Source organism: Oncorhynchus masou, chromosome 28 (assembly GCF_036934945.1).
Source record: "Oncorhynchus masou masou isolate Uvic2021 chromosome 28, UVic_Omas_1.1, whole genome shotgun sequence".
Lineage (NCBI taxonomy): Eukaryota > Metazoa > Chordata > Actinopteri > Salmoniformes > Salmonidae > Oncorhynchus > Oncorhynchus masou.
Genome location: NC_088239.1, coordinates 59,573,152 through 59,645,240, shown reverse-complemented (window position 1 = coordinate 59,645,240; position 72,089 = coordinate 59,573,152). Strand labels below are relative to the sequence as shown.

At 43.7% G+C, this 72,089-nt stretch overlaps 1 protein-coding gene and 1 long non-coding RNA gene across 7 annotated transcripts in view; both read left to right on the top strand.

The window, feature by feature from the left end:
• LOC135517985 (mediator of RNA polymerase II transcription subunit 13-like) overlaps positions 1 to 10,398 on the top strand; it is a 121,877-nt gene extending 111,479 nt beyond the window's left edge. For all 6 annotated transcript variants that reach the window (XM_064942780.1, XM_064942783.1, XM_064942782.1 and 3 more), the window contains exons 18-31: positions 1,083 to 1,262; positions 1,546 to 1,781; positions 1,964 to 2,186; positions 3,712 to 4,030; positions 4,134 to 4,383; positions 4,650 to 4,838; positions 5,047 to 5,270; positions 5,559 to 5,701; positions 5,888 to 6,046; positions 6,620 to 6,784; positions 7,098 to 7,249; positions 7,341 to 7,505; positions 7,672 to 7,799; positions 8,147 to 10,398. In XM_064942780.1, coding sequence (XP_064798852.1) covers positions 1,083 to 1,262; positions 1,546 to 1,781; positions 1,964 to 2,186; positions 3,712 to 4,030; positions 4,134 to 4,383; positions 4,650 to 4,838; positions 5,047 to 5,270; positions 5,559 to 5,701; positions 5,888 to 6,046; positions 6,620 to 6,784; positions 7,098 to 7,249; positions 7,341 to 7,505; positions 7,672 to 7,799; positions 8,147 to 8,279 — 2,666 coding nt within the window. In that variant the 3' untranslated portion in view covers positions 8,280 to 10,398. The remainder of the gene's footprint in view (positions 1 to 1,082; positions 1,263 to 1,545; positions 1,782 to 1,963; positions 2,187 to 3,711; positions 4,031 to 4,133; positions 4,384 to 4,649; positions 4,839 to 5,046; positions 5,271 to 5,558; positions 5,702 to 5,887; positions 6,047 to 6,619; positions 6,785 to 7,097; positions 7,250 to 7,340; positions 7,506 to 7,671; positions 7,800 to 8,146) is intronic.
• A 33,266-nt stretch (positions 10,399 to 43,664) lies between these two features.
• Positions 43,665 to 49,683, top strand: LOC135518648 (uncharacterized). The gene is made up of 3 exons (XR_010452198.1): positions 43,665 to 43,981; positions 48,906 to 49,036; positions 49,254 to 49,683. It is a non-coding gene; the product is annotated as an uncharacterized LOC135518648 (long non-coding RNA).
• The last annotated feature ends 22,406 nt before the right edge of the window (positions 49,684 to 72,089 follow it).

Here is a 72,089-nt window from a genome sequence, read left to right as displayed (position 1 = left end):
ATGTGGCCACGTCATAGGATGCCACCTTTCCAACAATTCAGTTTGTATAATTTCTGACCAGTAGAGCTGCCCCGGTCAACTGTAAGTGCTGTTATTGTTAAGTGGAAACGTCTAGGAGCAACAACGGCTCAGCCGTGAAGTGGTAGGCCACACAAGCTCACAGAACGGGCATATTACGTAAAAATGGTCTGTCCTCAGTTGCAACACTCATTACCGAGTTCCAAACTGCCTCTGGAAGCAACGTCAGCAGAACTGAACTTTGGGTTTCCATGGCCGAGCAGCTGCACACAAGCCTAAGATTACAATGTGCAATGCCAAGCATCGGCTGGAGTGGTGTAAAGCTTGCCGCCATTGGACTCAGGAGCAGTGGAAACGCGTTCTCCAGACTGATGAATCATGCTTTACTATCTGTCGGTCTGAAGGACGAATCTGGGTTTGGCAGATGCCAGGAGAATGCTACTTGCCCGAATGCATAGTGCCAACTGTAAAGTTTGGTGGATGAGGAATAATGTTTTTCTTGGTTCCGGCTAGGCCCCTTAGTTCCAGTGAAGGGAAATCTTAATGCTACAGCATACAATGACATTCTAGACGATTATGTGCTTCTAACTTTGTGGCAACAGTTTGGGGAAGACCTTTTCCTGTTTCAGCATGACAATGACCCTGTGCGCAAAGTGATATCCATACAGAACTGTTTTGTCAATATCGGTCGGGAAGAATTTGACTGGTCTGCACAGAGCCCTGACCTCAAGCCCCGCCTTCCCAGAAAAGTGGAGGCTGTTAAGGCAGCAAAGGGCATAGCAAATCCATATTAATGGCCAGGATTTTTGAATGAGATGTTAGATGAGCAAGAGTCCACATACCTTTGGTCATGTAGTGTAGCATATTGTTTCTTAGAATGGAAAATTAAACAAGATCAATCCATTCACTCAAAGTTGAAATCCATGTTTCTCTATGTTAGATACGGACTGTTGTGTAATGTGACGTTCAATGTGTATGATGTCTAATGTTTATTTATGTAATGTATGTATTTCTGTGTGTGTGTGTGTGTTCTCCTGTGTGTGTGTGTCCTTGTCTCTCCCTAGTGTTGGACATCAGTATTCTGTCATCCCAGGACGTGGTGCGTATGCTGCTGTCCCTGCAGCCCTTCCTCCAGGACGCAATCCAGAAGAAACGTACGGGCCGGACCTGGGAGAACATCCAGCATGTCCAGGGTCCACTCACATGGCAACAGTTCCACAAGATGGCCGGCCGGGGATCCTACGGTAAGCCACCGGGAACACTCTTATTGACGTATCTACAGTAGATATTTGAAATGTACTGTATTTTAGATAGATTTCCCATTAACTGTTTGTGAATTCACTTTTGTGTAAATTATATTTGATGTCAACATTTCAGGTTCTTACACTGATCTCAATTTAGGAGTAGGCCGCCTAAATATTGCTGTACAAAGGGTAACTGGAGAAATGTAATCGAACATGACAATCACCTGACGTCTTTCAGTCCAGTCCAGCCTTCCATAAATCTTCTCATCTTTCTTCTCACCAGGGTCAGAGGAGTCGCCCGAACCCCTTCCCATCCCTACCCTGTTGCTGGGCTACTACGATAACTATGACCGTAACTTCCTGGCGCTGTCGCCCCTGGCGCTGCCCTTCTGGGAGAAGCTGCTGTTGGAACCATATGGGGGACAGAGGGACGTGGCCTTCCTTGTGCTCTGCCCCAACTCTGAAACCCTGCTGGCCGGGGCACAGGCCTTCTTCCAGGAGCTCAGCGCTGTCTACGAGGTAATTCCTATTATACTACTATATCCCAAACCTCTCCTCTAGCAATTCCTTAGTTGTTGTTTCCTTCAGAATATACAATTACCAATTATATGTCTCCACCTCCTGTGAATGTTTGAAGACACTGGGTGGGATACTGTGTATGTGCTCTATAGCCCTTGACCCTTACTTTTTGTCATTTTCAGACGTGTCGGTTGGGGAAACACAGACCCCTGGCAAAGGTCTCCAGAGATGGGCTGGTGCGTGTGGGGGCAGAGACAGAAACTGAGACCGATAAGGAGAAAGAGAAGGAGAGGCATGAGGAGGAGCAGATAGACCAGTGGTTCACAGGGCCCTGGGCTGGACAGCAACACAGCGACAACCTCAGAAAACTCAAACTCTATGCGCGCACCTGCAGGAAGCAGCTAGGTGAAACTGAACTTTATGATTGAAATTGTCTGAAGTGATGAAGGGACATTGTACCAGTTGGGACATATGAGTGCTCTTGGCATTCTCTCAACCAGCTTCACCTGGAATGCTTTTCCAACAGTTCCCACATATGCTGATCAGTTGTTGGCTGCTTTTCCTTCACTCTGCGGTCCAACTCATCCCAAACCATCTCAATTGGGGTGAGGTCGGGTGATTGTGGAGGCCAGGTCATCTGATGCAGCACTCCATCTCTCTCCTTCTTGGTCAAATAGCCCTTACACAGCCTGGAGGTGTGTTGGGTCATTGTCCTGTTGGGAAAAAAATCAAATTAAATTTTATTTGTCACATACACAAAATGATAGTCCCAGTAAGCACAAACCAGATGGGATAGCTTATCGCTGCAGAATGCTGTGGTAGCCATGCTGTTTAAGTGTGCCTTGAATTCTAAATAAATCACTGACAATGTCACCAGCAAAGCACCCCAACACCATCACACCTCCTCCTCCATGCTTCACAGTGGGAACCACACATGCAGAGATCATCCGTTCACCTACTCTGCTTCTCACAAAGGCACGGCGGTTACAAACAAAAATCTCACATTTGGACTCATCAGACCAAAGGACAGATTTCAACCGGTCTAATGTCCATTGCTTGTGTTTCTTGGCCTAAGCAAGTCTCTTCTTCTTATTGGTGTCCTTTAGTAGTGGTTTCTTTGCAGCAATTCGACCATGAAGGCCTGATTCTTGCAGTCTCCTCTGAACAGTTGATGTTGAGATGTGTCTGTTACTTGAACTCTGTGAAGCATTTATTTGGGCTGCAATTTCTGAGGCTGGTAACTCTAATGAACTCATCCTCTGCAGCAGAGGTAACTCTGTGTCTTCCTTTCCTGTGGCGGTCCTCATGAGAGCCATTTCATTATAGCGCTTGATGGTTTTTGCGACTGCACTTTAAGAGACTAGAAGTTCTAGAAATGTTCTGGTATTGACTGACCTTCATGTCTTATTAATGATGGACTATCGTTTCTCTTTGTTTATTTGAGCTGTTCTTGCCATGATATGGACTTGGTCTTCTGTGTTTATGGCTATCTTCTGTATACCACCCCTACTATGTCACAACACAACTGATTGGCTCAAACGCAAAGAAATTCCACAATTAACTTTTAACAAGGCACACCTGTCCGGGCGACTACCTCATGAAGCTGGTTGAGAGAATGCCAAGTTGTCATCAAGGCAAAGGGTGGCTACTTTGAAGAACCTTTGTTTAACACTTTTTTGGTTACTACATGATTCCATGTGTTATTTCATAGTCTTCACTATTATTCTACAATGTATAAAATAGTTAAAATAAAGAAAAACCCTGGAATGAGTAGGTGTGTCCAAACTTTTGACTGGTACTGTATGTATATACACTAACAATTGCCGCAGGAAGTAGGGGTGCTGAGAGTGCTGCAACACCCCCACCCCTAAACACTAACTACTCCATGCATTTCAACTCTAAATCCTCCTCTATGTTTTCCTTCATCCAGGTCCACAGTTGTCTGCCCTGTCTTTGGACAGCAGTCTGTTGTTACCCCCCAAGCCTCAGCCTCCTCCAGCCCCTACGCCCTCCTCAGCCCAGCCTGCCCCCTCCTCCAGCCAGCCCCCCTATGGTCCTGGGGCCCCTGCTGAGGGAGAGGCAACAGCCCCCCCAGTGGCCCTCAGCTCAGGAAGCACCCCAACCCCCACAGCAGCAGCAGCCTTGGGCCAGCCAGGTCCAGCAGAGGGCACCCAAGGAGGGTCCACTGAGGTCAAGAATACCCCCAATGCTACACCACCACCACCTAGCCAGCCAGAGACCCCTGAGAGGTGAGAACCCAGGGCATCTATGCTGCTACATTACTATTGTATTACTATATTATTATTCAGTTTTCTATGTTATCATGATATATGTCTCCGCCCCCTGTCCCAGTGTGGCGGAGCGGGAGCGAATCGGCATCCCCACGCTGGCGGACTCGGCCGATAGCCACGCCCACCCCCCTGCCATCGTGATCTACGTGGTGGACCCCTTCCTGTGCTCGGGCCGAGCGAGGGATGGAGGAGAGGAGGAGGAGGGTGAGGAGGTGGAGGCAGGCAGTGTGTGGTTACTAGGGCTGCTGCGTTGCTACACAGAGATGCTACAGACATTGCCGGAGAGCATGAGACCAGCACTGGTGTTACAGGTAGGATCATATACTGTACTGTACTCCCTCCTACACCACCTAAAGCTTTGCTTCTGTATGGTTCAATGTTAATGGCTGTATGGATGAGTGACTGAGACTGTGGGGGAACACCCTAATCCCTACATTGTGCACTAGTTTTGAAAAGAGCCCTCTAGTCAAAAGGAGTGCACTATATATGGAATAGAGTACCAGAAGACACTGTATGGGTGTCCTACCACGGATCTGCTCATACAAGAGTGCTCATTCATTCTGTATGGGTTGTCCAGGTGGTGCCATGTCAGTACCTGCTCCAGCCAGCCAGTGGTGAGAGCCCTCTGTACCTGCAGCACCTGCGCTCCCTGGCCTTCTCAGCCTACTCCCAGTGCAGACGCCTCCTACCCACACAGACACACATCAAGTCTCTGACCGGCTTTGGCCCCGCCTCCACCCTAGAATCTGTGCTCAAGAGCCCAGAGGTAAGGCTTGGACAAACACACACTTAAAGACATGTACACCCATTCAAAGTCACACACAGGCTTCAAACACAATCACTCAGACACATAGGGGCCTACCCTACCTACACATCTCATCTGATTAGTAAATGCTCCAAATGTCTGACAATCCCACTCTCTCCCCCTCCCTCCTCACTCTCCGTCCCGCTCTCTCCCCCTGTCCCCTCCCCAGCACCCCAGCCCTCTACAGGGCTACTCTCCCCCGTACATTCTGGGTCCTACCCGTGCCAAGCAACCGGAGCCAGGGGAGGTGTGGGCAGAGATCCCTCCCAGGTACAATGTGCTGTTTGTGGGCTACTGCCTGTCCCACGACCAGCGCTGGATCCTGGTCTCCTGCACCGACCAACATGGAGAGCTACTGGAGACCTGCATCATCAACATCGATGTGCCCAACAGGTCAGTTACTCAATCAGTTACTCAATCACTCAGGGTCTGGGAGAGTGTGGGATATCTATGAGGTGTTGATGATACTGTGCTAATGTTAGATAATGACAAATCCTTTCATCCTGTCGTTCATTAAATTATATCATATAATATCTATTATGCATAGTAGGCTAGGCTATATTATATTGAGTAAAGTAATACACTTTAATGTAGCATTTCAGAACCTTTATATTTATACAGTTCATGATGCTATATAGACATTACCAAACGTTCTTCTTGTCACTCCCTGCTCCTCCTCAGAGCGCGGTGGCCCAAGGTCTCAGCCAGGAAGATGGGACTGCAAAAGTTATGGGACTGGTGTGTCGGCATCATCCAGATGACCTCACTGCCATGGAGGATCGTGATTGGTCGGCTGGGCAGACTAGGACATGGTGAACTGAAAGGTGAGTTCAGCGTAGTGCAGCTAACTCTGTTTCAATATCCCTGGTGTTTGGTGGAAGGTGAGATCTGCTGGAACTATTGTTTCGATATTTTCGGCCTCAGTATTTCAGTTGATCCAGAGGAGATGACAGTAGACTGTAGAACAATTCACTGTATTGACCTGAGTCTCCCTCCCTCCCTCCCTCCAGACTGGAGCGTTCTCCTGGGGGAGCACTCTCTCCACTCCATCAGTCGCCAGCTGAAGGAGGCATGTTGTATGTGTGGCATCTCCTCCGCCGACTCCCCCTCAATCCTCAGTGCCTGCCTGGTTGCCATGGAGCCCCAGGGCTCCATCGTGGTGATGCCAGGTTAGCAGCAGCACTGCTGGGCCCATGGATGATGTGTTTAGTGAACCTTCCAGATATAATAGACATATTTAATAGATGTTATAGGAGCTCACTCTGTAAGCCCTGGAGTTGCAGATACAACATGATGTTATGAGCTAAGGGTGAACAGTGTAATAGTGGGTTTCACCCCAATACTGCCACACACTCAGGGAGCACTGCGAGCTGCCACACTCACTTCACAGCTCACAGTAATGCAGACATAATGGCGATTGCAGCATTTTGAGGTAAGGTTAGGCCAAGTGGATTTTACAGTATAGACTGCACTGTAGCACATTGTGCACAGCAATTCAAACTAACAAACTCAAAGGATTTCATTACCAAGCACACACTAAGCTCTATTGAGGTAAATCTTACATGACATACTATTTATAATAAGTTGGTCTGAAGCGGGCAGTTGGAAATGTGCAGTGTTCAGTCCCCATCAGCTTCCCTGGCAACGGAGCGCCGGAGCATTTCCATCGTCATGGAGGCCAAGTTCATGGGATTTGTTGCATGACAGGGTGTGTGTGTGTGTGTGTGTGTGTGTGTGTGCAGACGCAGTGACGATGGGCTCGGTGTTTGGTCGCAGCACAGCCCTCAACCTGCAGACGTCCCAGCTGAACACCCCTCAAGACGCTTCCTGTACCCACATCCTGGTATTCCCCACCTCCGCCACCACACAGCTGGCTGCCAGCTCCTACCCCACAGAGGATAACGCCGGTAAGGGGTCCACATTCCACATTAGACCTCCATGTTGAATGCAGTGTACAAGTTTATTCAGTACAACCAATATGTTAGCGGCAATAACATTATATCTAAAAATCTATACTTGAGCTGGAAGGCTTAATATGGGCAATAAGGTATTTTATACTCAGCATCTTACAGTAACTGTTGCTGGATTTAAGTTGTGTGAAGTTCACAAATATCCCCACCAGAGGGTGCAATTCTCTCAGGATTGTTTGGAATAGGATCAGAGGAATATGTATATGTAACTTACTAGATAGATAACTCTCTGCTGTGTTTCTGTCTCCAGACGACATGTTCGACCTGCCTTTCCCTGACGAGCTGGAGAATGACATAGGACATGACATTCTCAACCTGCACCCCTCCCCCAACACCTCCCCCGTACCCTCCCCTGGCTCCCCCTCTGGCATGGGGGGAAGCTCACACTTCCAGCATAACAGGGTGAGTTCAGGAACCAGGCTAAGTGACTCAATTCATCTGAACTATCCACTGTTGGTGGCCATATATCCTTAATATTCCCTCTGTCCTCCAGAGTCAGGGAGAGAGGTTTCTGTCTAGGGAGAACCCTCCGGAGGAGCTGAAGCAGCAACCTCTAGCCCTGGGATACTATGTCTCCACTGCCCAGGCCGACAGCCTGCCTCACTGGTTCTGGGCCTCCTGCCCTCAGGCTCAGAACCAGTGTCCACTCTTTCTCAAGGTAAGGGATCCACGTACTTGTTGATTTTGTGTGTGAGGGTGGGGATGCGTGCGTATGTGTGTGTGTGGGGTGGGGGGTAGGATGGGTGTGCGTGTGGGTGAATACTTTTGTGTATGTGTGTGTGTAAGTGTGTGTTCAGACACTTACCTCTGTTTCTCCTCTTCAGGCATCTTTACACCACCACATCGCCATTGCCACAGCCCAATCAGATGAACCCAATCAGACAAGCTCAGACAAGACGACCAAGAGGATACCTCACCCTCTGGACTCCAAGACCACCTCTGACGTGCTCAGGTTAGTAGGTTATGTTATATGCCCAGTACCTATGGTTACAAAACTCCATTAACTTTCTCAAAATTAAAACAGGATTTCTGGAAAACCAGAGAATTCTGAAACCCTCCCAGTATCCACTACCCATCCCATCCTACCTTCTACTGTATAACAACCTATTGTCTCCTCTTCTTACTCTGTCATATTGGTTGTTATTGTCACTAACTTGCCCTCTGTGATGAAGTAGTAGAGTATGTGCAGGGATCATTTGAAGGCTATAAAGGTCAACACTTCATTTAGTATGATGTATGTTCATGTTATGTGCTCTCTAACCCCAAACCCCGGTGCTCATGTCTTGCGTCCTGCTGTAGGTTTGTGTTGGAGCAGTACAACGCCCTCTCGTGGCTGACGTGTAACCCTGCCACCCAGGACCGCCGCTCCTGCCTGCCCGTTCACCTGGCTGTGCTCACACAGATGTACAATGCCGTCCTCAACATGCTCTAGCAATGGGACTTACTAATGGACAGCTGAGGAAACTGAGTACTGTACAATCCATGGCCTCTGAGGTCATGTGTGCCTGCCTGCCTGCCTGCAATGTCTCTGCCGGGACACCAGAGAGAGCCAGAGGTCTGTTAAACAAATTCAGGACGGACAGATAGGGTGAGACTTATGGACCCCTTTTACACCTAGTATTACCATGTGATCTGTGATCAAATCATGGCTTTAATTCAGTGGATTGATGGTCAAAATGGTGGCAGTAGGACAACAGATTGTGCTGGTCCTTGGTTGGGAAAACAAACGCCTATGTACAGTACAGAGAGACCTTTGAACATGAACAGTATGGTCAGCCATGAGACCAGTCCAGTGCAATTCTTACCTTTAAAAATGGTTATTGTAAGATGCGGTGATGTGCCAACAACCATCTGAAAAGGCACGTACCGTCTGAGAGAGAAGATGGAGATATCCAGCTATGCCCTTTTTATTGTCATAATAGGACATTTCAGTGTTACACTTGTCATTATCAGATCAGCATTGACTTTTCACCCTGTTCCTGTGAGACTGAAGATGTTTTGAAGTCATGGAGGAAACATGTTAAAGGGTGCACTATGTGACCTATAGTGTGGTCCTGCATGAAGACTTGCACCGTCCCCCTTACCAGCCATAACAGTGATACCCTGGGAGATACAGACATCCTCATGTAGGATGGTTGCCTGGGAGTCACCTGCATTAGGTGTCCTGTGTCTGCCCCACACTGCAACAACCAGGGAACCAACTGACCATAGCAACACAGCAGCTTCCTACCTTCAATAACACTTTTACACATTTGTAAGGAACTGTGGTTGTGAGTTCATTGGCTCGCGGTTTAGTAATGAAATTCATACCAACAATCATCAAAGGGCGTAGAACACAACAATTTCCTGTGAGGTCAAAGCATTTGATAATGGCACTTTTTCCTTACTTTTGAAAGTTACAATTTTATTGCTGTACATATGGACACACTGAATACTATTTGACAAATAATGAACAGAGGTTCTTGTTTATAGAGTTAAACTGACATTTGTGAAGAATTTAGAATTATTTTTAATATTTAAAATTACATTTTGAAGAAAAAAATGTATCAAGGTCTTTTCCAAATTTAATATCAATCACCTTGGGGTCGGAAATGGAAATTGACGTTTTGAAGCAAATTGTAAAAAAAATATATATAACATTTCATATTTATATATAGTATATTATGCATATAAACTCATATATATATATAAATATATATATATGTATGTGTGTGTGTATATATATATGTGTATATATGTATATGTGTGTGTGTGTATATACATATATTACTTCTCTAAAACAGCCACATGATGGTGATAGTGGTTTATACATAACTTTCTCTTTGAAGAGGCAAATACAGTATAAATCTTTTATCAAAGAAAATGTATTTTAGTTCTATACTTTTATATTTTTTTCAATGATTGAAATGTCAACTTTTTGCCGTTTTATTTAATGAGTTTAAGTTAAGGAGCTTAATACTGTAGGAAAGATATATTTATGAAGTGTCTCTCTTCTCCTGCTAAATAAACTTGAAATAGGCAATAGATTTCAATGGTATGTATTTGAGCATTACATGAGTGTTGTATATTTAACTAATATGCTTTATATCAGTGGTGGTCCTAAATGATGTCAAGCAAACCATCAGAAAAGCCTATTTCATGAGCTCCACTCAAACAGCCCTGCTATTTGTACAATTCCTAGCATGTTTGTATATACACTTTTCACCTGGGTTTTTTTCTCGAATTTCTCAAAGCTGTACATTTCATGCTGGTTTAATTGACTTTATTTTAAGTGATTCCTATAAAGTATTTTTTGCTGTGGGCTTTTTTAAATATAAATATATACATATGAAGTCTCATTCAAAATACAGCCACGGGTGTATTGCCAAGAAATGTACATTCAAGTACAAAAGAGGGCAAGTTTGCAAATTTGTGACATCTGCCATCATTTTGAATATGAGACAGATCTATCTTGGGGAAGAGATCTGTGACTTTTACACTCTTTTTTTTAGTAAATTATTAAAACTCTTGAAAAAAAACTCCCTTTGAGTGTGTGTGTTCTCTATGCTGTCTTATTTGACACTGGAGTCTTTAAAATCTTTAATCTTTTGATATCTTTATATGATTATGGACAGTGCCATTCAGATCACTCATTGAATTTGAGACAAGCTGCATGATTAGTCCCAGACATTGATTCCATTGCCATGTTGTGAAAGGGACTACATGTGATGTGGTTGGAATGGTCTGGCGCGCCAATGCCCTGCTATCTGCATTTGTGTAGAGGAGAGGGGAGGAGAGGGCCTGTTAGCATGTTTCAATGCTTTCCCCTTGTCCTGTCAACAGAGAGACCTGTGAATTGGATCAACACCTCGGACCCCCGATCACATCTGCCCTCCTTATTGGAGACAATGTGGGAGACATGCTGAGAGCCTGCTCTGTCATGGTACTGTAGAAGTCCAGACATGACTTGTTCGCTCACTAACACTGTCACAATCTTGACAACGTTGTTGTAGCATATGTCAGCTTCTAACTTATTGAAACAAAACAGAAACATGAATGATAGTGTTTCCTTGCACCATGCTGGTTTCATTCATATATCTGTATTGTAGTGGGGTAATATTTGATTCATAAGTATATTATATACAGTACCAGTCAAAAGTTTGTACACACCTACTCATTCCAGGGTTTTTCTTTATGTTTACTATGTTATACATTGTAGAATAAGTGTTAAACAAATAAAAAATATTTATATTTGAGATTCTTAAAAGTAATCCACCCTTTGGCTTAATGACAGCTTTGCACACTCTTGGCATTCTCTCAACCAGCTTCACGAGGAATGCTTTTCCAACAGCCTTCAAGGAGTTCCCACATATGCTGAGCACTTGTTGGCTGCTTTTCTTTCACACTGCAGTCCAACTCATCCCAAGCCATCTCAATTGGGTTGAGTTTGGGTGATTGTTCAATAACCCGTACACAGCCTGGAGGTGTGTTAGGTAATTGTCCTGTTGAAAAACAAATGATAGTCCCAGTAAGCACAAACCAGATGGGATAGCGAATCTCTGAATAATGTTGTGGTAGCCATGCTGTTTAAGTGTGCCTTGAATTCTAAATAAATCACTGACAATGTCACCAGCCAAGCACCCCCACACCATCTCACCTCCTCCTCCATGCTTCACAGTGGGATCCACACATGCAGAGATCATCCGTTCACCTACTCTGCTTCTCACAAAGACACGGTGGTTACAAACAAAAATCTCACATTTGGACTCATCAGACCAAAGGACAGATTTTCACTGGTCTAATGTCCATTGCTTGTGTTTCTTGGCCTAAGCAACTCTTCTTATTATTGGTGTCCTTTAGTAGTGGCTTCTTTGCAACAATTCGACTATGAAGGCCTGATTCTTGCAGTCTCCTCTGAACAGTTGATGTTGAGATGTGTCTGTTACTTGAACTCTGTGAAGCATTTATTTGGGCTGCAATTTCTGAGGCTGGTAACTCTAATGTTCTTATCCTCTGCAGCAGAGGTAACTCTGGGACTTCCTTTCCTCTGGCGGTCCTCATGAGAGACAGTTTCATCATAGCGCTTGATAGTTTTTGCGACTGCACTTGAAGAAACTTTGAAAATTCTTGACATTTTCCGGTATTGACTGACCTTCGTGTCTTAAAGTAATGATGGACTGTCTTTTCTCTCTGCTTATTTGAGCTGTTCTTGCCATAATATAGACTTGGTCTTTTACCAAATAGGGCTATCTTCTGTACCTTGTTACAACATAAATGATTGGCTCAAACGCATTAAGAAGGAAAGAAATTCCACAAATTAACTTTTAACAAGGCACACATGTTAATTGAAATTCAATCCACGTGACTACCTCATGAAGCTGGTTGAGAGAATGCCAAGATTGTGCAAAGCTGTCATCAAAGCAAAGGGTGGCTACTTTGAAGAAAACTTTTGATTGGTGCTGTATATATATACAGTGGTCTCCAAAATTACTGGCACCCATGACTGGCAATGCACAAACAATACTTTTTTTTAAACACTATAACTATAGAGAAAAACTCAAAATACCAACATGTGAAAAATACTGTACTTTATGAATGTTTCAATGGAACCCAACAAAATGATTTATTGATTTAATTAAAAAGCAATGTCTTCCAAATCAAGGTTTCGCAATTAATGGCACCCTTAAAGATTATTGTAAATAACATCTGCCAAAATTAAACCAGGAATTAAATTCCACTTATTTAAGTTTCTCAGTGTTAAGGAACTATATCGAGCCATTACATCACTTCCTTTTTCACTTGGGTCTAAAAATGAGGTAACAAGCATGCAATATCCCTTTGTCATCCGACACCACGAAAAAAAGAAAACAACTGATAAAAAATCTGATAATGGCTACAAGAAGATCCACAAAAGATTGAAGCACTGTCAGAGCAATTATTTAAAAATTCTAAAGATATGGAACAGTTGAAAACCTCACGGGTAGAGGACGCAAACGCATTTTGCCCCCCACGATAGGGAGGAGGATGGTGAGAGAAGCAACAAAATCCCCAAGAACCACTGTGAAAGAATTGCAGGCCTTGGTGGCGTCTTGGGTTCACCAGGTTTCAAAAAGCACCATCAGACACCACCTTCACAACCACAGGCTCTTTGGCAGGGTTGCCAGAAGAAAACCCTTTCTGACCCCAAGACATAGACGCAAGCACTTGGAGTTTGCCAAACGTCATTTCAATTATGACTGGAAGAAGGTGCTCTGGTCAGATGAGACCAAAATTGAACGTTTTGGTCAGATACATTATCGGAATGTTTGGCATCGAAACAGAGATGCTTACAAGGAGAGGCACCTCATACCCACAGTGAAATATGGTTGTGGGTCAGTGATGTTTTGGGGCTGTTTTAACTCCAGAGGTCCAGGGGCAGTGGTTAAGACTGATGGCATAATGAATTCCACCAAGTACCAGGCAATTTTGGCTGACAATCTGGTTGCCTCTGCCAGAAGGCTGGAACTTGGCTATATGTGGACTTTCCAACAAGACAATGACACAAAACATACCTCAAGATCCACACAGAAATGGTTCTGTGACAACAAAATCAATGTTCTGCCATGGCCATCTCAGTTGCCAGACCTCAATCCAATTGAAAACCTGTGGGCTGAGTGGAAGAGGGCAGTTGATAAGTGCAAACCCAAGAATGTGAAGGATCTTGAAAGGATCTGCATAGAGGAATGGTCCAAAATCCCTTCAAATGTGTTCCTTAACTTTGTTAAACATTACAGGAAAAGACCATGCTGTTACCCTTGCCAGAGGTGGTGGCACTAAGTACTAAATGAGGAGTGCCAATAATTATGAAATCTTGATTTTGGTGAAATGTATTTTGTATTAAATAATTGTATGATTTTGGTTGGTTCCATTGAAACATTAAAAAAGTACAGTATCTATAGAGTGTATATATATGAGCTGAAATACAATATTGCACAAAAAGTTTATTTCTTTCAAATTGTGTGCACAAATTTGTTTACATCCATGTTAGTGAGAATTCTTCCGTTGTCAAGGTAATCCATCCACCTGACAGGTGTGGCATATCAAGAAACTGATTAAACAGCATGATCATCGCACAAGTGCACCTTGTGCTGGGGTCAATGAAAGGCCACTATAAACTGTGCAGTTTTGCCACACAACACAATGCCACAGATGTATCAAGTTTTGAGTCAGCGTGCAATTGGCATGCTGACTGCAGGAATTTCCACCAGAAGGGTCATTTTTCTACCACAAGCCACCTCCAACGTCATTTTAGAGAATTTGGCAGTACGTCCAAACGGCGTCACAACTGCATACCAAGTGTAACCACGCCAGCCCAAGACCTCCACATCTAGCTTCTTCACCTGCGGGATTGTGTGAGACCAGCCACCCAGATAGCTGATTAAACTGGGGGTTTGCGCAACGGAAGAATTTCTGCGCAAACTCAGAAAACATCTCAGGGAAGCTCATCTGCGTGCTTGTCATCCTCACCAGGGTCTTGACCTGACCGCAGTTCGCCATTGTAACTGATTTCATTGGGAAAATGCTCACCTTCAATGGCCACTGGCACACACTGCTTCACAGAACTGTGACAGAATGGGTTTGAAGAGATGAACACAGAGAAGGCTGAATTCCTAAGAAGAAAATAAAACCTTATTGCGTAGAGTGTTGATAAGAGTCACTTTGGGGGCTGGGCCTATACATACAGATCAGTATTTCTGTTCCATAGATCAGGACTAAGGTTATATACTATAGCTCCTTTCCTTTTTTGTGGTAAGTATTTCATGTTTTTGGAGGATAATTTTGTGGTTACACTGACCTTCGCTTTAGCAGTGACACTCAGAGACAGTTGTCTATGTCCGTGACAGACAGAGTGCCGGGGCCTGGTCAGTGCCACACACGCTCTATTCAAAGCAAGGTTTGCCCACATCAATGCCACGTCCAAATGCCAGCTAGTCACAACTTACCTCATAGGCCATCCATCAACCCAGCTGAAGGCATCTGAAAGCTCCAGGCACAGCGGCACTGCTGAAATTTGATTAAGTCAACACTTTTTTTATTTTTTTATTTAACTAGGCAAGTCAGTTAAGAACAAATTCTTATTTTCAATGATGGCCTAGGAACAGTGGGTTAACTGCCTGTTCAGGGGCAGAACGACAGATTTGTACCTTGTCAGCTCGGGGATTCGAACTTGCAACCTTCCGGTTACTAGTCCAACGCTCTAACCACTAGGCTACCCTGCCGCCCCAACTTGCTGATTGAGATGCTGTCCTGCCTTTGAATGTCTTCAACTCATCACACAAAAGAGGGTTGGTCGGTAACAACGCTGTGTGGTGCTGCCGAGCTGGTGACACGCTGTGTTGAATCACACAAGCCCAGTAAGATCATGTCCATCAAATATATTAGAATCAATCAATCAATCAGATAAAGGAAAAATACAAACTGGTTCAGTAGTACCAGCTGTGTTCAAGGTGCACGCTGTGTCAGTGTATCTAATTATTTTAAAGCACCGCATCCTCTGGCTTTAGAGAGCAGGTTAGAGGGGAGGAGTGCAGTAGTGTTTCGTGGAGGTCAGAGACTCAGTCCATTTGAGCATCAGGGTCAAATGAAAGCGCCCACTCGACAAGAGGGCCTGCGTTTCAATGAAGCCATCACATGAAAATGGTGAGCAAACAAATCAAACAAAAAGTCAAGCTGTATGGCAGCAGTGGAGGATGAGGAGGTCTAGTGAAAAGGCACTGGTCACTGAATAGCCCAGCGCTGAAGAGTCACTAGCAAGGCTGTCTAATGGCCACTGTGCAGCCGCAGCCCAAGAGGAAGATGACTAATTGAGTTGTTGCGTTATCCACAGATGGCCTATGAGACCATGTCCATTCACCTGCTATCTGCCTCACCACCACTCGGCTGCAGCCAAATGGCCTCCAGACTGGACAATGGAGCCAAGCAGCGTCCCTGAAAATGTGGCTATTAGCGCAAATACAATTAGCACTCAATTACATTTTATCCCATTCTGCAAATGTGGGCCTTAACAAAGGGACAAGGTTCTCTAATGGTACCTTATGAGGTCACTATAGAGGTTCAATCATTTTAACCCCTTTTATCCCCTCCCCCAACAAAAGAGGAATTAATTGTGGATAGATCATGTGTATTTAGGTTATAAATGTATTTAAAAGTGCAGGAACAAATCAAATCAAATCAAATGTATTTATATAGCCCTTCGTACATCAGCTGATATCTCAAAGTGCTGTACAGAAACCCAGACTAAAACCCCAAACAGCAAGCAATGCAGGTGTAGAAGCACGGTGGCTAGGAAAAACTCCCTAGAAAGGCCAAAACCTAGGAAGAAACCGAGAGAGGAACCAGGCTATGTGGGGTGGCCAGTCCTCTTCTGGCTGTGCCGGGTGGAGATTATAACAGAACATGGCCAAGGTGTTCAAATGTTCATAAATGACCAGCATGGTCGAATAATAATAAGGCAGAACAGTTGAAACTGGAGCAGCAGCACGGCCAGGTGGACTGGGGACAGCAAGGAGTCATCATGTCAGGTAGTCCTGGGGCATGGTCCTAGGGCTCAGGTCCTCCGAGAGAGAGAAAGAAAGAGAATTAGAGAGAGCATATGTGGGGTGGCCAGTCCTCTTCTGGCTGTGCCGGGTGGAGATTATAACAGAACATGGCCAAGATGTTCAAATGTTCATAAATGACCAGCATGGTCGAATAATAATAAGGCAGAACAGTTGAAACTGAAGGTGGGACTGGGGACAGCAAGGAGTCATCATGTCAGATGGTCCTAGGGCTCAGGTCCTCCAAGAGAGAGAAGGAGAGAATTAGAGAAAGCACACTTAGATTCACACAGGACACCGAATTGGACAGGAGAAGTACTCCAGATATAACAAACTGACCCTAGCCCCCTGACACATAAACTACTACTGCAGCAATAAGGAAGTCCCCTAAAGATAGTTTGTAGGTGTTCAACTAAACTTCCACTAATTGTCCACTACCCCCAACCCTACCCTTAGATTGGTAATACATTGTACTTACAGCAGTAATGCATACCTTAACCCTAACCCTTACCCTAAAGCTGTTGTATGTTAACAGATTTGCAGAAGGTAGTTTCTTGATATGTATCATCTATAGACCATCCATAGGGGAATATTTGATTGAAGTCTGACCTTTGTTTATACATGTTACCTACAATAGTGTTGGTGTCAAAAGCTAGGTGAAGATAAGACAGATCAGCAGCAACTCTGTCCCATCTGGGTCCAATCTCTTTGTGATAAACTAACTGCCCTGACAGTCACATTTCAACACGTTTTCTCCAAAACAACGTTGTTTCCCTCTAGACACATTTCTCTCTGCTAGTGGAGTACACTGCATTGTACTCCATCCAGCCTGCTACATTGTTCCCAGACCGAGCCTGAAGTGAACAGAGATGCTGTCCTCTCCTCAGCCAGGCAGGCTGTCGCTCCAGATGGTCTGTGAGACTGTTTCACTTCCAGGCGTGACTTTAGTGAGAGAGCCGTGTGCTGTTTTGACATCTCCTCTTCCTCAGATGTGGAGGCAGCTGGGGGCTGTAGCTTCACTCTTTTGGTGTGGAGATGGACACGAGGGTGTGTGTGTGTCTGTGTGCGTATCTGTGCCCGTGTGTGTGCATCTGTGTGTGTGTTTGGCTTACAGCAGTCATGCAGTGAACCTGGGATGAACTGGGCTTGCCCCCCCCCCCCCCCACAAACATACACACTTTAGAGCTGGTGGTCTGTCTGTCTAGTCAAGAGCCAGGGATCTCCCCCACTACCGGATATCTGTGTGGCGTCCGTCATGGCAACCCTCCACTCGTCACTGGGGACAACGTGGTGGGTCTGATTTGGGGGTCACCAAGAGGTCAGGGGAGGGACTGGAGCCATGTGGCAGGTCATGCTCGCTGTTCATAGCAGGAGGGGGGGGGGGGTGACAGGTGCAGACTCTGATTCATCATCAGCCCAACACTAAAGGGCCGCCCATGCAGACAAATAGACAGACACACATAGACAGAGACACGGTGTCAGGGTAGTCATGGCTAGAAGGGTGCTCTGGTCTCTGTGAGTCACACCCCATCCCGCCCAATCCCACCACATACCCTGGACTTGACTGCTACAGGACATCTGGAGTTAAGATCTGGAGGGACCGCTGCTTAGAATCATTGCAGGTTTTTCCTCCATGCTTCACATTGTAATCATATATATTGCACAGACACGTTTTAGATGTTGCTGTTCAAAGGCAACGCTATGGGAAGGTAGATCCAGAATGTCATCTTTGAAGGGTCTGATAAGAAGACTGATGACTACTGTCATCAATCTTTCTGGGACCGTCCATTCTCCCTGACCCAATGTCTACTATGTAACTGATATGTCCAGGTAGAATCGCCACTGTTGTAAGATGGTCAGCCATCAACTTGTAAAGCATAACCTAGAGGATCAGACCTCTGCACCTTCTATAGGCTATGATATAAGATTATGAACATCGATGCGTTGTTATTCAAAAGTGTCATGACAGTTCCTTTTTGTAAATTGATTATTCTCTCTCTCTCTCTCTCTCTCTATCATTTCAGTAAGGAGCAGAGCTTGTCTCCCTGTGTGTGGCTTGCCAGCCAGGCAGACTAGAGCCTGTTATCTTCCAGATGGCTACAAGGAGGTCTAGCTCCTGGCAGTGCTTCCACTTAAAGCGGAGAGCCATCGACAGCTTTTGTTTACAGGGTCCCTGTTGAAGCGACAGAACATCTGCCAACTCAGCAGCCTGTTGGAAAACATCTGATTTTGTCTGAGAGTGTTTTTGGGCTTTGCTACACATTTGCATAAATAGTTTTTGTTTCGGGGCCTAAAAGGAGTACGCAGCGGAAGAGTCGCAGTTTCCCTTCCTGTAAATCTCTCATTCGCAGTGCATTACATCCTTCAGGCCAAACGAAAACTCCACTTAACACTTCAGCCAAAGTAAATAGAGGGAGATAACAGCGCTGGGGACTTCAAAGCCCAGAGTATTAGCTTCTCCTGCGCCAACATCAAATAGGTCCCACGCAAAAACAATCTGTCATTTCCTCTGGAAATAAAATATTGAAGTGAATGAATCCTTTCTATGAGTGTGAAAATGTACATGAGAGGTACAGCTGAGACAGCTGTGATGATGATATTCTTGATGAAGGATGGCATTTGACACAAATCTGAGGTGAATCAGGGGCTCAGGTTGCACATTTGGCAAAGGAGCTGGTTCCTCTTTTCCTAGTGTTATTGAAAGGCAGGGGCGCAGGGAAAGGCAGGGGCGCAACTTTCACTGGGGACGGGGGGGACATGACCCTCCAACATTCTTAAATTGCATTTTTGTCCCCAGACCCAACTTTTATAATTGCACTTTGATATGAATAAAATAAAATACAATTTTATTAGTCACATTTACAGAATACAATAGGTGCAGACCTTACAGTGAAATGCTTACTTACAAGCCCCTAACCAACAATGCAGTTTTAAAAAATACGGATAAGAATAATAAATAAAAGTAACAAGTAATTAAAGAGCAGCAGTAAAATAACAATAGTAAGACTATATACAGCGGGGTACCGATACAGAGTCAATGTGCAGGGACACCGGTTAGTTGAGGTAATATGTACATGTAGGTAGAGTTATTAAAGTGACTATGCATAGATGATAAAAACAGAGAGTAGCAATGGTGTAAAGGGGGAGGCAATGCAAATAGTCTGGGTAGCCATTTGATTAGGAGTTCAGGAGTCTTATGGCTTGTGGGTAGAAGCTGTTTAGAAGCCTCTTGGACCTAGACTTGGCGCTATGGTACCGCTAGCCGTGTGGTAGAGAGAGAAGAACAGTCTATGACTAGGGTGGCTGGAATCTTTGACAATTTTTAGGGCCTTCCTCTGACACCGCCTGGTATAGAGGTCCTGGATGGTAGGAAGATTGGCCCAGTGATGTACTGGGCCGTTTACACTACCCTCTGTAGTGCCTTGCGGTCGGAGGCCAAGCAGTTTCCATACCAGGCAGTGATTCAACCAGTCAGGATACTCTTGAAGGTGCAGCTGTTGAACCTTTTGAGGATTTGAGGACCCAATCCAAATCTTTTCAGTCTCCTGAGGGGAAATAGGTTTTGTCGTGCCCTCTTCATGACTGTCTTGGTGTGCTTGGACCATGTTAGTTTGTTGTTGATGTGGACACCAAGGAACTTGAAGCTCTCAACCTGCTCCACTGCAGCCCCGTCAATGAGAATGGGGGCGTGCTCGGTCCTCTTTTTCCTGTAGTCCACAATCCTCTCCTTTGTCTTGATCACGTTGAGGGAGATGTTTTTTCCTGGCACCACACGGCCACGTCTCTCACCTCCTCCCCTATAGGCTGTCTCGTCGTTGTCGGTGATCAGGCCTACCACTGTTGTGTAATCGTGAAAACTTAATGATGGTGTTAGAGTTGTGCCTGGCCGTGCAGTCATGACTGAACAGGGAGTACAGGACGGGACTGAGCACACACCCCTGAGGGGCCCCTTTGTTTGTGGATCAGCTTGGTGGATGTGTTGTTACCTACCCCTTATCATCTGTGGACGGCTCGTCAGGAAGTCCAGGATCCAGTTGCAGAGGGAGGTGCATAGTCCCAGGGTCCTTAGCATAGTGATGAGCTTTGAGGGCACTATGGTGTTGAACGCTGAGCTGTAGTCAATGAATAGCATTCTCACATAGGTGTTCCTTTTGTCCAGGTGGGAAAGGGCAGTGTGGAGTGCAATAAAGATTGCATCATCTGTGGAACTGTTTGGGTGGTATGCAAATTGGAGTGGGTAAGGGTTTCTGGGATAATGGTGTTGATGTGAGCCATGACCAGCCTTTCAAAGTCATTAGTCATTTAGGCAAGTTACCTTAGTGTTCTTGGACACAGGCACTATGGTGGTCTGCTTAAAACATGGTGGTATTACAGACTCGGACAGGGAGAGGTTAAAAACGTCAGTGAGGACACTTGTCAGTTGGTCATCGCATGCTCTGAGTACACGTCCTGGTAATCCGTCTGGCCCTGCGGCCTTGTGAATGTTGACCTGTTTGTAAGTCTTACTCACATCGGCTGCGGAGAGCGTGATCACAGTCTTCCAGAACAGATGGTTTCAGTGTTATTTGCCTTGAAGCAAGCATAGAAGTAGTTTAACTCGTAGGCTCGTGTCACTGGGCAGCTCTTGGCTGTGCTTCCCTTTGTAGTCTGTAATGGTTTGAAAACCCTACCACATCCGATGAGCGTCAGAGCCGGTGTAGTACGATTTGATCTCAGTCCAGTATTGACGCTTTGCCTGTTTGATGGTTCATCAGAGGGCATAGCGGGATTTCTTTTCAGCTTCCAGGTTAGAGACCCGCTCTTTGAAAGCGGCAGCTCTAGCCTTTAGCTCAGTGCAGATGTTGCCTGGTCCATGGCTTCTGGTTGGGGTATTTTCGTGCAGTCACTGTGGGGACGACTTCATCGATGCACTTATTGATGAAGAAAATGACTGATGTGGTGTACTCCTCAATGCCATTGGAGGAATCCCGGAACATATTCCAGTCTGTGCTAGCAAAACAGTCCTGTAGCTTAGCATCTGCTTCCTCTGACCACTTTTTTTATTGATCTAGTCACTGGTGCTTCCAGCTTTAATTTTTGCTTGTAAGCAGTAATCAGGAGGATAGAATTATGGTCAGATTTGCCAAATGTGGGGGCATGGGAGAGCGTCTCTGTGTGTGGAGTGCGTCTCTGTGTGTGGAGTAAAGGTGGTCTAGAGTTTTTTTCCCTCTGGTTGCATATTTAAACGGGCCGAGGGGCGGCAGAAGGCAAGTGCTGACCGCCATTGCAGCAAGGACCGGGTCTGGCTCTCGATCCGAAACTTGCCCCTCTGCCTGCCCTGCCGGAAGCTTGCGTCCGCGGTTTGTGGGGCCGTTTAAAGTCGTGAGGAGAATAAACGAGGTGTGTTATAGATTACAGCTACCCCTTACTACTGTATTAAACCCTCGTTTCATGTGTCTCTCCTCGGGCCGTGGTGGCTGGTCCGCTTCAAGAAGATGAGGTGCGGGAGGTCCCTCCGTCCCCCTGGACATCGAGGGGGCGCCGGCGTATGCAGTTCGGTCCATCCTGGACTTGAGGCGTCGGGTGGGGGGCCTTCAGTACCTCGTGGATTTGGAGGGGTCCAGTCCGAAGGAGAGATGCTGGGTGGAGGACGTATTGGACCCACCTATGCTGAGTGAGTTTCACCGCCTCCATCCAGATCGCCCTGTGCCTCGTCCTCCGGGGTCGTCCTCGAGGCCAGCGTCAGTGCGCTGTGGGTGCCGCGCGTCAGGGGTGGGTACTGTCACGACTGCCTCTCCCTGGTCGGACGGCGCTCGGCGGTCAGCGTCGCCGGTCTATAACCGATCCCTTTTTCCTTTTCTGTTTGTTTTGTCTTTGGTTCTTTTTCACACCTGGTTTCATTTACGTTAATTTCTGTGTGTATAATTGTAACCTGTTGCCTGCCTAAATTTGTGCGGGATTAGTCGTTTATTGTGAGATGCTCAGTAAGGTATTACCATTATTTGTTTTCACGGGTTCTGAAGTATTTGAGTGTCGGAACTTTGCTTGTTCCTCCGTGCGTTTGTATGCGTTCTCTGTTGTCGAGGGCGTTGTACCTTTTGATTGTGCCATTCCTGCGTTGGTGGACTTTCTTATTAAAACACGCTTCTCAGACATCCCTGCTCTCCTGCGCCTGACTCCTATACCTACCACCTAGACGCACACTGTCACAGGGAGAGAGTTGAGTTATTGACTAGACAGGTCGGGGTCGGGCATGCAGGCTGGCTGGGCTGAAGTGTGAAATAGTGGATGTCTTAACCTCTAGCGTCGAGCAATCCCGTATCTGGGAGCGTAATCATAGCCTCAAGCTCATTAGCATAACGCAACGTTAACTATTCATGAAAATCGCAAATGAAATGAAATAAATATATTGGCTCACAAGCTGAGCCTTTTGTTAACAACACTGTCATCTCAGATTTTCAAAATATGCTTTTCAACCATAGCTGCACAAGCATTTGTGTAAGAGTATTGATAGCTAGCATAGCATTAAGCCTAGCATTCAGCAGGCAACATTTTCACAAAAACAAGAAAAGCATTCAAATCAAATCATTTACCTTTGAAGAACTTTGGATGTTTTCAATGAGGAGACTCTCAGTTAGATAGCAAATGTTCAGTTTTTCCAAAAAGATTATTTGTGTAGGAGAAATCACTCCGTTTTGTTCATCATGTTTGGCTAAGAAAAAAAAACAAAAATTCAGTCATTACAACGCCAAACTTTTTTCCAAAATAACTCCATAATATCGACAGAAACATGGCAAACGTTGTTTAGAATCAATCCTCAAGGTGTTTTTCACATATCTATTCGATGATAAATCATTCGTGGCAGTTGCCTTTCTCCTCTGAACCAAATGGAAAAGTGGACGCAGCTGGAGGACACCAAGCGGACACCTGTTTTTTTAATCCAAAAATTAAAAGTGTGCCTCCTATATCGAAGAAGTTAAAGACATTCAAAAGTTAAGTCTGTACTTTAGGAATTGTTAATTTGTTAGGCTATTGGTCTCTTACCTAACTTGATGACTGAGGGCATTTTGGCTTACTTTTTGTTGTTCTAAATAGAGGCGGCTATAAGGGCCATGGGTCATATTAGATCAGGTAGAAATTCAGGAAATTAGCATTAGATGCCCACAAAAATGGGAGGACCCTCAGACCCCCCGCCAAATGATGTCCCCCCCCCACCTCTAAAGCCAAAGTTGTGCCCCTGTTGAAAGGGGTCAGGGAATTTATTTAATTTAAACAGCCAAGCATAAATAGTTGAAATACTGGATTTGATCAGGCCAGTCCTGGGTGTGCTCCTGAGATGGTGAAGATTACAATGTGTACAATGTTACAGTAAATCTTTACACCAACATTGCACATCAAGATTTTCACAGATGTTAAGTAAAGGGAAAACCCTTTAAAACTCTGCAAATCAGTAACAAGAGCAGCCCTGTTATTAGAAAACAACAGTCAAATACATTCAAATGAGCTTGATTTAGTTTGGAATTTGCACCTTGGGGATTATTCCATTAATAAAGTATTTGAATGGATTTGACATGTAAATTTGACATATGAATTGGATCCTAAAGGTTCTGTTTTTGAGACCACAGGAGAATTGACTGTGAGGATTGCATTGTGTCATATCCCAACAGTGCTTCATCTCTCCACAAGGGAGAGTTGTCGTCCAACTGATCACACCCAGACAGAGGAGCCATTATGTTTCTATGAACCACAGTGGTTAGGATTCCTTTAGAAATAATCATCATCTTGCTATCTGATAATCAAGTTGTTTCACATGATGTCCTTTCTAATTAATGAAATTTGAAATGACCAATCGGCGTACCCACACACACACACACACACACACACGCTTGGACGGGCACACACACACGCACAGACACACAGAGCGAGAGAGAGCTGCAAACAATTCAGAGTGCCACATAAATACAAGGTCTCGCTGCAGGCACTTACACTGCAATCTCCTGAAAAATATGTCCCTCCTCTGTCTCTCTGCTAGTCCATTCAAGTTGCATTTGAAAACATGGATCAAAGCCAGGATCTTCTTCTGATCATTACATAGATAGGCAATAATGAATACATAATGATTTATTATCTAGGTTTGTCTCCTTGTATATTCTACAGAACTATATTTCAAAGATAAATCAACTAACTAAGACAGCATGACTGAAAGCAGAGAACATTAGCTTCTTTTTTTATACCTCGTTTGGGTTGGCATTTGCCGTTGCACTGTAAAACAACACTAATGTTTGTCAAAATCATTTCACCTGATACACTACTGTTGCCAGAGTGCCTTGGTGACCACAATGATTGCTGACATTCAACAAAAAAATGCATTGTTTCTTTGGAGTGCCATCGCCCCACTGTTTGCCGTTTGTCTAAAAGCACTTTGAAGTGAAAGTCTACACTCATTACAATAACACAAGATCCATTTGTCTTTCATTATAGAAGAACTCATCATTGATAATAGAAATATCCGTCCCACCGACCGTGCCTTGTTTCTCATGCTTTCTAGCAGTCTACTGTAGCTCCCTTCTCACTGCTCTCTCTCTCTCTCTCTTCTCTGCCTTCTCTGGTTCTCATTTGGCCATTTTAATCATAAAAGCATCACCAAGCAGCCGTTGTAGCGTAAACTGAGAGGTGAAATGTGCCCATAAAAATTCATTTTCACTCAAGTGGACAAACACAACAAGGAACATACACAAAGGAAAGGTTCTCTGCTCCCAGATCAAATGGCAAGGGGGTGATTATTAAAGACAGAAAACAAACAGTACTGTAGACATGGTAGCTGCGGTTGCTCACACACTGTAGGCCTGCATGGATGAGCTACACACACCTATGAATGCATTCAGACACACACGCACGCACATGCATGCGCGCGCGACACACACACACACACACACACACACACACACACACACACACCATCTAAAGAAAAACGAAGTCTACTTGATAGTGGATGTACAGTATACTGTGCCTGATGCAAGCGAGAGGTAAAGGAGAGACTTGAGATTCTAGCATCTTATCTCATACCTGTTGGATAGTGAATTTAAGGTTTTGGATGTCGTACTCTACCATCACATTAGATTTTCTGAGCTGGCAGCCCCTCTGACTGCCTATAATTTTATTAATCTGTCTCTATTTCTATGGATGTGTCCGACTGACAGTAGGGCCGCCGACAAAGGAAGATGGAGAGCTCTCTTCTTTTAAACAGTTGCACATGGGAGTCTCTCCTTTCTGCCGGCTGGCCAGGGGTTACACATGCAGGGCTGTTTGGTTGACCAAAGCGCTGGGATATTGATGCTGGGTTATTGAGATATGACCCAGTTGGTCAGCTCAGAAGACTGGAGACGTGGCTTAGTAGGGCGTGGCTTTCAGGTAGTTATTTTTGGCCACCCATGAAAGTGAATGTAATTCCAGTTAATCTGTTCTGTTGTATTGCTATCACATGTTAAGGTTGTACACTGACACTTTTGAAGCTTTAATGAGGCTTATACAAGTGTATGAGTTCCTCAAGAGGCTATGCACATTCAAATGTTGGGATATGTAAATAATAATGTCATGGATTTTATATTAGAATATGTCATGTGCAAAAATATATAAATTCTAGTGTATAAACTTAACTTGATGAACAGAAATGACATTTACTCGGGATTTTAAAATTGATTATTTAAAAGACAGACCCCTAATAGGCCATGCTTCCTGGAAATAACCTATAGATTACATTAAAAAAGACCCAGCTGCTGGATCAACCAAACTGTGTTGAGTTATTCAGCAACCCAACTGGCTGGGTCAAAATAATCCAGTGTGTGTTCTGTCCAATATTTACCCAGCGTTGGGTTACCAAATAACCCAAATTGGGTTGAGTCTAACCCAGCATTTTTTAGAACGTGGTGAGAAATAGTCGCCAAATCGTCGCCAAAACAGTTTAAATTGATAACTTTTCCATGTCCTAAACTTACATGAGAAAATATACTGAAAAATAAGAGAGGGGGGTGGTAACTATAATGCTGTTTACTGTTTTTGACGAGTCATTTAATTAATTTGTCAAAGACGCAATCCAGAGAAAAACTTGAAGGCATTTGCTATATTAGAGGTTATTATTGTGTGACTTCATAGCTCATCTAGCAGAGTATGAATTACGTGTATTTAATGCACAGTGTGTATACTGTATAATACAGTGTATACACAGGGCCCTAGGTTGCATGATGTGTCGTGGTTGTAATGAATTATATACTGTATCAAGAGAAGATAGATAAGTTTATAAGTTCACTGTTGTTTTCTTTTCACTTTGACCTGTCCTGAAATTAATCATCTTGGTTCTAGAATTTTAAAAAGTGGTTACTTCATGCCTATACCTGCTGTAGGTACACAAAACCCTCCACAAGATGCATGTATGCCTCATAATTCTCTATTTTAGCCTATGTCGGTTGTTTCTATTTTTTTTGTATGGGCAAATACATGAATAAATGTATTTTTTTTAAAGACACGTAAATATATTAAAATGTTCAATATATGTCTAGAGTTATACAGTTAAAACGACGCTGAGGGTGTTATTAGATACCTGAATGGCTGTGCTGCAATTGATTGTAAAACTGGGTCAGAAAAAATATTTACCCAGGGCATGCGGCCAGAGAGGAGCTCCAAGCATACAGTATTGGCTTGTCAATAACTACAGGAGCTAAATGATAGTTCACGGTGAGATTCTTCCTTTTCATTATTGCTAGCGGTGCTTTCAATTCGATGATTCAATTATTGTTTTAATACCATGAAAAAAATGCCAGAGAAACTGCATTAGGCAACACGACCTAGTTATTGTTAATTTATCATTGCTAATTAGCTTAACATTTATAGGCTTAAACGAAATTAAATAGTATATTCCTATGATATGTAGTTGGTTAATTTGCTTATTCTGGATGGACACTTTGATCTTTGCTGTGTGAGAAGATATATCACTGACATTTTGATATCACAACTGCTTATTTATTTAACAATCAGGACATGCAAAATAAACGAGCAAAAATTCCCCTGTCCTATGCTAAAATAATAAATATAAGCTACAAAATAGCCTACAATAAAGACATTAATGTTTTAATAAAAAACAAACATTTAACTAATATAGATCGCAATATTACATCATATTAAACCAGACATGTATTAGAATTGTAAAAACCAGTCGGGTTAGAACTGCATTGTTTAACGCGCTCGTGTCAGAATTATAAGCAAGAGTTGTTGGAACCCCCAGTCGCCCACCAAAATGGCAGTCGTCTTTAATTGAAGAAGACAGATTTTCAAACAATCTCCGAAAGCGAGGCATCTCAACTTGTTAAAATTATTTTGAGAGAAAAAAACATTCTCAAATGGTCCTGTTTAACATTTTACTCCTTTCCCTAGCAAATGACTTTTGGAGCGGTGTCCGGGTGAAGGAAAATTGCCTCATTATTTACGAGGCAGAGGTTTTCTGAGTTTTCTTTGTAAACGGCCAGGAAGAGGTGAAGTTATTGTAACAATTATACTTGATCGACCCCATTTTTCTCAGATGGATTTTTACAAAGGACTAGCTTTTGATTGCCAACATCAAAGTCTACTTTTAGCATAAATCAACGTTTGTTTAGATTATTTTCATGAAACACTTTAATGGACATTTAAATCCACTTAAAATTGTAGAATTCAAAAGAACAGTGCTCTTTCGGATTTAAGATGAATTGAAAAGTGTAAACTATTCAACCAACTACATAGCCTAAAATTAACTGAAACAAATACTGACTATAGGCCTACTGTCTAACAATCCAAACTAATGGCAATCTAATATTTTTTTAGATTCATTATAAATGAATAGATCGGATTAAAATCATTATTAAAGTGAATGAATAACATTAAATTAGATTACACCTCATTTGAAAAAACTTACAAACAGGTTACACACGCGTGCTCAATAAATCAACTAGATGTTCATGTACATAGTCTCTAACCCTGAAAAGTATTGTATTTGAAATTGTATCTCACCACTGCATGGCGCTAAGGCACCGTACATTATCATAATCATATTCATACATACATATGAAAAACACATAGCATACCAATGATAACAAAAACCATACTGCTACTATTACTAATATAAATGATCATTAGTAAGGCTACTAATACAAGTTGCAGAAATGGCAGCCGTCATAGTAGACTATAGGTTACGTTGACATTGACAAGTGTTAATGCGCAATTTAAATTAAAAGCCAATCTTGAATTTTTAAATTTATTCTAATGGATGGATGATCAATAAAAAAGAGCAGTATTGTTTTTTCATTGCTGGTTATATTGAATTTTGTCACAATAAGGTCTATAGATTGTGGGCCCTGTTATGTAAATAATCATATTCCTTATATGTTTACTCTTTAATTAGCTGTTGTTGTTTGTCAAGTGTAAAGGAAAGAAGTAGACACATTTTATGGCTATGCCTTTGTAAAGCCCCTCAAAATACAAACATCGATAGGCCTATTTATAAGCAAGGAATCTGGATGTAGCCTATAGGCTAATGTAGGCAAGTCCCACATAAGAATAATGTATTTTGTATTTAAATACATGACCTATGATCTCATGTTTATGTTTACCTTAATAATGGCATCATTGTATTGAATCCATCTATTGACTTTATTGGGCATTACTTCAACATAGTACTATTTTCAAAACTTGACTATTTCTTATTATAGCAGTCCCAAATATACAGTACAATAGCTTAAAGTCAATCCTTCGCTTTCATTGAGCATCATAATTCTAAATCCCCGGTCTCAGGTTAAAATGGCATATGTCTTTATAAACCAGATCTGACTCAGTGCAGAAAGACATTTGACGTTTTTTCTCTGGGTATCTGCCTCTCTCTCTCTAAATGCACCACACAAAAGATTTTATGAGCCAAGACCTCTGCTCCTACACACACCCAGAACCTACACACACCCAGACACACCACGCTCAGGCATGAAAACCAGAACGCCCTCCCCTCCCTAACATCAAAGTCTACGGTGATGCAGTAACTTTGGTGTGAGAGATATGAGCAAGTTTCCAAATCATCTTTCCCCAGAAATGATCACAGATTCCCACAGAATGATGTTCCTCGAATTACAATCGCCTGGAATCTCTCTGACTCTCGTCCCTCCCTTCCCCTCCCTTCCCCTCCCATCTCCTCCTCCATCCCCCTCCCCTCCCCTCTCTCCTTCTAGTTCTCCTCTCTCATTCATCAAGTTAAGCAGAATGGATCAACATTGGTTACAAAGACAGTATTGGTTACTCTGCCATCACCTGAAAACCTCTCCTGAATGTGACTTGTTTTATGATACACTGTCACATTGCGTAGCCTAGCACAATCTTTTTCAGGATCGGGCCCTGTATCAAAACTGTTATTATCAAGATTCTCAGATAAGGCAAAATAATATTCTGCCAGTGAAAAAAACATGTTGTGAAGTCTTTCCACACATACCTCCCTATACCAGGTTGAAATGAGTAGAGCCCAAAGTCTATATTAAGTTGAATTTGCCTCATAAAGTACACAAGTCCTGATGTGCCCAGAAGAGGTTAAACCAAGCAATAGACAAAGGACAATTGTATCACATATTGGCTAAGTACCTGAATGAAAGACTACGTAGGCCACGATCACAATGAAGAATAAAAGCTAAACATGGCCTGTACAGATCAGTCAAAATACAGTATACAGTGAGCACCATAATTCATCGGACAGTGACCATTTTGTTTGTTATTTTGGTTCTGTACTCAAGCATTTTGAGTTCGAAAGGATACAATGACAATGAGGGTGAAGTGCAGACTGTCAGCTTTAATTTGAGGGTATTGTCATACATATCTGATGAACCTTTTAGAAATGATAGCACCTTTTGTACATAGTCCCCCCATTTTAAGGTACTACAAGTATTTGTTGAATTGGCTTCACAGATGTGTGTCGTTAGGCAGGTGTATTCATTTGTGTCGTTAGTGAATGAAGGAGAGCTGTTGATGAATAGTATTGATTCTAGACTTTTCTATTGCCTTTGGAGGTTGTGGTTGGGGTGTGGCAACATGAGGAAGACAGCAGTCTCGATGCAAATGAAGCTGGCTGTCATAAGGCTCAGAAATGAAAATCCATCAATCAGGAACATTACAAAAACCCTGGGCATGCCCAAGTAAACATTTTGGTTCATCTTTGACAAGACAAAAACAACCGGTGTACTCAATTATGTCAAAAGACCTGGTAGACTGAGGAAGACCACTGTAGTGGATGACCGGAGAATACTCACCATGGTGAAGAAAACCCCCCTGACAACAGTCCAACAGATCAAAAACTCTCTTCTGGATGCAGGTGTAGATGTGTCAAAGTCTACCATACGTAGAAGACTACACCAGCAGGACTACAGAGGGTACACTACAAGATGCAAACCACTGATAAGCCTGAAGAACAGAAAGGCCAGATTACAGTTTGCTAAAAGAGCCCCAAGAGTTCTGGAAAAAAGTATTGTGGACAGATGAGACAAAGATTAACATGTACCAAAGTGATGGAAAGAGGAAAGTGTGGGAAAAAAAAGACATGCCCATGATCCAAAGCATACCACCTCATCCGTGAAACATGGTGGAGGGGGTGTTATGGCTTGGGCCTGTATGGCTGCCAGTGGAACAGGCTCACTTGTCTTCATCGATGATGTGACTGCAGACAGAAGTAGATCAATGAATTCTGAAGTCTACAGAAATATTTTATCTGCTCAGATAAAACCAAATTCCTTCAAACTCATTGGACGGCACTTCATTATGCAACAAGACAATGACCCTAAACATACTGCTAGAGCAACGAAGGGGTTTTTGATGGCCAGAAAGTGGAAAATCCTTGACTGGCCGAGTCAATCACCAGATCTGAATCCAATTGAACATGCATTTTACATGCTGAAGAGGAGGCTGAAGGCAATAAGTCCCCGAAACAAGCAGGAGCTGAAGATGGCTGCAGTACAGGCCCGGCCGAGCATCACCAGGGAAGATACCCAGCGTCTGGTGATGTCGATGCATAGCAGACTTCAAGCAGTCATTGCATGCAAAGGATATGCAACCAAATATTAACAATGATTGCTTTATGTTAAACCGTCCAATGTTTTTTGATGCCCTGGTGGAGGGGGGGGGGGGGGGCTATGTACAAAAGCTTCTATAATTTATAAATGGTTCATCCGATATGTATGAAAATACCTTCAAATTAAAGCTGACAGTCTGCATGTCACACTCATTATCATTGTAACCTTTCAAACTCTAAGTGCTAAAGTACAGAACCAAAATAACAAAAACATTGTCACTGTCCAATGAATTATGGTGCTCACTGAATATACCTTATTTACACAAGTATTCAGACCCTTTGCTAGGAGACTCGAAATTGAGCTCAGGTGCATCCTGTTTCCATTGATCATCCTCGAGATGAGTCCACCTGTAGTAAATTCAATTGAATGGACATGATTTGGAAAAGCACACACCATTCTATAGTATATAAGGTCTCACAGTTGCCAGTGCATGTCAGACCAAAAACCAAGTCAGAAGGTCAGAAGGTCAAAGGAATTGTCTGTAGAGCCTCGAGACAGGATTATGTTGAGGCACAGATCTGGGGAAGGGTACCAACAAACGTCTGCAGCATTAAACGACTCCAAGAAGACAGTGGCCTCCATCATTCTTAAATGGAAGAAGTTTGGAACCACCAAGACACTTCCTAGAGTTGGCCGCTTCGCCAAACTAAGCAATCGGGGGAGAAGGGCCATGGTCATGGAGGTGACCAAGAACCCGATGGTCACTCTGACAGAGCCCAAGAGTTCCTCTGTGGACATCAGAGAACATTCCAGAAGGACAACCATCTTTGCAGCACTCCACCAATTGGACCTTTATGGTAGAGTGGCCAGACGGACGCCACTCCTCAGTAAAAGGCATGACAGCCCACTTGGAGTTTGCCAAAAGGCACCTAAAGACTCTCAGACCATGAGAAACAAGATTCTCTGGTCTGATGACACCAAGATTTGGCCTGAATGCCAAGCGTCATGTCTGGAGGAAACCTGGCACATCCCTATGATGAAGCATGGAGGTGGCAGCATCATGCTATGGGGATGTTTTTCAGCGGCTGGGACTGGGAGACTAGTCAGTATCAAGGCAAGGATGAACAGAGCAAAGTACAGAGAGATACTTGATGAAAACCTGCTCTCTGGAGATACCTGAAAATAGCTGTGCAGCAACGCTCCCCATCCAACCTGACAGAGCTTGAGAGGATCTGCAGAGAAGAATGGGAGAAACTCCCCAAATACAGGTGTGCCAAGCTTTTAGCATTATATCCAAGAAGACTCAATGCTGTAATTGCTGCCAAAGGTGCTTCAACAAAGTACTGAGTGAAGGGTCTGAATACTTATGTAAATGTAATACTAAAGTTTTTATTTTCAATAAATTAGCAAAAAAACAACAATTATTTTTGCTTCGTCATTATGGGGTATTGTGTGTAGATAGATGAGGGGAAAAAACAATTGAATTAATTTTAGAATAAGGCTGAAATGTAACAAAATACGGAAAAAGTCAAGGGGTCTGAATACTATCCGAAAGCACTGTATATCCTCAAAATACACCCTGTACAGTGTACGTATTTTCAAACACACAAACTCAACTTAAAGTTGCCATGCCTATCTGCACACAAAACCTCAGGTTGTGCTGTGTAACCCTTGCTACAGCATTGCTTTTCCCTTCCCTGTTTCTTGGATTGGTTTTCTTGATTATGTTTAAGATTATGTTTAGGATTGTATTCAGTGACAAGTCACAATACACCCCCTCGGAGGAAAACCTACCCAGGACTGTCTTCCTTAAAAGGACTTCTTGTTCAGTCTACAGACATATCATCATCCAGGACTTGGCGACCCTGAACCTCCACTCTGAAAAGCCTCTCTCCAAATCTGATTATTCTTGTGTTTCATCAGGTTGAGAGATCTGGCTAGAGGGTGTATTGGCATTTGACTCCTGATTTATACCTCTATACACAGTCCAACAGCTGGCACCAATAATACAAATAGAGCTAGTTTCATTAAAACATATGCAAAGTACATCATAGTTTTTCCATCTCCTAGTTTGTTTGGGCCCTGCCAATCAATCCTCTCTTTGGGATTGTTGTTGTCAAGCTGCATACGCTGATTTATTATAGAGATTGTACTGGACTGGACTGCCTGAGTGGGGGCAGCCTCTCTCTCTTTCCTCCTCTCCCTCGCCTGATAATGAAGAAAACATTGGCACATGACAGTGATGTTGTTGTGTTTTGAATAATACTGCAGTATAATGGTCTTCAGCACTTTAGCTTTCTTTTCATAGTTTGTGTTGTGTGTATTGGTGATCCATTCATTCCATACTACACTCTGAACTTCTTGTGCATTGTGGCTTTGATTATTTCTCTTTGTATTTCTCTCTCTCTTGCCTGTCTTGCAGTAATAAAACCCATCATGAGGAGGTATTCCACACTTCCAGCCTTCCTGACCCCCAGTGCCCTGTCCATATGCCAGAGAAGGGCCACACCTCAGCCTAGAGATGATCTTCCAGAGTGGATGGGTTGGAAGGAGGAGAAGAAAAGGATAGAATGTGACAGGGGAATGGAAACTCTTAGGCACACTTAAGAGATGGACCATGCGGAAAAAACATTCTCCCTGGTAAAAAACACTGCCCACTGCGGGCTATGCACTGAAATGTTTAATCTCCTTCAATGTCATCACACTCTCCTTTGTCATCCACGGTGGCCTTTATTGCATTCTCTCCTGCCTTGCGTGTTCTCCTTACTGTCAGTGTAAAATTCAATCAACTTGTGCTGAGGGCGACTGAAGCTTTGTTTGGGCCAGTATTGTGAAGTAGGGAAGCGCAGTCCTGGTTCTGTGGATACTAGGCAGACAGGGTCCATCTGTAATATTCCCTCAATAAGGTCTCTATCCAATGTGTGTGAGTGTTTCTGAGTGTGCGTGTGTGTATGGGAAGAATGATTCAACACCGTCCTCATCACCCCAGCACTTCAATACACCATACTCTCTCCCTCTGCTTTCCCAACAAATCAGCTTTTATGTACCATATTCTATATCCTCCCTCAGCCTTTACAAAATCAAACGCTCCCCCACACTGTCTCCCGTCAGCAGCACCGCAGATCAAAGACACACTGAAGTTAGAGCAAAATTTATAACAAACACCCGGCACCACTAAACTTTAAGTGTGTGTGTGTGTGTGTGTGTGCGCTGCATGGCTCTTTATTTCAGCCAGAACACAATCTTCAGCTCTACGGAGGCCAGACTCTGTGCCACACAAAGCTAGGCTAAAATAAGTGTAAGGCTTTTTCAGACAGATGATTGACATGAATTAGCCGACAATGGATTACTCAGAGCAGCTCCTTGCGCATGCACATAAATACATACACACGTGCACATATAGTGAGCACACATACACGCTCACACACACACAGAGCATAATGCAGATGTTGATTATCATCAATGTCAGATGTTGATTATCATTCATGTCAGATGTTGATTATCATCAATGTCATATGCTGATTATCATCGATGTCAGATGTTGATTATCATTAATGTCAGATGTTGATTATCATCAATGTCAGATGTTGATTATCATCAAGATATGAACAATTGACCACAAAACATATTTTCCTCATGAACTGCTTCAGCATGCAGCATATCATTGCACTGGCAGCACCAGCCAAAGTCATATGATCAGGGATGGATCACTTACTTGATATTTACATTAACACACTACTTTTCACCTATCTAGCTGAAATATGCAGTAGAAAACACTCTCTCCTCCTTTACTATTACAGTTGACTTTACACAGATTGGAGCACTCCAATCCATTACGGTATGATTACACCATGAAATGGTCACAGTGGTGAAAAATTTGTCAATAAAACTGCCAGTGCTGATCGTACCCTGTTTCACCAGTAAGACTGAATGGCAGCGTATGCACACACACACACACACACACACACACACACACACACACACACACACACACACACACACACACACACACACACACACACACACACACACACACACTCACACACACAAAAGTGCCATGTGTATGATAGTAAACCTATGGGCCCTGTCATGCAACAAATCCCATGAACTTGGCCTCCATGACGATGGAAATGCTCCGGCGCTCCGTTGCCAGGGAAGCTGATGGGGACTGAACACTGCACATTTCCAACAGCCCGCTTCAGACCAATTCACATGGCTCCTAAAATGTTACAGGACGTCATTGTGCGCTCACAAAGCATGCATGCAATTAAATTTCCTTTTGCCGTGTTTCACGTTCATCCATGAATTGGCCCTGTTACGGGCCTGAGTTTCCATTTGCGAAATCCTGCTCCACCCTCTTGGCTGGGACCCACTCCGGCCTTTAGCTCTGAATGGTTGGCCTTTTGATGGAGAACATTGGGGATGTCAGTGCTGGGCAGGTCATCTGAGCCGCACAGGGATATGGCTACTTATCAGGCTATTAGCAGGTGAGCGTGATTATTATTCAAGCACAGAGTCTTATTACCACAGTGATGACATAGTGGTGGCGTAAATCACAGAGATAAATGACTGTAGTAAAGATTTGAAAGGGGTTGTGATAATGATCTATGTTATAATACTGTAGGCCACACTTGCGGCAGGTTCTGATCCTACAATTATGTGCCGATTTTCGTCATTTTAGGCTCGTCATCAGGGGACATGCAACTAGCACTTTGTATGAGTGCTGTCACAATGCATAGAACGTATGCCAATTTGGAAACGGTATAATGACTACATTACCCACAATGCTCATTGACTGATCGTTCCAAATTACCATGACAATTATGCATCAATAGCTATTTTTATTTCTATGGTGAAGGCATTGTCTTATGTCAGATAGCACAACAATTCTGCCTGTACTGTCAGTTGAGCGATGAGTGTTACCACCTGATGTAAGACCATGGGCCTCTTTATTATTATAATTGAACCTTTATTTAACTAGGCAAGTCAGTTAATAACAAATTCGTATTTACAATGACGGCCTACACCAGCCAAACCCAGACGACGCTGGGCCAATTGTGCCCCACCCCGTGGGACTCCCAATCACAGGCAGTTGTGATAGAGCCTGGAATTGAACCAGGGTGTTTCTAGCACTGAAATGCAGTGCCTTAGACCGCTGCACCACTCGGGAGCCTTCTATGGTGTAGTTGGGCAGCCACAAGATTTTACAGTGCACATTGCTTATAGACTTTCATGGTCACACAAGGTTATTTATTTACATGACCTCAGTTTCATTTGCAACCAAATTATTTTAGCCTAAAGATTTGACTTAGGCCTGTTACACACATTTTGTTTAACTTATGGGTTCATGGTAGTCTTATCAAATCATTGAATTTCTAAGGGAAAGCATGATCCTACAGGGAATTTGAGTTTTTAAAGTGCTCTTGAGTTGAGAAACTTAGGAACATAGAACAAATTGAGTTGAAGGTTATTTGGTAGTTGCTTCTCTGTTAGTCCACAACAATGAATTGAATGAGTCATTTCCAATGAATTACCGCCCGTATGGGCAGGGTGCCGCTAGTATGGTCTTATTGCCACAGTGATGGCGTAAATCACAGAGATAAATGACTATAAGTATTTGAAAGGGGTTGACATGATCAATTCATTAAATGTCAGATTACATTGTTAGCTATTAGGTACGACTGTGAAATATTTCCGGATTTCTATATTTAGGCTTATATCAAATGTAAGTGATGTTTATGAAAAGGACAGACTTGTAGCTTCCAAAGGGTATACCATAAACTGTAGTTGGAGGAAACATGGGAAAGTAATGCCGCTTCAAAAGGTGATCAACTTGTTATCCAACTTGAGAAAAGCATGAGAAATGCCCTTTGAAAGATTTTGATGAGATTTTCACAGTTCCTACAGTGTTCTTCTTTGTTCACGCCCATTCAGGTTTGTTCACATTGTTCACACACCCTCTTAAGCCGTAGCATGGCATTGTCCTCCAGAAAGTAGTCTCTCTAGTTAAACCCAGCTAAATTCAAGACAGCAATGTTTTTGAGACCTCTAGCAACTGTTTTGCAGTTGTCCAACGCTACATCTTCCCAAAAATCTGCAGGTAGCAAATATGATCTATATACTGCCCAGGGAAGCCCCCATTCTGTTATAGACAGAAGCCTGTGACATGACAGACCAATCAGGACTCATCTCTCGGTATGTCTAACCACTACATTATCGCAGCCAATCATGACTATCCAGGAAGTATCCTTTCTTTCTCAATGTATAGCTCAGAGTATGTATAGCTCATTTACAGATCCCATACAAGTTTGTAATTAAGGCGCATGAAATTTCCCATGTTCAAGAAGTAATTTCTACGTTTTTTCAAACATCCCTACTGTGAAGTAGGAACTGGCATCAAAATGCTCAGATCCTGTAACCGGTCACAAATGTGATAGAGCATCTTTGGGTTACACACAAAATAAATCACCATACTTTCAATGCAGTAAAGCTTTCTGTGTAATTTGATGGGAGATGATATTGTTTTGGGAAGAATATAAAATCAAAATGGAGTAATTTTTCGGTCATGTACTTCTGCCAGGAAAATCCATTCTATTTTTACCAATGGTTTTATGGGACATGTACTTCTGCCAGGAAAATCCATTCTATGCTTACCAATGGTTTTATGGGTCATGTACTTCTGCCAGGAAAATCCATTCTCTGCTTACCAATGTTTTTATGGGACATGTACTGGAGCTGTACTTATTCATTTATTTAAATACGGTTCTTCTCTTAAATGGGAAGCCTGGATATGAATGTTTGAATATCAGAGTAGTTAGAGAATCACCACCATCCCAGTACCACTACCACAGTTACTTCTATTGTATCACACCACCACCAATACACCACACTAAAGGCGTCTAATGACAGGCAAATTGAGAGATAGGAGGATGACAGTGAAGAGGAGGAGAGGGCAGAGGGGGTAAAGTGGCTGAATGGCGGCTCCCGTCTCTCTCCCTATGCCCCCGGGAGATAATGAGGGCCCTGTGCTTCAGGAGGGAAAGATAAACATTATTTCTGCCATATTGTGGCCTCCAGCAGCTTATTTATGGCCTGGCTTTTGTGTGCTGGGAGCTAATAATGCTTCAGAGAAACCAGTAAAGCAGGATTCCAGGCAGACATCCCTGGTCCTCCTATAGCCTCACCACCACAGCAACCACTCCAGGGGGACATCAAACACTCGCCCTTCCGGCCCTGGGAAACGTTAATTGTACACCTATTGTTCCCACGTAAAGCACTGAGAAGCGAAAGAAGGAGAAAACGGAGGGAGAGAGAGAGGGGGAAAAAGGACTTTGGTAATGAGGCTTCTGCAGCTGAATAAATATGGTCTAAAACAATATAAACTGTTTTGATGCTCCCCTCTGGGCCCTCTCAGCCAGTATCCTCATTACTCACCTTAATGACAAATAAGGCCTTATTAAAATCAGCCTTGTTACATGGATAGGACACGCATGAATGTTATGGCCAAGTCCAGGCTATTTCATTAGTTGAGGTTGAGAGTAAAAGTGTGTTTCTGTGTGCATTTGAAAGAGGTCTGTGATCCACAATGGCCCAGAGAGTCATGTATGATACAAAACAACTCCATTCTTTACTCCTCTTTATGATAGATTTAAAAAAAACATGGGCTGTGATTTGACCCGAGGCCTGGTAATATGATAGTGTTGAAGATTTCTTTCATTCAGAAGCCTTTTAAAACCTCAAATGCACTACAAGTTAAATATATCCTGCATTAGCGTGATCAAATTAAGATCCTACATCTGTATATATTGGCATGGAACCTGAATGCAATATTCTCCAATTTAATGTATTTTGATATACAAATAATATATCAATGAACCTTTACTAATGCCGCGTTCCCATCCTAATGTCCAATTGGTTGTAGTTATACTTGTGACGCGTTCAGGCCAATTAGCAATTCGGAAATTTCAGAGTCTCGACTAGCACGTGAACGCGGCACTAGACTAAGAGGGATAAAAGAAATACCAATATCAGGAAGCTTACTTGTGATGTTACCATGTGTACCTCAGCAAGGGATTGTAATCACAACTGACAGTTTAGAGGGTGATCCCATTAACACTGCACCTGTACACCTCTCAGAGAAGAGTCAGACAGAGGATCTCACACATTCAACTGTCTCTGTCCCCTGTTCTCATGCTCCCCTACTCCAGTGTAGCCAGCCAGCCAGGCAGTCAGAGAGGCAGACCCCACTGCACACAAACTGGTTGAATCAACATTGTTTCCACATCATTTCAACAACAACAACAAAAAATCTATGTGACGACTTTGAATCGGTGTGAAAAAGGAATTTCAGGAATTTGTCTGTTTTGGGGAATTTCGGGAATTTGTCTTTTGTCTGTTTTTGACACAAATTTTAACCTACTTTATTTTTTATTTAAACGTTATTTAACTAGGCAAGTCAGTTAAGAACAAATTCTTATTTACAATGAAGGCCTGCCCCGGCCACACCCTCCCCAAACCTGGACGACGCTGGGTCAACTGTGCGCCGCCCTATGGGACTTCCGATGGCGGCCGATTGTGATACAGCCCAGGATGGAACCCTGGTCTGTAGTGACGCCTCTAGACCACTGTTCCCCTCAGGACCTAAATCCAATGACACCTAAATATTTTGATTTCACATTGAATTCACGTTAGTTGACAACTCAATCAAATGTAAATTAAAGCTTGACGTTGAACTGACGTCTATGTCTGTGAAAATAAGACAGTTAGCAGGCAGGCAAGTAGTTAGTAGGCAAGCAGGCAGACAGTTAAGCAGGCATGCAGGCAGAGGGGTGGACCAAAGTGACTATGAGTTCAAAGGGCATAGTTCAGAGCTGGCGTTTTCCAAGGTAAACCAACCCCAAAGTGGGCCATATTTATGAGGTGTTATATTTATGGAGTGTCGTGATAACAAAAGGTTTAAGAGGGGCACTGTAACCTTACTGAGGCCTGACCTGGACCCGGGGTACAATAATATCTCAGGGCCAAAATTAGCAGAAGGACAGCACTGAGTCAGCCCTAGCTGCCTCATACCTCCTCTGCCTCCACTGGTCCTCAACCGCTGGCTGGCCCTCCCCTCGCCTCCATGCCCCCCTCCTGGCCCTAGACCTCATGCTCTTAATGCTCCAAGGACAGGTGGACGCTGACAACTTAGCTAAACACAGCCAGCCTTGGGTTGGCTCATATAGCAGGAGGACAGAGCAACGGACTAGAAAATATAATTACTGTATAAATACACAAGTTTGGACACACCTACTCATTCCAAGGATTTTCTTTCTTTAAAAAAAAATATTTTCTACATTGTAGAATATAGTGAAGACATCAAAATTATGAAATAACACATGGAATAATGTAGTAACCAAAAAAGTGTTAAACAAATAAAAATATATTTGAGATTTTTCAAAGTAGCCACCCTTTGCCTTGATGACAGCTTTGCATACTCTTGGAATTCTCTCAACCAGCTTCATGAAGTTGTCACCTGGAATGCATTTCAATTAACAGGTGTGCCTTGTTAAAAGTTAATTTGTGGATGTTCTTTTCCTTCTTAAAGCATTTGATCCAATCAGTTGTGTTGTGACAAGGTAGGGATGGAGTACAGAAGATAGCCCTATTTGGTAAAAGACCAAGTACATATTATGGCAAGAACAGCTCAAATAAGCAAAGAGAATTGACAGCCAATCATTACTTTAAGACACTAAGGTCAGTCAATACCGGAAAATGTCTTCAAGTGCAGTCGCAAAAACCATCAAGCGCTATGATGAAACTGGCACTCATGAGGACCGCCACAGGAAAGGAAGACCCAGAGTAAGTTATATTATTTTATAGTTTTGACATCTTCACTGTTATTCTACAATGTAGAAAATATTAAAAATAAAGAAAAACCATTGAATGAGTAGGTGTGTCCAAACTTTTGACTGGTACTGTACATTTTAAACCACATTATGAAACCCCCCCCCCCATGGGGTGAGATCTTGCGTGGAGCCCCAGATCGAGGGAGATTATCAGTGGTCTTGTCTGTCTTCCATTTCCTAATAATTGCTCCCACAGTTGATTTCTTCAAACCAAGCTGCTTACCTATTGCAGATTCAGTCTTCCCAGCCTGGTGCAGGTCTACAATTTTGTTTCTGGTGTCCTTTGACAGCTCTTGGGTCTTGGCCATAGTGGAGTTTGGAGTGTGACTGTTTGAGGTTGTGGACAGGTGTCTTTTATACTGATAACAAGTTCAAACAGGTGCCATTAATACAGGTAACGAGTGGAGGACAGAGGAGCCTCTTAAAGAAGAAGTTACAGGTCTGTGAGAGCCAGAAATCTTGCTTGTTTGTAGGTGACCAAATACTTATTTTCCACCATAATTTGCAAATAAATTCATTAAAAATCCTACAATGTGATTTTCTGGATTTTATTTCTCATTTTGTCTGTCATAGTTGAAGTGTACCTATGATGAAAATTACTGGCGTCTCTCATCTTTTTAAGTGATAGAACTTGCACAATTGGCGGCTGACTAAATACTTTTTTGCCCCACTGTATGTATATATTTGTTTTGTACCTAAAGGATTCCTGAAATTCTAAATCAAATAGCTAAATGATCCATAGTAAGACCATCTTAAAACAATTCCATATGTCGGTTTGAACCCCCCCAACGGTTTTAAGAATATAGAGGTGTCGATAATAGTATGAAATGAATTTGTGAGAATGATTTATTCTTGTCTGAGTTGAAAGTGTACTCTTTTGTTTTAGGATTATGAGCTCGCCAGGCATCAATGAGGTTGTAATTAGAGAGTATATGTTGGAGAGCCTTGGTTGCCTGTGGATTGTAATTGGTCTAATTAGATTTGTTCCGCATGTCCAAAATGGCATTAATGTCTGTTCCAATAACCAGATGGAATTCAGTTAATTCTAACAATATGCTGTTCAGGGAATCAAAATTTAGGATCAGATGAATTTGAAGCGTACACATTAACAAATGACATTTCTTTGCTTTATGGAGATTTTTAAGGAAACTGATTCTGCCTTCTTGGTCTTTGCCTTTAACCGAGATGGTGATTTTGAGCTTATGTATCATTATGATTACATCTATAGTTTTTTGGGGGGCTGATAAAAAAACTGCCAGTTTGTACAAATGGTTCTCTATTCTATATGAGTCCTTTTGGAGCAGATGTATTTCTTGAAGCATTGCTACATTGCCTTCGGAAAGTATTTACACCCCTTGACTTTTTCCACATTTTGTTGTGATACAACCTGAATTTGAAATGGATGAAATTGAGATTTGGAGTCACTGGCCTACACACAACACATCATAATACCAAAGTGGAATTATGTTTTTCAAAATGTTTACAAATTAATAAAAAATGAAAAGCTTAATGTCTTGAGTCAATTAGTATTTGTTTGTTATGGCAAGCCTAAATAAGTTCAGGAGTAAAAATGTGTCACGTAATATGTTTAACGGACTCACTCTGTGTGCAATAATAGTGTTTAACATGATTTTTGAATGACTTCCTCATCTCTGTACCCAACCAGAGCATGTGAGTGGAGTAAAGTGGTCGGAAATCCCACTCATCGCTCATGCTCCAAGTCCTTTCCAACCGCTCCACTAAAAACCACTCCTCCCTCACAGGAAAAAAACTGCTGCTCCAAATTTGCTCCATTCATTAAAACTTCTTGAGGATAGGGGGCAGTATTTTCACTTTGGATTAATTGCGTGCCCAGAGTGAACTGCATCCTACTCTGTCCTAGATTGCTAATATAACGTTTCCCACTGGGACCACCCATATGTAAAAGTAGTGGCCCCAGCCGACTTGTAAGTCGCTTTGGACAAAAGCGTCTGCTAAATGGGATATTATTATTATTTATTTATTATTATATGCATATTATTATTACTATTGGATAGAAAACACTCTGAAGTTTCTAAAACTGTTTGAATTATGTCTGTGAGTATAACAGAACTCATAGGGCAGGCAATCTTCCAAACAAGAAGTGAAATTCTGAATGTGGGTCAACTTTGATGTCATCACCCCTTCCTTTCCCAACAAGATATGGATCTGGTAGCACTTCCTACACCTTCCACTAGATGTCCTCGTTCAGTAGAACGTGGAATGGAGCTTTTGGTGGTGTGAACTTTGACCGAATGGGAGGGGAAATAGTCACGGTTTTGGCAGAATGCAATTTCCCTGTGGCGCATTTCTCTGTGGGTGCCACCGCCGTTCCATTTGGCTGCAGCTGAAAACGTATGATCCGGTTGGAACGTTATTGGATATATATGAAAATAACATCCTGAAGATTGATTCTCTACTTAGTTTGACCAGTTTATTCGACCTGGAATATATCTTTTTGAAGTTTTCGTGCGAGTTGTCCTGGACCAGCGTCAGCTTTTGGGCTTGTGAGCTGAAAGTGATAGCAAATGCAGCTAATTGGACACTAGTATTGGACATTATGGAACAAAACAACGATTTATTGTGGAACTAGGACTCCTTGCACTGCATTCTGATGAAAGATCATAAAAGGTAAGGGAATATTTATGATGTATTTCTGTTGACTCCAACATGGCGGAGAAATATATTTACGTCTGAGCGCTGTCTCAGATTATTGCATGGTAGGCTTTTTTCATAACGTTTTTAAAAATCTGACACATCGGTTGCATTAAGAACCAGTGTATCATTAATTATATGTAGAACATGTATCTTTAGTCAAAGTATATGATGAGTATTTCTGTTATCTGGCGTAGCTTTCTATAATTCCTCCGGATATTTTGGAGGCATTTCTGAACATGGCGTCAATGTAAACCGAGATTTGTGGATATAAATATGCATATTATCAAACAAAACATAAATGTATTGTGTAACATGTCATATGCATGTCATCTGATGAAGATTTTCAAAAGGTTAGTGATTCATTTTATCTCTAATCCTGCTTTTGTGACTCTGCGTTTTTCCTTTGATTTGGTGGTGGTCTAACATAAATATATGTTGTGTTTTCGCTGTAAAACATTTTAAAAATCGGACATTTGCTGTATTGGTCTTGTTAATGTGTGAAAGTTAAATATTTCTAAAGAATATTTTTGAATTCCCTGCACCACTTTTTCAGCTGAATGGGGGGGTGGAGTTCCCCTCGGGGATCGCCTTTAGTGTCCAAAGAAGGGCCAGATATATACACAATGGTGTCGTTTGCATAGAGGTGGATCAGGAAATTACCCACAGCAAGAACGACATCGTTGATATATACAGAGAAAAGAGTCAGACTGAGAATTGAACCCTGTGGTACCCCCATAGATAGTATCAGAGGTCCAGACAATAGGCCCTCCGATTTGACACACTGAACTCTGTCTGAGAAGTAGTTAGTGAACCAGGCGAGGCAGTCATTTGAGAAACCAGGGCTGTTGAGTCTGCCGATAAGGATACGCTGATTGACAGAGTCGAAAGCCTTGGCCAGGTCGATGAAGACGGCTGCACAGTACTGTATTTTATCGATGGCGGATATGCTATTGTTTAGTTTGAGTGTGGCTGAGGTGCACCTGTGACCAGCTCGGAAACCGGATTGCACAGCGGAGAAGGTACAGTGGGTTTCTAAATGGTCAGTGATCTGTTTATTAACTTGGATTTCATAGACTTTAGAAAGGCAGGGCAGGATGGATATACAGTAGGTCTATAACAGTTTGGGTCTAGAGTGTCTCCCCCTTTCAAGAGGGGGATGACCGAGGCAGCTTTCCGATCTTTAGGGATCTCGGATGATACGAAAGAGAGGTTGAACAGACTGTTAATGGGGGTTGCAACAATTTCGGCGGCAACAAAAATGGCGGCGGATAATTTTAGAGAGGGTCCAGATTGTCTAGCCCAGCTGATTTGTACAGGTCCTGGTTTTGCAGCTCTTTCAAAACATCTGCTATCTGGAATTGGGTGAAGGAGAAGCTGGGGGGGCTTGGGAAAGTAGCTGCGGGGAGTGCGGGTCTGTTGGCCGGTGTAGGGGTAGCCAGGAGGAAAGCATGGCCAGCCGTAGAGAAATGCTTATTGAAATTCTCGATTATCATGGATTTATCGGTGGTGACAGTGTTACCTAGCCTCAGTGCAATGTGCAGCTGGGAGGAGGTGCTCTTATTCTCCATGAGCTTTACAGTGTCCCAAAAATTTTTTGATGTTAGAGCTACAGGATGCAATATTCTGTTTGAAAAAGCTATCCTTTGCTTTGCTTTCATGACTGACTGCGTGTATTGGTTCCTGATTTCCCTGAAAAGTTGCATATCGCGGGGACTATTTGATGCTAGCACATTCCGCCACAGGATGTTTTTTTTTGCTGATCGAGGGCAGTCAGGTCTGGAGTGGAGCAAGGGCTATATCTGTTCTTAGTTCTACATTTTTTGAAAGGGGCATGCTTATTTAAGATGGTGAGGAATTTACTTTTCAAGAACGACCAGGCATCCTCGACTGACGGGATGAGGTCAATATCCTTCCAGGATACCAGGGCCAGGTCGATTAGAAAAGTCTGTCCGCAGAAGTGTTTTAGGGAGCGTTTGACAGTGATGAGGGATGGTCGTTTGACCGCAGACCCATAGCGGATACAGGCAATGAGGCAGTGATCGCTGAGATCCTGATCGAAAACATCAGAGGTTTATTTGGAGGGCAAGTTGGTCAGGATAATATCTATGAGAGTGCCAATGTTTACTGATTTAGGGTTGTACCTGGTGGGTTCCTTGATAATTTGTGTGTGATTGAGGGCATCTAGCTTAGATTGTAGGACTGTCGGGGTGTTAAGCATATCCCAGTTTAGGTCACCTAGCAGAACGAACTCTGAACTCTACAACAGGCGGCAACTGTGAGAGACTTATTTCTGGAGAGATTCATTTTTAAAATTAGAAGCTCAAGCTGTTTGGGCATAGACCTGGAAAGTATGACAGAACTTTGCAGGCTATATCTGCATTAGATTGCAACTCCTCCCCCTTTGGCAGTTCTATCTTGATGGAAAATGTTGAAGTTAGGGATGGAAATCTCAGAATGTTTGGTGGCCTTCCTTAGCCAGGATTCAGACACGACAAGGACATCAGGGTTTGCGGAGTGTGCTAAAGCACTGAGTAAAACAAACTTAGGGAGGAGGGTGCTGGTGTTAACATGCATGAAACCAAGGCTTTTTCAGTTACAGAAGTCAACAAATGATAGCACCTGGGGACATGCAGGGCCTGGGTTAACCTCCACATCACCCGAGGAACAGAGAAGGAGTAGGATGAGGGTACGGCTAAAGGCTATCAAAACTGGTCGTCTAGTGCATTGGGGACAGAGAGTAAAATGAACAGATTTCTGGGCGTGGTAGAATAGATTCAGGGCAAAATGTACAGACAGGGGTATGGTGGGGTGCGGGTACAGTGGAGGTAAACCCAGGCACCGAGTGATGATAAGAGAGGTTGCATCTCTGGACGGGCTAGTTATGCTGGGTGAGGTCATCACATATGTGGGAGGTGGGATTTGAGGCATGTTGAGTGGGATTAGGGGCTCCATAGTAAACTAAGACAATAATAACTATCCTAAACAACAGTGTACAAGGCATATTGACATTTGAGAGATACATAAAGCGAGGCATAAAGCAATCACAGGTGCTGATTGGGAGAGCTAGCTAAGGCAACAACGGGTAAGACAGCAACAGCTAATCAGCTAAGACAACAACAACAAGTAAAATGGCGATGAATGGGCAGAGAGGGTCAGTTAACTACACACAGTGCCTGAGTTGGGGTCGACAGATAAACAAAAAATAAACAAAATGGAGTACCGTGATTAATGAACAGTCCAGCAGGAATCAGCTATGTAGTAAAGTTATCATAGGGTCCAGTGAACAGCAATAGATGGAACAGGGAAGCGCGGGGTAGTCGTTACTACGCTAGCACGTGGTAGACACTGCGTTTAAAGTTAGCAGGCCGGGGTAAGTAGAAGCGTCTGCTCCACGTCCGGCGAAGGCCAATTGAGGGCACAGCGGATGGAGTTAAGTCGGCAGACCAGTCGTGGTGGTACGGCGGGGCGCCGTGTTGACAAAGGGTCCAGACCAGATGGCAAAAGAGGTAATTGTAGTTGTAGTAATTTCGTTTGCTAGCCGGGAGATGCGCCTGGCTCGCGGCTGAATGGTGCTAGCTTCGCGGCAGGGGAGTTAGCCACTATAGCCACTCGGTAGCAGCGATGATCCGATGCACAGGTCCAGAGCTTACGGCAAGGATTCGGCAGAGTGGTGGATTCTAGCCGTGTTGGGGTAGTGTCCGGATGGCATTGACTGAGTAGCCGGGTGATCACAGAGTAGAAGGTGGGCCTGGCTCGGGGCTAGCTTTAGGGCTGGGTCACTCGGTGGCAGCTAGCTAGCTGTGATGATCAGGAGTAATGGTCCAGGGTTTACGGCAGGAATCCGGCGTTATAGTGGAGAAAGCAGTCCGATGCTGGCAAGTATTATACAGGCAAAGAAAAACAGCTGTTGTCTGTGCAGAAGGAAAGGCCGCTAGCAGTGGCTAACAATGGCTAAATAGCTAGTAGCTAATTCTGTCACGTTCTGACCTTAGTTCCTTTGTTATGTCTTTGTTTTAGTTTGGTCAGGGTGTGAATTGGGGTGGGTAGTCTATACTCTTTTTTCTATGTTGTGGTTTTGTGTTTGGCCTGGTATGGTTCTCAATCAGAGGCAGGTGTCGTTCGTTGTCTCTGATTGAGAATCATACTTAGGTAGCCTTTTCCCACCTGTGTTTTGTGGGTGATTATTTCCTGTTTAGTGTTTTTTCCATTCACCTTACGGGACTGTTTGTTTTTCGTTTATTTCACGTTGTTATTTTGTATTTTCAGTGTTCAGTAAAATAAACATCATGAACACATACCACGCCGCACATTGGTCCGACATTTCATTCTCCTCGTTAGAGGAGGACGAAGAATTCCGTTACAGCCTCTGATGGAGGTTCTGGCTATAAGGTCTAAATAAATAGCGGACCCGTGTCACATTGGGTGAGGCGGGTTACCGGAAGGTATATTTAATTTATAAATGGAAAAGAGATCGAAAATAAATTTAAATATATACAAAAAAAAGACAAAAAATACAAAAGTACACGAGAGGACGACAAATCACGTCTGCACTGCTACGCCATCTTGGTGAAGAGATCAGAACTCATACTCTGAGGTGCTTTGTGGACAGAGGTGAGCTTGCTGCTCACTCTAACCTGTTCAGTTGTGAAGAGCCAGTTTACAATCCCCCTGGCCTGTCTAGTGGGGGAGGGGAGCCTACTGAAGGAGTTAGAAATGTACAGTGCTTGTCTCTAAGAGAGGGCTGTAACATGATGTGCTAAAAGTCACCAGCAAGGAATTTGTAACAAAGTTTTATTTTACATTACAGTAATGTATTATTGTAAAATGAGTCAACTGTAATTATTTGTATCTTACAGCAATATTTACCCTTTATATTCCTTCATTGTATTCCCCACAGAGAAGATGATGATGTTTGGGAGCAAACCACCCCCAGCAAGTGCACCCGCCGGTCTTCACCCTCCTCTGCCAGATCCACAACCCCTGGATCGGATCCCCAAGGTTGCTGGATCGGATTCCCAAGCTGACAAGGTAAACATATGTCTTTCTACCCCTGGGAAAGGCATTTAACCCACTGTTCCCTTGGTGCCGAAGACGTGGATGTTGATTAAGGCAGCCCCCCGCACCTTTCTGATTCAGAGGGGTTGGGTTAAATGCGGAAGACACATTTCAGTTTAATACATTCAGTTGGACAACTGACTATGTATCCCCCTTTCCTTTTCCCTTTCTTCCACTTCCCCCACGGCAGGCCCTGGCTCCTCGCCCCTCTCAGCCAGTTAATCTAGAACTGCCAGGGCCTCTCAGAGAAGAGGGAGGAACAGAGCTAGGGCCACTGGAAACAGCACCGGAAACACCACAATAGAGGGAGATGAACCTGAGCACAGATGGCATACAGTCATTATAGATTGTGGAGCCAATACCACCCAGGTTCAGACCCACAGTTTGATAGTACTCAAACATACAACCCCTTCCAGCTGTTTCAGCTGTACTCAACAATCTCTGTGCTGGGGACACTAGTATCCAATAGCAACAAGTATGGGGACAAGAAGCAGCAGAGGGGGAAGAAGATGAACTGACATGCTCTCGTACATTTCCCTGGTACTATACATGGACTGGCAAAGGTATCAAGTTCCCTGCCTCATGAATGAAAACCATTTCTTGGCTTTCAACTGTACTCGTCACAATCCCCCCCCCCCCCCCCCCCAGAAGTGTTTAGCTTGTTATGGAGGCGATCTGACGTGTTTCCAGCTCTTTTCATCAATGATTGATTTATAGCTTGTCCATGAATGGCGACTTGCAAAATAAAATAAATACGGTTACTCTCTGTGTGCTTGATCTTGTGTGATCTGAACTGTGCCAGTCCTATCTATGTTCTGACCATTTTCTTATAATCTCCCAGGTATTTTCTTTCCAATAATCCCACATTTAAGGACACATGTCCTTATCGTTGCTCATTAAAATCAGTTACTTTTGGGTATGTCTATTTAGGCGGAAATCTACATTTTTGCCATTACATTTAAGAGGTTTTAACCTGTCTACTACCCTTCATCTACACTGATTAAAATGGATTTAACAGTGACATCAATAAGGGACCATAGCTTTCACCTGGATCTACCTGGTCAATCTATGCCATGGAAATAGATTCATGTTTTGTACACTCAATGTATGTGCTCTATAGTATGTACAAAAAAATAAAGGAAAAAATTGTCTGTGTAAGAAATGCTGTCTTTAATTGAGATCTTCACAATAATGAATCATGGCCTGTAGGCCAAGTCCTCCATGAGAGATACATTCAGCAGCATTACTTGAGGGGGACTGGCATCAACAGGAAGATCAAAATGAATTGTGTGGTAGCCCATATGGGACTAGCCATCTATCCTAAACAGTTTAGTCCATAGTGATGCAATGCGCTGTAGCCCTGTCTGTATGACAGTTCAATATGTTGTCCATTGTTCATTAATCGGCGTGGTCATCATTGTCTAAATGTCCTGGACCATAGAGAATATAATAATAATGATTTCCGATGTTCAGCAATAATAATAATAGTGTTCCTTTTACCCAATTGAGGGGATGTCCTCATCATTGACTTGCTGAGGGCAGCATCACAGCCATGGCTCGTGACTGTGCGTAGCATACCTGAGTATTGATCCAGTCAAATTGGGGTTAGCCTAGATCTGCCAGTCCCCTTGTGTGTTGGGTTTGATGCGCTTCAACAATATGTCTTGAGCCTCCTTGGTAGTGGAAAACGTGTGTGTTATGTTCTGGAAGGTCAAGATGATTTTTGCCGGGTGGATGAAGCCACATCTCAAGTTTAGCTTGCATAGCTGGGATCTGACCTCGTTGTCGGTCACCCTCTGTTTCAGCAGAATTTCAGGGAATGATTTTTAAGTGAATATGTTTTCTTTTTTAGGAGATTGATTTCCCCTTCTAGCTTTTGCACAGTTTCCAGGTCGTGGAGTCGCCCCTCTGTCACACTGGCAGCTGTTTCCAAACATTCTGCTTTAGTTGAGTAGGTATTTACTTTAGAAGTGAGCAGCGCAAGAGATTAATTGATCCGTTTTAATTGCAAGGTCGAGGGCATTGTAATCTCCAACAATTGTTTGGATGGCAGTGTCCAACTATTTCTGTTGTTGGGTGTTGAGAGCCATCATGTTCCCTCAGGTCAATTGTGAATGGCCAGAATATGCCAGCAGCTGGAATGAAAAACACCTGCTATTGTTCCTTGTAATACAGTTAGTGTCCCACACGTTAAAGTGATGTTATACAGTGCATTTGGAAAGTATTCAGAAACCTTGAATTTTATCACACATTTTGTTACGTTACAGCCTTATTCTAAAATTGATTCAATTGTTTTTTCCCCTCATCAATCTACAAACAATGCCCCATAATGACCAAGCAAAAACATTTTGGGGGGGGAATTTCAGAAAAAACAACAACAATAAAAACTACTGAATTGACGTAAGTACTCAGTACAGCCTCGAGTATTATTGGGTATAATGCTAAAAGCTTGGCACACCTGTATTTGGGGATTTTCTCCAATTCTTCTCTGCAGATCCTCTCAAGGTCTGTCAGGTTGGATGTGGAGCGTCGCTGCACAGTTATTTTCAGGTCTCTCCAGAGATGTTTGATCGGGTTCAAGTCCAGGCTCTGGCTGGGCCACTCAATGACATTCAGAAACGTGTCAAAAAACAACTGCAGCATAGTCTTGGCTGTGCGCTTATGGTCGTTGTCCTGTTGGAAGATGAACCTTTGACCCAGTCTGAGGTCCTGAGAGCTCTGGAGCAGGTTTTCATCAAGGATCTCTCTGTACTTTGCTCCAGTCATCTTTCCATCGATCCTGACTAGTCTCACAGTCCCTGCCGCTGAAAAACATCCCCTCAGCATGATGCTGCCACCACCATGCTTCACCGTAGGGATGATGCCAGGTTTGCTCCAGACATGACCAGGTTTCCTCCAGATGGCCAAAGAGCTCAATCTTGGTTTCATCAGACAAGATAATCTTGTTTCTGGGATGTCATGTGCCTTTTACTGAGGAGTGGTTTCCATCCGGCCACTCTACCATAAAGGCCTGATTGGAAGGTTCTCCCATTTCCACAGAGGAACTCTAGAGCTCTGTCAGAGAGACCATCGGGTTCTTGGTCACCTCCCTGACCAAGGCCCTTCTCCCCCGATTGTTCAGTTTGTCCGGACGGCCAGCTCTAGGAAGAGTCTTGGTGGTTCCAAACTTCTTCCATTCAAGAATGATGGAGGCGTCTACATTCTTGGGGACCTTCAATGCTGCACATTATTTTTGGTACCCTTCCCCAGATCTGTGCCTCCTTGAACCTCATGGCTTGTTTTTTTGAAAGTCTGTTAATTCATAGTTATTTTGCTAAAGAAAGCCACAAGAAAGCGACACGTTTCAATGCATGTCACCGGAACTGGAATCCGCTTTGACTTAATTCAGGAAGAGGTTTTTGTCTGTTCCAAAAGATTCAAAGACAGTTGTCCTTGCAACAAATACAGCCGGTTGTAACCTAACCCTGCTCATTTCTACTTCTGTTATTTCCGTTCTTGCTTTAATGACACCACCTTACACCGTCGCGCACCCACTGCCCAGGTATGCTAACATCCTGTTTATGTATATGGTCATCTCAGATCTTTTTAGTACAGCTTCCATGACCTAAATGTCTCTAAGGGTGTTGCAGAGCTGTTGTGGCTTTTCTCTCTCTTTTATTTCTGACATACATTTCTGTCAAGTGTACCTCTGCCCCCCCCATCTATGAGCTCATCCAGTTTTATTGAGCCCCCCTGTCCCTCCCCATGCCTGCTCCCCTGTCCCTCCCCATGTATGTTCCCCTGTCCCTCCCCATGCCTGTTCCCCTGTCCCTCTCCATGCCTGTTCCCCTGTCCCTCCCCATGCCTTTTCCCCTGTCCCTCTCCATGCCTGTTCCCCTGTCCCTCCCCATGCCTGTTCCCCTGTCCCTCCACCATGCCTGTTACCAAGTCCATCCCAGCAGATTATCTCTCCCTGCTGTACAGTGTAGAACCCTGGCCGTCCCGTCGCTTGCACACCGCTGACAGATGCTGCGATGCTCTTAGACAGAGTGAATATGCAGCAGGAGCTCACTGGCTCCAGCCACATACACTGTCACTACCACTTAGCATCGTCCTCCAAACCAGCAATTAAATCCCAGAGCCCCCATCCCCAACACTGGCCTCTGTGGCCCAACACAGAGCTTGGGCCCTGGGGCACTGTGACCCCCCCACCTCCCTGCCCCGTGCTAACCCCCCACTTCACCACTCCACCCTCCTTCTCATCCCATGCCCCCTTAAGCCCTTCTGAGACACGCACATGCTCAAAGACATTGTGCCTCTATGTGTGTCAGGCCTCTGAACTTTAGAAGAAGAGGATGAAGTAAATGTGTCTGTTCCTCAAAATAGAGTGTGGTCTTGCAGGGTCCAGCAGAGAACATGTAGGGTCCAGCAGAGAACATGCAGGGTCCAGCAGAGATCATGCAGGGTCCAGCAGAGAACATGCAGGGTCCAGCAGAGAACATGCAGGGTCCAGCAGAGAACATGCAGGGTCCAGCAGAGAACATGCAGGGTCCAGAAGAGAACATGCAGGGTCCAGCAGAGAACATGCAGGGTCCAGCAGAGAACATGCAGGGTCCAGCAGAGAACATGCAGGGTCCAGCAGAGAACATGCAGGGTCCAGCAGAGAACATGTAGGGTCCAGAAGAGAACATGCAGGGTCCAGCAGAGAACATGCAGGGTCCAGCAGAGAACATGCAGGGTCCAGAAGAGAACATGCAGGGTCCAGCAGAGAACATGCAGGGTCCAGCAGAGAACATGTAGGGTCCAGAAGAGAACATGCAGGGTCCAGCAGAGAACATGCAGGGTCCAGCAGAGAACATGCAGGGTCCAGAAGAGAACATGCAGGGTCCAGCAGAGAACATGCAGGGTCCAGCAGAGAACATGCAGGGTCCAGCAGAGAACATGCAGGGTCCAGCAGAGAACATGCAGGGTCCAGCAGAGAACATGCAGGGTCCAGCAGAGAACATGTAGGGTCCAGAAGAGAACATGCAGGGTCCAGCAGAGAACATGCAGGGTCCAGAAGAGAACATGCAGGGTCCAGCAGAGAACATGCAGGGTCCAGCAGAGAACATGCAGGGTCCAGCAGAGAACATGCAGGGTCCAGCAGAGAACATGCAGGGTCCAGCAGAGAACATGTAGGGTCCAGAAGAGAACATGCAGGGTCCAGCAGAGAACATGCAGGGTCCAGCAGAGAACATGCAGGGTCCAGCAGAGAACATGTAGGGTCCAGCAGAGAACATGCAGGGTCCAGCAGAGAACATGCAGGGTCCAGCAGAGAACATTCAGGGTCCAGCAGAGAACATGTAGGGTCCAGCAGAGAACATGCAGGGTCCAGCAGAGAACATGCAGGGTCCAGCAGAGAACATGCAGGGTCCAGCAGAGAACATGCAGGGTCCAGCAGAGAACATGCAGGGTCCAGCAGAGAACATGCAGGGTCCAGCAGAGAACATGCAGGGTCCAGAAGAGAACATGCAGGGTCCAGCAGAGAACATGCAGGGTCCAGCAGAGAACATGCAGGGTCCAGCAGAGAACATGCAGGGTCCAGCAGAGAACATGCAGGGTCCAGCAGAGAACTTGACAAACCTTGGTTGAACCATCTATCCACCCCCCCTACTGGAAAAACATTACAATAGTTAAATCCATTAATAATGATGGCAAAAATGTACATATCTCTGCATTGTTAGTTTTAGGTGTGTACTTTGTTTCAAGGCTTCAATGAAGCAATGCACTTTTCAGGAAATAAACTGTTACAAGCGTGCCAACTTGAATCAATCAATTTTGCGATCTCAAATTATATTTGTTTGGTCGTTAAATCTTATTAGGTAACAGTAATTTGGACTTTGTGCCTAACATAAATCCATAGCTTTCTCTTCTTTTGAAAATGAAGATGGTTTGGTGGTTCATGAATTGATCATAAATCTAACCTGCTCTTGACTTTGGATATAACACTGCACAACTACAATAGATAATACATTACTATAGCAAGAAGGAAAGGAATTAAATGTTTCACCGTAAACAGTCTTTATAAACCCTGTATTCCTCTGTGACCATCCACACTACGCTTGTGACACACAGACGCGCGTGAGACCTGGAAGTGGAGTGTTTGACCTAAAGTCTCATGAGCAATGCAATTCCCACATCATATGAGTCCACAGGGCCTTGATAGAGGCCCACAGGAGGCATTACACATTAACATAGAGTCTCCACCTGGAGCAAGATGACATGCTAGCATCAAAGCACTACTGGCCTCTCCCTCCTCCACCCCCACCCCCTCCGAGGCTCTGCTGCTCTGTCCTCTCTTTAATGAGAAGCTAGGACGAGAGTCCCTTTCACCTTCAGTGTGTAGCCTAATTACTGAAGCAGGGCCTGGAGACAAGCTCTTTGGCCATTACGTTACAGGCCCCCGTGCCACCGCTCTCATATCCTGAGTTTTGTTTACCTCTGACTCAGACAGCGTGTGTGTGTGTGTGTGTGTGTGTGTGTGTGTGTGTGTGTGTGTGTGTGTGTGTGTGTGTGTGTGTGTGTGTGTGTGTGTGTGTGTGTGTGTGTGTGTGTGTGTGTGTGTGTGCATGTGTGTGTGACCCCTGTTTGTGATGGGAGGTTACTCAAAGGCTGTTGTTCAGGATCTGGTGAACTGGCATTGGGTACAGGGCTTTCGTGACATCACTCATTAACCAGGTTTATACTCCCATGTTTATGCTCTGTCGTTGGAGAACAAAAGCCTAAATGAGGGACAGCGGAACCACTTGAAAGGGCTGCTCTAAACAGATCATGATGTTTTTCCCGCTATTAAGCTTCTTTCTTCATTAGACCAATAACTTTTAGGCATAACGGTCTAATTTACCCCTATTAAATGTTCAGGAAAGCTCGGGTTTCGAGACAAGATATAAGCCCATTGTTTATCAATGGATGATGACAACAACAAAAAACATTCTGTGACATGAGGCAGACTTACCAAATGTTACTTTAGTACTTATCAGTGTGTCTCTGTTGTTAATTCAGTCAGCATGCTGTGCTGACTACACAGAGGAAACTATAAAGACATTTATAAGTGGCAACATTGCAGCCCCAATGCAAAACAAGACATTTGTATAATCCGTCACAAACGTCCCCAGTATAAGCCCTCATCAAAGGGTTCAGGAAGTGGTCATAAACTGTGCCTGGTAAGACACACAACGTCCCCGGTTTCACAGGCTTAAGGGGTGTTTCATTAGAGCACTATGGCATGATGGTCACTCTTGTGATGCCAGTGGGAGTGAGACTTCTCTCTGCGCAGCTGTACATTTCTCCATTGCTCTTTGTTGCCCATGAACTCCGAGGCCCATGGCCTAAGGCCCAAGTGAATGGCACTGGAGAGTAGTGTGTGTATGTGGTGGAATACGGTAGGTAAGGACAGATGGTAAAATAAAGGTTTCTGAGGACAAGGATAAATAAATTCTATAGCTCAGTTTGATGGCAAGATAATAGGTCAACATCACATGTACAAGATATTGTGGCCCTGTCAATATCATTGCCAAGTCAACTTTGCCTTAAATCATCTAACACAAATGTCTGCGGCCAGCCAATGAACCACAGATATACAGTATGATGAGGTGTCTTGCCATTAATGACGTCCTCCACTGAGAGTAAGATAATACAAGACAGATTTTACCCTGCGACCCAAGATATACACGAGGAGCATGATCTCTCCTCTCACTAGCCACCTCCTTTTCTTCTTCCCACAAATCACCTGTTCACGCCACAGAGGGGTGCAAGGTCAGATTCTCACGCTTGTCCGTCATGGCGTCTGAGGAGATCTAGTGCTGTGGGCTGTGAACCAACAGGAGGAGCAGGGCGAAAAAAACAACAACCTGGAGCTAAAAAGGGAAACAGGAAGTTGCATACAATAGAGAGGACCTTTGATCCATAGCTGTGGGAAGACTTCGCCTTGGGTGCAAAGTATTAATGTGAAAGTGACTCTGCCTGGCGCACATTTGTTACTTCAAATAATGGGCCTTAAATTAGCACACAATAGCAGGCAGACGGGCGACACTCGCACCCAGCCATGCGCAGGAAAGGATGTAATTGTAAGAAAATTAGTGATTTGCTGGGGCAGAGACTTGTTGGGAGTGCCGTCTGCCTTTCCACGCCACCTCAGAGGGAGTAGCTGGAGACGAGGTCTGGCAAGGTCGCACCGCCGTGAACAAAGGCTGTGTTAATCTGCTGCCGCGGCTGCTGTGTGTGTGTGTGTACGCATACCTGTCTCTGCGTGTGTGTGTGTGTGTGCTTGCATATGCGCCGGTGTGTGCACCCGCGCTCTGTGTGTATGTGTGTATATGCACAGGGGGTGGGGGTCTGTAGGAACTATTAGTGTTAGATCCATAGAGGGAGTGTGATTCTGGTTTCAGTACACTTAAGGTCTGGATTTATTAAGAGCCGTTGGTGATTGGGTGAGACATAGATGTTCCTGTAGCTCTCAGTGCTAATTCGTAACAGGGAAATAGCTACCCAAAACACAGCAGGACGATGAGAGTCTGAGACAATACATACACAGTGCCTTCAGAAAGTATTCACACCCCTTGACTTTTTCCACATTTTATTTTGTTACAGCCTGAATTAAAAATGTATTCAATTGAGATGTTGTGTCACTGGCCTACACACAATACCGTATACTGTCAAAGCGGAATTATGTTTTTCAAAATTTGACAAATCAATTAAAAATGAAAAGCTGAAAAGTCTTGAGTCAAGAAGTATGCAGTCCCTTTGTTATGGCACGCCTAAATAAGTTCAGGAGTAAAAATGTGCTGAACAAGTCACATAATAAGTTGCGTGGACTCACTGTGTGCGATAATAGTGTTTAACATGATTTCTGAATGACTACCCCATCTCTGTACCCCACACATACAATTATGGTCCCTCAGCCGAGCAGTGAATTTTGAACACAGATTCAACCACAAAGACCAGGGAGGCTTTTCATTGATAGATGGGTAAAAAAAGCAGACATTGAATATCCCTTTGAGCATGGCGAAGTTACTAATTACCCTGGATGGTGTGTCAATACACCCAGTTACTACAAAGATACAAGCGTCCTTCCTAACTCAGTTGCTGGTGAGGAAGGAAACCGCTCAGGCATTTCACCATGAGGCCAATGGTGACCCTCAAACAGTTACGGAGTTGAATGACTGTGATAGGAGAAAATTGAGGCTGGATCCACAACATTGTAGTTACTCCAAAATACTAACCTAATTGACAGAGTGAAAAAACAGAATAAAAATATTCCAAAACATGCATCCAGTTTGCAACAAAGCACTAAAGTAACCATGCAAAACATGTGACAAAGCAATTCACTTTTTGTCCTGAATACAAAGTGTCATGTTTGGGGCAAATCCAATACTACACATTACTAAGTACCACTCTCCATATTTTCAAGCATAGTGGTGTCTGCATTATGTTATGCTTGTAATCGTTAAGGTGTGAATGTGTATTCTGTGTACAAAGAAATACAAAAGAGCGTTGTCAAATCAATCTTGAACTCCTATGTTCAGGGCCATGCCTATAGAGTACCACAGTATGAGTCACAATACCCATAAAACCTAGCGGTCAAAGAAGGAAATGTTTCCAATTGTTTTTCCACCATTATATTTTCCCATTTGGGGATTTTAGAAACATTTAAAATAAGGTCTGTGTTTTGTGTAGCCTTACTCTGGCGTGACGTTTTGATAAACGTGAAAAATCTCTCTAGGACACGCTAACTTTTATCAATATATTTGCCTGATTTTACTATTTTGAGGAAGCAAATACAGGCTACGGCATCTCAAAATGGTGAAACTGTACTATTGACCATTTTTTTGCATTTTCCAAGGTATTTTAAGGTAGTATGCAAGCACAATCGTTCTGTTCGCCTAGCCGAGTTAGGCAAGATGCCAGCCGAACTAAAGCATGCTGACGCTTTTACACATTCTATAACCATCCCAGAGCCAGTGTCTGCTGGGATATTATTCATCACTACTGCTACACTGGCAGTGGACTGGGTAGTGGTTCTAGCTGGTTGAAATATGTCACACCCTGATCTGTTTCACCTGTCTTTGTGCTTGTTTCCACCCCCCTGTAGGTGTCGCACATCTTCCCCATTATCCCATGTGTATTTATACCTGTGTTCTCTGTTTGTTGCCAGATCATTTTGTTTGTGAAACCTACCAGCGTTTGTTCCCCTGCTCCTGCCTGTTTTTTGCTCCTTTTGTTGACACTGTCTGCATCTGGGTCATACCTTAAATATGATAGAAATATATATAATTTACTAGCCTAAACATTATAATACTGACAAAAGCACATATCCCAGCATACTACAGGTAGCGGAGGGACTAACAATTTTTGGCGGAAGAACGACTGTGAAAAGCTCAGTTCTGGTGACTAAATTATTAAATGATTAAAAGGACATTCTACTCTAAAATGAATGAAAATAAAACTATGCTGATGCAACGGTATTGCTTCCGTCCCTCTTCTCGATCCTACCTGGGCTCGAACCAGGGACCTTCTGCACACATCAACAACAGCCACCCTCGAAGCATCGTTACCCATCGCTCCACAAAAGCCACAGCCCTTGCAATGCAAGGGGAACGACTACTTCAAGGTCTCAGAGTGAGTGACCCCACCGATTGAAACACTATTAGTGTGCACCCCGCTAGCTAGCTAGCCATTTCACATCGGTTACACTGACCACTAAAATATATTTTTGCTCATCCAAAACTGAGCCCAATAATATATTGGTCCATATTATCAGGCAGGTGTGCTATTTAGCAATAACCATTATCACCTGATGCAGCATATTGGCTATAAATAAATAGGTTGATGGTTGACCATCTGCATTAGCCAGATCACAAAGTCTAAATATTGTTGCTAGTCCCCCAAACAACGTTCCACTGGCACTCAGCCACCAAGGTTTTTGAACTCTGGTTCTAAAATTATGCATTTTAGTCTGACTCATTTCTTGGATTGAGAAATAAGTGTAGCCTACTGACACTAGAAAGCACTGTGATCCTCCTCTTTTAACAGTGGCCATTAAAACTGCTTTCGAAGCTGTGTTGTCCTGCGACTGCATTAAGAATAATGTACAATGAATGGGCATGCATATCTCTCTCCCTGTGTGGCACTCATAATTTGAATGGGTCTCTAGGGAATATTAATATGCATATTAATCCTGCTGTAGTCATTGCTACCAGCAAGTCAAACAAACGGCAAAATGAATGAGTAACTCAGAAAACGAATCATGACTATCGAGTCCATTAAAGAAGTCGTTCAAAAAGAACAAATTGTTTGTGAACTGCACATCTCTAGTGTGCTAGCCTGTGCTGGTCTTGGTGTGGGCTGGCCCATGTTGGGCTTGTTGTTGGTTAGCCTGTGCTGGTCTTGGTGTGGGCAGGCCCACGTTGGGCTTGTTGTTGGTTAGCCTGTGCTGGTCTTGGTGTGGGCTGGCCCACGTTGGGCTTGTTGTTGGTTAGCCTGTGCTGGTCTTGGTGTGGGCAGGCCCACGTTGGGCTTGTTGTTGGTTAGCCTGTGCTGGTCTTGGTGTGGGCTGGCCCACGTTGGGCTTGTTGTTGGTTAGCCTGTGTTGGTCTTCGTGTGGGCTGGCCCATGTTGGGCTTGTTGTTGATTAGCCTGTGCTGGTCTTGGTGTGGGCTGGCCCATGTTGGGCTTGTTGTTGGTTAGCCTGTGTTGGGCTGATTTGGTCTTGGTGTGGGCTGGCCCATGTTGGGCTTGTTGTTGATTAGCCTGTGTTGGGCTGATTTGGTCTTGGTGTGGGCTGGCCCATGTTGGGCTTGTTGTTGGTTAGCCTGTGTTGGGCTGATTTGGGCTTGTTGTCGCCTAGCCTGTGTTGGGCTGATGTAGGCTAGCCCGTGTTGGGCTGATTTGGGCTTGTTGTTGGCTAGCCTGTGCTGGGCTGAAGTGGGCTTGTTGTTGGCTACCCTGTGTTGGGCTGAAGTGGGCTTGTCGTTGGCTAGCCTGTGTTAGGCTGATGTAGACTAGATCGTGCTGGGCTAGCCCGTGTTGGGCTGATGTGGGATTGCTGTGGGAAAGCCTGTGCTGGGCTAGCCAGTGTTTGCTGGTGTGGGCTAGCCTCTGCCCACCTTGCACACCAAATACCCACATAGGGCCATGTTCGCTGGGTGCTCTCTGTTTCTTTAAAGAAAACTGACAATTACATCACTCTGATTGAAAGGTTTTACAAGGACTAACGGAGAAAGTCTGTTGTGCCCGAACCTTTTTGGATTGCAGGGATTGCAGGGAATCTTTATCAGGTGCTGAGGTATTCCAGAGACTGTGATGGGAAGGGCCAGGAGGAGGTAGGGGGTGGTGGGTAAGGTAGGTAAGGTAGGTGAGGTGGAGGGTTAGGATGTGGGGCTGTTCTCACCTCCCTTTCGGCGGGACAGAGGAACAGACGAAGGCAAGAGAGAGCGAGAGGGAGAGAGAGGGAGAAAGGAAGAGAGGGAGAAAGGGAGAAAGGGAGAGGGAGAGAGGGAGAGGGGTGATATGAGCGCAGCTAAAGCCCTCCTGTCGCCACTGCAGTAAAAACAATTACCCCCACTTGTCCCTTCTTGCATTTTTTAAGAGAGGCACGAATAGCAGGGATTACAAGATCTAATTTCCAGCGAGCACTGTTCCTGAAATTGTCTTTATGCGGACCAAAAAGTAGCGTGTTTATGTTGGTCGACTGAGAGCTGTAAAACATTTAAGTCCCAGTAACTGAAGCTAAAGGTTCGCTGTAAGTACAGTACCATGTGAGTTCCAGTCTTCTCTGGCTGAGAACGGCCTCAGGGTAGACAGGCCCCTACTGAGAAAACTTTGCATGACCTCCTGTAATGTCAATGGCAAAGTATTTCGTTTAGGGGGGGAAACAGACAACAGGGCTGTTGGACATCGTAAAAAAAGGAGGAAGAAAGCAAATGTGTACTGTAGGTTTGTGTTCTTTTTCTCGCTATTGTTATGTGCTTTTTAAAAAATTGTAAAAGTCTGTGAAAACCTTGATTTATTTTTAACTAGGCAAGCTAGTTAACAACAAATTCTTATTTATAATGACAGCCTAGAAACAGTGGATTAACTACAGATTTTTACCTTGTCAGCTCAGGGATTTGATCTAACACCTTTTTGGTTACTGGCCCAACTCTCTAACCACCCCGACAGATCTGTGATGTTCTTTTTTCCATGCTAATCCAACAAAGGTAATTGTGTTTTCAGGAAACTCCGGTTGAGAATAACTGAATAATAACTGAGAATAACTGGTATTATTGTTGTTCCTAAGAACCATGAGCCTTTCCTTACAGCACCTTTGGCACAAGGGGGCCCTTGTTGGGCCTATAACACAACACTGCAAGGTTACTTAGAACTAAAATAGTAATCAAATTACACACAAACTCTTTGCGAATGCTATTTCTAATACACTGAGGTCATTCTTGATGCAAAGCCCTCCAATTAGATGAAAGTTGTGAACAGAAGTACCTAGCTGCTATAATAACCACAACTGTGATACAGGGAAACAGCTATTAACAGCACCAAAGCAGCCACTCCATCACTCAATTACTCATGGTGCCACATTGACTGTGAGGTTTTCTCCAACTCAGCCCGCCACTCTCAGTCCAGTCTATACAGCTTACAGCCAAACAGCCTCGCTTGCTTGTCGTACTCAACGACATCTGACTGAGTAAGTCCAAACAGTCCAGCATGGGGTTAAGGTGGGCTGTGACGGAAACAGAAATATTATGATAGATGCTGTCTACCCAACCAGTCCCAGCTGGTTCTGGGTATTTAATAAACATGTAAACACTCTAGCTTCCTCATTAGGTGATTGAAAAAGCCCATGCTATCCATAAATCAAGGACCAGGTTATCAAGGCCTGTGATCTTAACTGTACAGGGCGCCCAGCTGTCTACGCGATAGAGACTGGGAACAGCAGGCTATAAATAATTAAATTCCCTTCGACCTTTTCTCTCTTGTTTTTCTCAAAAAGTACACACGATAGTCCAAACGTAAACATGCAAACAGATAGTGGAACAAAATAAATGGTTTGTTTGGTATTTGTGACAGATTCTAGAAGATGCCATTTAAAAAAGTAATGTGTTGCGGGTTCTACGGCTTATTAGCATAGTTGAATCCTATTAACTAGCTCAACAAGCTGGTCATACCAGCAGTTTGCCATTTAGGATGTTATCTTGGGACTATCTACAGAATTTCCTAAAGTAGAAGTAGTGTAAACTTCAGAGGATCAGTGGTTAGTGAAAGATTAAGGTAAGAGAATGTGAAACGGCTGTATGTTCAATCTATCTCTGTGTTTGTCCCCCCGATAAAGGTTAGTACATGCAGAGTACATACACACTCTCATTCTCCCATTTCCTCATGTAAAACATCAGTTCAAGGTTCTGTACTGTACATGCTAAATGCTATTCAAGCTTCCCTCTGCTTTTCAGAATCTCTCCTGCTCAAGGCTAATTTCATATTATGAATGACTGTCTTCTGCTATTTATGTGACATGACTAAATTCCAGATAATATGTTTCCAGCATAAATGGATCAAGTTAAAAATGTGACCGTAGATATTTGTAGAGAGTATTCCTAATGCTATCAGGCAAAAGACACGCACACAAGTAATTCTAATTGAACTAGTCTATGACAGTGTACGTGAACATCTTTAGCCCAAGAGGGAATATAGTATATGAACTTGATCTGCATTCTAAATGCTGTCCATAATTAAACTGCAAGAAGCAAAACATTGGCATTTTGTGAAATAACATATTGCCAAGTCACACAACTCATGGTCCTGCATTGGGATTGACTAGTACTCAATATCAAACAAACCACAACCACAAATGTTCAAATATAATTATGCTTTCATTTAGTTCCAATTCTGTTCAATTCATTCATTCCTGTTGTCAAACATGTTTTCGCCTCACACAAAACATCAGGACTACAAAAAGGAACTGGACTGGATTCTCCCCATGTAGTTTGGCAGAACAAGCCTCAACTTTCCTCTCTTTAGCTGCTTCTGCTATAGCCTTCAAAACCCGACCCTAGGCAACATAGTAACTAGGGTCTGGTCTCAATGATGGACTCCTTTGTCATAGAGGAACTACACTGTTGATGTCGATAAGAAAGAAAATATGGGGACTCTCCCAACAAATCATGAAGGAGACATGCCAGAATGTCAAAACCAACATTTGCAGACAAAACCTTTTGCAGTGGTTTTAGTTAAGGTAGTTAATTCAAACTAGCCGCTTGCGAAATGCACTTATTAAAAACAACCTCTGTGATCTCCATCTTGCTACCTACTACCCAGCTAGCACATAACACTCTGAGAACCATATGTTGCTTAGAGCTTGGTGAGAGTGTGGTTGTCCTATGGTTATTTGGCATTCAGCTTTCCCACCATGTTCTGGGATTGGTGCTGGATACTCAGATAGAACATACAGTTGTGAGAACCATATGTGTCTTAGGTGAGAATTTCAGTACTTCAGCATAATGTTTCCTACAGATTTCCTCATGGTTATATTTGAAGTCATGTTCTCAGAACATTCAGAGAATGTTAAGAAACAATGCTATTCTGTGGGAATTTCAGTACTTCAGCGTAACGTTTTCTTTAGGTTTCCTCATGGTTCTATTTCAAGTCAGAACACTAAGAAAACTTTCCATAAAAATCGCAAGAAAGCATTCCTAACATTCAAAGAACATTCTCAGAATGTTATTTAAATACATATACATTCTGTTCTCAGCATCAACAAAACTCCCTCTATCCTCTATCTTGTTAAGTATGTTCAGGTGTGTTGTCCTAATGACCTTTGAAATGGGGTCTGTTTGAATAGACTAAAATGGATAGGTTATAAAAGCATGGAACACTAGCTCTGTGCTGATGGCACAGTGGGCTACTTCCATGGATAGAAAACACAAGATCATAGGTTTGAATCTCACTGATGCTGTGCCACAACACAAATACATGTTTTTGCATGTTTAACGCCTAAGCACATTCATTTCCATATGTCCTGTCTGTACTTGGAGTTAAAAAAAACATTTAACCTAAACTAGCAGTGTTACTAAAAGTCTCATTGAAACATGTTGTCGGACTGTTATTTAATTGCATTCAATTAATGTATCATTTCCGCTCAGAACGTTAATAAAACCTTCCAGGAAAACTTTCAGGGAACCATAGTAAAACGTTTTCGTAACCTCCCTGCAACCTAAAATGTAATGTTCCCAGAACAGGAAAAATGATCACTTCTGTCAGGAAACTTACGGCTTTTTTCCCAGAACCAACGGGAAACCAAAAATGTACATTCCCACAACTTCCAAGGAACCAAATGTGCTAGCTGGGTATTTTGCATTTTATTCATGCTGATAAAGTAGTGATGAGGGCAGTGAGGTAGTTCCTCTATGCCAAAAAAGGCCGTCATTGAAACCAGACCCTATACACTGTGTTGTCAAGGGTTTTCGAGACTACTGTAGCTATGTCATGCTGTCTGTTCAGGCCTGTGGGATCATGTGTTCAGGGAGGAAACACAGATACTGCCTCAGAGATCTCGAAGCAACACCCCTATCATAAAAATGATGATTTTATGGAAAACACATGGTCGTTTGAGCTGAGCATCTCTGTTTTATGGATGCAACTTTATTTGTCCCACTTTTCAGTCCTCCATACATACACATATCACTTTTCATAAAATAGTAGAAGGACAAGTCGAGTCCACGTATGTTATGACGATTGGTACGTATCATTTCTAAGTATGTCTTTATCATGTCATCATGTCTTTGTTATGCAAGTACAGCCCTACACTTCTAAATCAAATACAGTATATCATGTACGTTTTACATGCTCTGGATAACTGCATGCTCCGGTTTCGTACAGGCATTTATGACAAGAGACCTGTTTTCTTTCAGGAGTCAACTGTATCTGTATCAGGGATGTAAGACATAGTCTTATCTTGTGGCCTTTATACTTCTTGAGTCACCCTCATGATATCGACACAGACACATTTCTCGGGACGTGAATTATATAAATACCATTGCTGTTATAGTTTGGTTGAGGGCCGGGCACAAAAAATAAAAATAAAGAATTAGGATTCTCTCATTACTCACTTAATACACTGGAGAGATTCTGGTTGAGACAAAGCCACTCGATTTTGAATGTATGCCAGACAAGCTGGAGTGAGAGGTTTTGACTGCAGACACATGTCAAAGTCATGATAAATACAGTATTTGTATTGTGTTAAGCTTGTTTTAGATAATTTACTGCCTTCAAATGCATTGAATCTGTACATTTTCACCAGAGTGTAAAATATAAAATTTTGATATTCATAATAACTATAAACTGTCAAATGAATGACAGCTAGGCTTTTTGTTTTAGCTGGAGGTTAGTGGGTGTTGGGGACAGAGAGAAACAGGCTGATTGGAGCAGCATGGAGGTGATTCTAACTGTTATTGACAGGCCGAGGAGGCCATGACCACTCTTCACGTCTAATCAGTCAAAGTCTTTAATCATGTCTGTGATGGGGGGGGGGGGGCTCAACTCAACTTATTCTCCACTTTTGAATTACCTCACTTAACCCTAACCCTAACCTTAACCCTAACCCTAACCCAGTCCCATTCAAAATCCTATTTTCCCTAACCCCTAACCCTAAATCTGACCCTAATCCTATTCCTAACCCGTACTCTTACCCTAACCCTAACCTTAACCCTAGCCCTAGCCCTAACCCAAAAACCTAAACTTGATCTTAACCCTAAACCTAACCCAAGCTCCTAGCTCCTAACCCTAACCCTACAACTAACCCTAGCTCCTAACCTTAATATTTAACATAATTCTAACCCTAAAACGAATTCTAACCTTAACCCTAAACCCCCAAGAAATAGCATTTGGCATTATGGGGACTAACAAAATGTCCTGGTCAAACATTTGTTCATTTACTCTCTTGTGGGGACGTCTGGTCCCTGCAAGAATAGTTAAACACACACACACACACACACACACACACACACACACACACGCATGTACACTCTCTTCTCCAAACAACATGAACATGCATTCCTGCCACATTTACACCACTACTATTGTTTTTCAGCAAGTAAATGTGGTTAATGTTATCTCACACCGGGGCAGCATGTAATGTGTCTAATTTGGGCCCTGCTGGAATGAGGAAGAGAGGAATATCCTGGCAACATCTTTAACCTATTCAGGCAGGATGATGTCATGATTAGTAGAGGAAATTAGGATCCCTCCAGAACCTAAACACCCTGAGAGACATACCGCTGGAGAGAGAGAGAGAGATAGAGAACGAGGGAGTAAGAGAGAGAGCAAAAAAGAGAGAGAAAAAAAATATGAGAGAGAGAGACTGAGAGAGAGAGATGGGCAGGGGGGAGAGAGGGGGTGCCATTTTTCGAACCAGCTCGGAGCCTGACCCGCGGAGCTAAGATCAAAGCACAGCGCCACTCGGCTGACACGCAGGGGCACACTTCAGGGGGATATGTGTGTGTGTGTCAGCCAAAGTTCCTCCTCCTACAACAGCCAGCCCCCATGTCAAACATAACGTGCTATTAAAGATATATGGGCCCATCCCTCTATGCCAGGCCACACCACACACTCCCCTGCTCACACATCACCCCTCCTCCCCCCTCTTCCCCCACCACACACCCACTTCCCTTTCACCTCTGAACCTCTGTCCTCTAAATAAAGCAAGCTGCGATGCTCCCTCCTCTTCCTTCCCTCCACGTGGTGGTACCGATGAGAGAGAGGGGTGATGAGGTGAAGGAGAGAGAGAGGGGTGATGAGGTGAAGGAGACAGAGAGCAGAGCCCGGGCCAGAGGAGGCTAGAGAAGAGGAGGGGAGAATCGTGCTGAAGAACGGCTGGCTCACTCATGTGGCTCACTCCACGGTACACAGAGAGTCAGAGCACACAGTACTTTCATATCCACATACTCACATCCAGGCCCATCTCCCCACGCCAAGACCACAGGGCTTCTAAATGTTCCAAACGAGAGGGTGTGAGAAGCTAAGGGGTGATGTCTGTTTCCTGTTTGTTTTTTTGGTGTGAAGGCACTGTCTGACATGGTTGGGAGATGACTATAGTAACATTAATAATCATATTTAATTTGATCAAAACATAACTTGTAACTTCTAATGAAAAATATAGACTTTAAGCAGATTAAGCAATCAAATACAATTATATTAATCACATACACAATTTACAGCAGGTATAAAAGGTGAAGAGAAATGCTTGTGTACTACACTACATCACAAAAAGTATGTGGACGCTTTCTTGTCGACCATCTCATTCTAAAAGCATGGGGCATTGAAGTGGAGTTGGGCTGCCCTTTGCTGCTGTAACAGCATCCACTCTTCTGGGAAGGCTTTTCACTAGATGTTGGAACATTGCTGCAGGGACGTCAGGGTAGCCTAGTGGTTAGAGCGTTGGACTAGAAACTGAAAGGTTGCAGGTTCAAACCCCCGAGCAAATCTGTCGTTCTGCCCCTGAACAGGCAGTTAACCCACTGTTCCTAGGCCGTCATTGAAAATAAGAATTTGTTCTTAACTGACTTGCCTAGTAAAACAAAGGTAAAATAAAAAATAAAAAATAAATAAATTGCTGCAGGGACTTGCTTCCATTCATCGCATTGGTGAGCTTGGTGGGTGATTAGGCCTGGCTCGCAGTTGGCGTTCCAATTCATCCCAAAGGTGTTCGGTGGGGTTGAGGTCAGGGATCTGTGCAGGCCAGTCACGTTCTTCCACACAGATCTCAAAAAAACTGTTTCCGTATGGACCTTGCTTTGTGCACGGGGTCATTGTCATGCTGAAACAGGAAAGGGCCTCCCCCAAACTGTTACCACAAAGTTGGAAGCACAAAATCGTCTAGAATGTCATTGTATGCTGCAGAGTTAAGATTTCACTTCACTGGAACTAAGGGGCCTATCCCAAACCATGAAAAACAGCCCCAGTCCATTATTCCTCCTTAATCAAACTTTACAGTTGGCACTATGCATTCTGGCAGGTAGCGTTCTCCGAGCATCTGCAAACCCATATTTGTCCATCGGAATGCCAGATGGTGAAGTGTGATTCATCACTCCACTGCTCCAGAGTCCAATGGAGACAAGTTTTACACCACTCCAGCCGAAGCTTGGCATTGCGTATGGTGATCTTAGGCTTGTGTGCAGCTGCTCTGCCATGGAAACCCATTTCATGAAGCTCCCAATGAACAGTTCTTGTGCTGACATTGCTTCCAGAGGCAGTTTGGAGCTTGGTAGTAACCGAGGACATGCTACGCGCTTCAGCACTCGACAGTCCCGTTCTGTGAGCTTGTGTGGCCTACCACTTTGCAGCTGAGATATTGGTGTTCCTAGACATTTCAACTTCACAATAACAGCACTTACAGTTGACTTGTTGTAAAGGAGGCATCCTATGAGCGTGCCACATTGAAAGTCACTGAGCTCTTCAGTAAGGCCATTCTACTGCCAATGCGTTGCCTATGGAGATTGCATGGCTGTGTGCTTGATTTTATACACGTTTCAGCAACGGGTGTGGTTTATCCACTAATTTGAATGGGTGTCCACATAGTTTTTTTATATAGTGTAGCTTCATCTACAATGCAAACATTAACATAGCTTGAGTAGGACATTAACGAAGCTTTAGTTGTTCTTTAAATGAGGAAATTGAAGCTGCCTCCTTCACATGTTTAGGTAGAGTATTCCAGAGATGATAGGCCATAAGTGAGCATGACTCCTCATGGCTCCCGCTGTAATCAATGGGGATCTTCTTCCCGCAGGCCTTTCTGGAGAGGCTCCAAGACAGGCACAAGATCCTCAGCCAGCAGACAGCACAGCCTGGTTCTGGGAGTGCATGAGAGCCCATACTGCACACAATTGTTCCAAATCCTCTAGCATCACATTACTCTGTCTCCCAGTCCCATGTGCATGATGGATGATCATTTTTTTACCAGGCCGTCCAATGAGCCACGGCGTCGGGAGATACTCAGGCTCCTGGACAGGAAAGTCCCTGGTCTGTTTACTGCATCATTAGCTTTTGTCTCAGAGGAGCGGGTGCACGCGATTTACCTCTGAGGTCATGTCCCCAATGTGAACTGTGAAACAGAGGAAGCACAATAGGCTTATTCACCAGACGGTGTGTTCAATTAGTAAATAAGCTAGTGTATTCACATGAAATAAGCTATTGTTGCTACGCTGTTACGCAACTGACATCTGCTAGTTTAACCCAGACTCATATCTCCAGGCAGCTCTCACAATATGGTCAGGTTGTACCAGGTGACTTGATAATGTGACTATAAATGATTGTATAATTACTTTAACACATGTGGGTTTATTTGAGTTATTACCGTGAACGAGCAATTACTGACAATATAACATTAAGATATGTGAGGAAATATTTGACAAAAAGAACGTTTTATTTTAACTTCCCAGATAAAATGGCATGATAGGGGATACATGTCTTTGCCTGACTGCAATGCACTATATGCTGTATTTGGTTCAGTTCAATTTGTTTGTGCAAGTTAAGGTACGGCAACATGGCCCCATACACCACATACACAAATCACTTCATTTCCATGTCTTTCCTTTGCCCCTGTATGGTGTGTTCAAACAAGCCTTGCCCGAGGCCAGCAGCACACTGAGGGAATCACTTAAAAAGGTTTAAAGGCCCACATTTCCTCCCCTCACGACACATAACTCACCATGGCCTGTCACCTTCACAGTATGAAATATGTTCTTGCTCCAAACTAAAACAAACAATACATCATTCTCCATCAGTATCGTCTCCAACAGACAGAACACAGAGGTCAGGAATGATAGAGGGGAAGACAGGGGAAGCCCTGAGCAGCCAATCAAATATCTCTAGTGGCGGAGTCACCTCAGGTGTCAGGCATTTCAATTAGAAAATGATTTACGCTGCGAAAAACAAAGTTCACTGACTTCTACTGCAAATAACATTTATTTTTGGGCAGGAGTGATGATTTAGCACTTTAGCAGGGTGGTGGTTTAGCAGTTTAATGAACATAACTAGTTGGCCTTTATATCTTTTTAGAATATAGGCTACAGAGTACAAATATATACAGTAACCTGAGGCACACAAGAGGCTATAACATTCAGCCATGGAAGGCAGAACAGCTGTAGCGTTTCAGAAGAGCAATGAGCTCAACTGGTATTACATCAAAGGGAGAGTTTGTATGTAATGTGACTGATGTTGCCTTGAGTCTGCTAAACAGATCTCCAGGGAAAATATTTAAGCGGTACTGAACTTAAACATCCGGGGCAGTCATTATCTGTTAGCTTTCTAGCATATACAGTATTTGAATTGTTTTTCTCACAAAATGATTACAGAAAATGTATGTAAAATTCCTCAAGTGTTCATGCAGTGTGTTGCAGTGCAGAGTTGTCCTTCTTCCCTTTGGGATTATCTGTTCAATATGGATCCACTTCAGAGTGAAACCCAACTCCCTAACTACAGAACATCATCAGGAGTGACTTTACAGTGGAAGCAAAGCTCTGAAGCCCCACGCTTCTTAGCATCCTGAGTTTGTTCAGGCTAGACCCCTGACTTCCTCTTCCTGTAAAGGAGGGATGATGGGAGAGGAGAGGGGGGGGGGGGGGGTGTATGGCACAGGAGGACCACCTCTCAGCTTCACCAATTTTACCTGACCACTGGGTGTGATCTCGGTGGGAACTAATTCCTTTGGCACATGCAGCTGTTTCTGGCCCCTGAGTGGCTGATCCGTCAGTCAGACCGGCGAAGGATGGAAGAGGACAGTGTGTTTAGATTTACCTGGGCAGGTTGGGCCAGGGTGGGGCGGTGGGGGCCGAGGAAGGATGAGGAGCCGCCTGCCTGGACTCCAGGCGCATCACACATCACACACAGGCGGGTGTGAAGGGGCCTCACAGGGAAGCAAACTGCATCTGGGGTAGAATGGTCAGAAGTGACAGCAAGGCGGGGCAGGGCAGCGATTTCTTCGGATTTAGAAGGTTCGGGAGCCTCGTCATAATGGGAGAAAAGAGAG